Source organism: Eulemur rufifrons, chromosome 6, assembly GCF_041146395.1.
Source record: "Eulemur rufifrons isolate Redbay chromosome 6, OSU_ERuf_1, whole genome shotgun sequence".
NCBI classification, from domain to species: Eukaryota; Metazoa; Chordata; class Mammalia; order Primates; family Lemuridae; genus Eulemur; species Eulemur rufifrons.
This window is the reverse complement of record NC_090988.1, coordinates 55476115-55548203: the sequence shown is the minus strand read 5'-3', so window position 1 is coordinate 55548203 and position 72089 is coordinate 55476115. Positions and strand designations below refer to the sequence as shown.

The window sequence follows — 72089 nt, the reverse complement described above, 5'->3', positions numbered from 1 at the left end:
GGAGATGGGGACCCTGGCTCAGGCATGGGCCACTGGTCTGGGTAGGTCAGCCAATCCACTGGAATATAGGGCCTGGAAAATAGCTCAAAAACTAGCCTTAGGTTTCAGAGTGATATTACTTATATAAAATGTTAAGAATTAATGACCATCAGCTGTGTGACTCCTGATTAGTGTTACAGGAAAGCAAACTAGGGGACAATGGCTGGTTATCATAAACTATGTCTAGGCCTTTACAGAGTTTATGCCACTACCACAGTTCTCACCTTTCTCCTCCTTATTAATATGTAAAGGGTAGTTTCAAAAACCATATGCTTTCTTGGCTCTGTTCCTTAAGGAGCTCCACCCTAAAGCCAGTAATCTAATTTAAAAACAAGCTAAATTGAAAAGACCACCTATCAAACTAAATCAGTCCACAGTTATCTGGCTATTTTAAAACAATTTTTAAAAAAATTACATATATAAAGGAAATCTCCATTTGTAATGGCATCTCCCTCTCTGTACCTAAATTGTTAAGCTTGTAGGATGGAAAAGACAATGATTCAAAGTTTATATAGCAAAACTTTTATGTCTAAGTTCTGTACCTTGAGATGTACATTTTCTACCTAATTCCAGGGCTTTGGAAATTTTAGAGCTGCCATGCTAACAATTGTTTAGGGCAATGGAACAAGTAATCAAGACGGTGACAGTCTAAAGCTCCAGTCCCCAACCCCCAGGCTACAGCCCAGTACTGGTCTGGTGGCCTGTTAGGAACCAGACCACACATCCCTGCCTGAGCTCTTCTTCTCCCCCCCCCATCCAAAATTATCTTCCATGAAACTGGTGCCAAAAAGTAAAAAACTGTTTAAAAAGTGACAAATGAAGAATCCTACCTGTAAGATCTACTTGACTGTCTCTGCATGTCTGTGAGCCATGATGTTACCAAAAACTCAGCACCTGTCTTAGAGGTCCAATCAGAAGAATGAGGACAAGTGGTTTGGGAGACATTTTAATTGCCGACAAAGGGAGGAAAAATGGTAGACCTTCTCATCTCAAAACCCAAATTTCCTACACTTAAGCAGAAATTCAGAGCTTTTAAAGAAAGGGTTCTAGGCTTCAGGCAATTACTGTGGTTAACTATCCTAATTGTCCCATCTCTGCCAAAGACAAAGTCTGAATTCCACCAGCCACCCACCTGGAGCAGGGCCGATGCTGCCTGGGAGTTTTAACAAAAAACTTATTCTGCCTCAGGGATGCAGGCCAGCCAGGCTGCAGTTCTCAGTCTTAACAGGTTATGTCTAGGGATTTATCACTTCTTCCAGGTTATCAAATTTGTTGGCATACATTTGTGCATAGCAGCCTCCTATGATCCTCTGTATGTCTATGGTATTGGTTATGTCTTTTGTTTACAGTTTTATTTGAATTTTTTAATTAGTCCAAAGGTTTGTCAATTTTTTTTTTACATTTCTTAAAAACCAACTCCTAATTTTCTTGACTGTTAATTTTTTATTCTGATTTCTGCTGTAATCTTTATCCCCTGTTAACTTTGGGCTAGTCCTTCTAGTTTCTTGAGGTATTAAATTTAGGTTGATATCTTTTTTTATTAATACAGGTATTTCAGTATAAACTTCCCTTTTAGTACTCCTTCTGATGCATTTTATAAGTTTTGGTAGGTTGTATTTTACTTGAGATACTCGTGTAAAGCTATAAGAAAAACAAAAAATGAATTCTAATAGTTTCACATCTAAGGTTTAAGTCTGTTATCCACCGTGATTTGATTTTTGTGAGAGGTGAAAGCAGTGGGTCCTGTTTCAGTCTTCTACATGTGGCTATCCAATTTTCCCAGCACCATTTATTGAATAAGGATTCTTTTCCCCAGAGTATGGTTTTTTTAATTTCATCTTATGGGGGATACAGAATTTCAGGTTACATACGTTGTCCATGTACCGCCTGTCCAGAGTATGTTTTTGTCTGCTTTGTCAAAGATTAGATAGATGGCTATATGAGGATGGTTTTATATTTGGATTTTCTGTTCTGTTCCACTGGTCTGTGTCCCTGCACTTGTGCCAATACCAAGCGGTTTTAATAACCACGGCCTTGTAGTATAGTTTGAAGTCTGGCAAATTAATACCTCCCATTTTGTTTTTGCTTAAAATTGCTTTTGCTAAACGAGGTCTCCTCTGGTTCCATACAAAGCATAAAATTATTTTTTCTTATATCTGTGGAAAAATGATGTTGGTAATAGGGATTGCATTGAATTTGTAGATCACTTTGGGTAGTACAGACATTTTAATAATCTTCTGATCCACGAGCTTGAAGCTCTGACTCGGGGGGATGGGAGGGGATGGGCAATAAACATAACCTGAACTTTTGTACCCCCATAATAAGCTGAAAAAAAAAAACTTAGGACCAGGTGTGGTAGCTAACGCCTGTAATCCCAGCACTTTGGGAGGCCAAGCGGGAGGATCCCTTGAGGACAGACGTTTGAAACCAGCCTGGGCAACATAGCGAGACTCTGTCTCTACCAAACAATTTTTTAAAAATCGGCCAGACATGGTGGTGTGCGCCGGTGGTCCTCAGGAGGCTGAGGCAGGAGGACTGCCTAAGCCCAGGAGTTGAGGTTGCAGTGAGCTATTACCTAGCCACTGCACTCCAGCCTGGGCAACAGAGTAGAACCTCCCAACTCTGACTGTCCTGAAAATTCAATAAATCTTGATTTATTTTTTTTATTTATTTAGTTTTTTTAGTTTCTCTGACCAATAAAAAAAAAAGAAAGAAAGAAAATGTGGTATGAACGTAACGGAGTACTGCTCAGCCATAAAGAAGAATGAAATAATGTCATTTGCAGCAATTTAGATGGAATTGGAAAATATCCTAAGTGTGAAGCATCTTAGGAAAGGAAAAACAAAACATCGCATGTTCTCACTAGTAAGTGGGAACTAAATGATGGGTACACATGGTCATAAAGTTGGTGCAAAGAACATTGCAAACTGAGAGGAGGGTGAGAGAAGGGTTAAGGGATAAAAACTTACCTATTGGGTAGAATGTAAATGTATACTATTCTGATGATGGACACACTGAAAGCCCTGACTTCAGCATTATACAATTCATCCATGTAACAGGAACACGTGTACCCTCTAATACTTTGAAATAAAAATTATATTAATAATTAAATAAAAAAATGAAGATAATTCTCCAGTAACCCATTTCTCCAAAATGGAGACATATAAAATGTTTGACAAAGAATTCAAAACAACTGTTCTAAAGTTCAGTGAGCTATGGAGCCCCACAGATAGACAACTGAGTGATATCAGAAAATGACATGAACAAAATGAGACCAAAGAGACAGAAATCATAGAGTCCAGTCCCTGTGGCCCAAGATTCCAGTGGACTGAGGGGCTAGGCCTGCCCCCACAGACCTAGGCTGAAGGATGGCCCAGCATTGTATTTGGCCCTCATGGGCCCAGGCTTCAGAATAGCTCCTATGGACAATCCTACTGGACACCAGTGCCAGGCCACAGCAAGTATCTCTTATGACCACAATGGCATGAAACTAGAGATCACTAATAGAAAGAAAATTCACAAATATGTAGAGAAACTAAACACTCCTGAACAACCAGTGGATCAAACAAGAAATCACTTCCCATACAGTAAAATTTTAGAAACAATACTAGACTGAAGGACTTATAGCAAAATAATAGTCTTACTTAGACAGAAGTAAGACTGGGCCCAATAAGGCCATTGAGATTAAAATAAGAGTTTAGGACCTGATAATGATGCAATAAAGATACAGAAAAAAATATTATGTGAATGAGTCCCCTCAAATTAGATTTTCTAACTAATCAAGATATGGAGTATTGAGTCATTAAAAGTGACTGTAAAAGTTATCTCCTTGTGTATGTGTCAGAACTTCCTATAGAAAACAATCTTTTCTATATTTGGACAAGTTGTAGCCAATGTTTATTTTGAAAAATTTCTTTTCCCACATTTTCAACTAGATTTCTAATATGTGAAAGTGGGGAGAATGATTTCAAAAAATAAGCAATGTTCATACTCCATAGAAACCAAAGAAATGTAAACAAGATCCTTTTGCATCTATATACTATGTTTTAAAATAATACAGGGCAATTTTACAAATGAATTTACTTCATGCTAAGTTAAACAGACTGGAAGAATGATTTTGAAAATAGGATTTATGAGCCTGCACAATGGCCAATTTCACTTCTGGGATTCTATACTAAGCTTGAGCAGAAAAAATATTGACAAGTGTCTTTGCCACTTTGGTAATAAAACTGAAACCAGCATTCCCACTACTCTGGGAAGTTTAAGGTACCCACAGAAATGAGCACATAACTGTTTCAATTTGTGATAACAAATGTTTATATTAAAGCAAAAACAAATCTTAAACCAAATGAAACTACAATGTTAATAAGATGTACATTTAAGTGATTGTTGCCTTTGTATAGTATAGCTTTTTATACTAAGCTTTTTTAGTAATAGCAATAGTTGACAAAAAGTGTCCATATTGGTTTTACCAAAATCTGATTTTCCGCCCCCCCCCCACCCTTATCTTATGTACACTCTCTACATCCCTCTTGGAGTCCTTGAGTACCTCAGGCCCAGGGGAGGATCATCAGAGACTTGGGACCAGCCGAGAGCCCAGAAGGCAGGGGGGTGTGGGGTTTGGGGGCTAGGGATAGAAGTCTATGTTCTAGTCCTTGGAGGTGAAATGGGATGGGAAGTGAAGACTGATCTCAGGAGGGTAACTAAATATCCAGGTAGAAATGCACAGACTGCTCTGTGCGACCCTTGGGAAGTAAGTGCCTATTTTTAGAACCTAGATAAAGGAGGCACAGAAGAAAGTGGTGAAGAGATCAGAGGTATGGCCTTGCCTTCATAGCTAAATTTGTCCAAGCATCCAGATAAGAGATGTGACCACAGTAAGGAACAGAGCCCAGAGCTTACCAGTGGGTAAGTACATTCCAGAGAAGGAGCCAAAGTCATTGGAAGCAGTCTCCAAGTTTCAGAAATTACATTTGGTTTTTGGTATATTCAGGGCTTCTCTTCACTAGTCAAAAGTACAGTAATAAGTTGAAGGTAAAATTCTCCTGGATTATGAGTCAAAAACACTAAGGTAGAAGGCTCAGCTGCCTAATACTCTCCTTGGGAACAGGAGAGAAATATCGGACTACTCCAGCCAGATATAGGGCCTCTTGTCCTCTGCACCAGTCAGGCAACCTTCTCTCCTGGCAGGATCCTTACACCATCAGCAGGTCTCTCTGATTGACTGCATCCACGTAAAAGAGGTTAGTCATACTGGAAAAGGATACGGAGTCACAAAGTTCATGTAAAATAGTACTATGTATCCTGTGGTAGGGGACAAAGCATAAGGAGTTAGGTGAAGAGAATACTATTCAGGGGCCAGGCTTCCTAACATCTGGCCCTCTGACAGTTCATTTAATACATGAAGCAACTCTAAGCAGCTATTCCCTCCATTTCACAAATCAGGAATCAAAAAAACAAAGATTATGTTGTCTAAAGTCACAGAAGCAAGACAGACATAGGTTCAAATACTAACTCTAAAGTTTCTGGATCTAAGCCTGCCATGCTTATGTGACCACAACAAAAAAATGTTCCTTTCAGAATCCTTCGACCTACCATCCGAGTGCTTGTCCCAGAATTTGCAGGAATGTCACCAGTGTCCAGGAGAGGATGCCCTCAAGTGGGCTGACACACAATATTGTAGGTTAAGTGACAGAATTTCAGTGCCACCACTTAGTTCAGACCACCACTTGAGATGCCTATTGTCAATTTGGCGGATATTGTTTTTATACATGTGTTTAACATTCTCTTGCCCCAGCCTAAAACTCAGTTACAATTTCATTGGCTGTACTGGTCTAACACAAATCAAAGTTAGAAACCCAGGTTGGAGGTCATTCTCCAGACACTGATTCTTTTGTGATTAGTAGTGGCTACTTTGACTCACCCTGACGTTGAGTCATTAAACTCCTCCTGCTTGAGGCCAGTGCTTTACTGCTAATCTCCTTGTCGCCTCAAAAACTAGAGACCAAGAAGGATGTGGTTGGTAAGAAGGGTTTTGCTGCTTTATATCAGTCCCTCCTTTTTAATCCCTGTTATCGGATGATGGACAAAATATCTGGTAACACTTCCTCAAAAGATATACCTCTTCTTTACTTAAATCATAGGTGATGCCCAGATTCTCGCTAGGGAAATTTAATAGAGTATTTCCTTAGAGTAAAATTTTCAGGAATCTTCTGTTCTTCATCCTGTTTAGCCATAAAATCTGGGCAACCTTAAATGAGAGATCTTTTTCTTCGAGAAATTAGGTTTTATACCAAATAACTTTGAAGAAGTCAATTAGACTTGACAATCCGAACAAACCGATGTTGACCCTTTGGAGAAAAAGGGAATTATACTTCACTAACATATTTTCCTTAGTAAATTGTCCCCTTACATGTCTTTTAATCAGGCGTTGATAATTCATAAACTCATTTTTAAAGCTCCTGATCACTTTGTAAAGTCACTATACAAACATACAAAAGGAAAACTAAAATCATCCATAATCCCATCCACCCAAAATCAACAAATAAGAGCTTGGTGCAAGTCTTCCCAGACTCTTTTCTATTTAAGAGGGTTTTTCTATATCACACATATTCTTTAATAAAATTAAATCAACTTAATCTGTGTCTTGCTATTCCCTCACTTATTTCCTGGTATAATGTTTATATTGATGTTTTTAGAGATGTTGTAATATAGTCTAATTCATTGAATGGATATAAGAATTTAAACAATGCTTTATTTTTGAGAGTATGTTGCTCCAACTTTTGCAATTATTGACTTTTATACTAATGAAAACAGCTGACCCATATGTTATTAATGTTGCCATTGACCAGTGAGAAGCATATGCAGGCATTGGGCTAAACACATTACATGGATTTACATGTAACTATTACACTGAACTTCTCTGTATTTTTCATTTCCTTTAGGAAAAGTTACACAAAGTTAAAAGGGGACGTACAATTTTAGAAATTTCTATAGTGTGACAGGGCAATGTAGCAGTAAAAATCACTTAGCATACCTGTTTCTGCACTTAACAGTGGGAGTAATCATGGATAACTTCTTATAAAACATGTAACATATTTAAGTTGTCATCTAGAATTCTTTATCATAGGTACCACCAGTTGCCCAGGATGGATGTTAGAATCTAGTCATCAGTTTCCAGAAGCAGCGTCTCTCTCAGGAGTAGAACTCTAAGAACTAAGCTCCTGTGCCCTGGACACCTCATGCCCCCAAACATGCTCACCTTTAATAATGCCTGCTCTGTGCCTACCTCTTTCTGGCTCACTGGCATCCCAGGACTGGAGTCCCTACACATCTGGCTCTCCATCCCTTTTGGCTCCATGTACCTGGTGGCTGTGATGGGGAATGTGACCATCCTGGCAGTGGTAAAGATGGAACGCAGCCTTCACCAGCCCATGTACTTTTTCCTATGCATGTTGGCTGTCATTGACTTGGTTCTGTCAACCTCTACCATGCCCAAACTACTGGCCATCTTCTGGTTTGGTGCCCGCAACATTGGTGTGAGTGCCTGCTTGGCCCAGATGTTCTTCATCCACTGTTTTGCCACTGTTGAATCGGGCATCTTCCTTGCTATGGCTTTTGATCGCTATGTGGCCATCTGTGACCCATTACACCATACCTCGGTGCTCACGCATGCTGTGGTGGGTCGTTTAGGGCTGGCTGCCCTCCTCCGGGGAGTTCTCTACATTGGACCTCTGCCCCTAATGATTCACCTGAGGCTGCACCTTTACCAGAACAAAATCATTGCCCACTCCTACTGTGAGCACATGGCCGTGGTCACCCTGGCATGTGGTGACACAAGGCTCAATGACTTATATGGAATGGGAATTGGCTTCCTGGTATTAATCCTGGATTCATTGGCCATTGCTGCCTCCTATGTGATGATTTTCAGGGCTGTAATGGGGCTGGCCACCCCTGAAGCCAGGCTTAAAACCCTAGGGACATGTGGTTCTCACATCTGCGCCATCCTCATCTTCTACGTCCCCATTGCTGTTTCCTCTCTCACCTACCGCTTTGGCCATGATGTGCCTTCTCATACCCATATCCTTCTGGCCAACCTTTACCTCCTCATCCCACCTGTCCTGAACCCTGTTGTCTATGCTGTCCGTACCAAGCAGATCCAAGAGAGACTTCTCTACGTTTTTAAGGCAGGGACTCAACCCAGATGACTATACCTATGAGGCATGTAAATATTTTGTGATAATAGGATAAGGCTGACTAGGGAAGCCTATGAAATTTCTGGGCCCTACCTTAACTGTGAGGATAAAGGATTAAAGACAATCATAGAATCTATTCTGTTTGATCAGATTTTCTGTGCAGCATAGATTCAATATCTGAAAGTGGAAAGAAAAATCGGGGCATGAGTTCTTATAATTTCCTCTTCTTACCTATTTAAGTTCATAAAGTTAAGCACAATAAGTACAAACACCAGCCCATGGGAAGTAAGATCACATCTATCCTTTACTATTTTGGTGTAAAATTTCTAGTTTCTCTTTGAAAGAGTATCATAAAGCACAATTTCTCAAAGAAATTTATAGAATTATATTGTAATACCTTCTTGAAGGCAGCTTACTAATTCTCTTAGTAAAGGTCTGTAAAATTTCTGGCAAGCTTTTCTATCCCTTCTGGCTTGTCCCAGAAAAGACACTTTTTTGAGGATGGAGAAAATACAAGTATAGAATTTTAACCTAATGAGACTTTACCACCCACAGAAGTTAATATTCTCAAACCAAGTCCTTACCCCACTTAAATAGATGCATTTGCAACATTCCACATCTCCTAAGAGGAGGCAGGCAGGAATGTTAGGAGATTCTGTTTCAGAGACCCTGAGATGGCTTATCTGGGGGACAGCAGCCACATATTAAGTGACAGGGAAGAAAGTGAGTGGGTTATGAAGGAGGTTGGGTGACAGGATGGGTCAAAGGTGATGAAAATAGATGGAGGCCCTGTGGTGGATATAAACCTTGAAATGATTCCAGATCTCTTTGGAGAATTCCTGTTGCTACCTCCGATTTTTACAACTTGACCCTTTTTATTTGATCATAAAGGTTCCATAATGAGAGGACTACTTCAGGCCAGAAACCTGCAGAAACTATGTGGCAATGCATGAAAAGTAGAATGAAGCATCATTCCCAATTCTAGCGAGCCAGAATCATGGTTATGCACATCTTAGTTCCCAAATGTTTGATTTTTAAACAAATCTTAACTTCCTCAGTTTACAACCCATAACATCTAAGAAGGCTAAAGTACCTGAACTTATGTTAAAAATAAATCACATTAATATTTTTAAATATCTAAAGAAGCCAGTGATTAAGGTAGGGTTAGAATAAAAATGTCATCCCAAAAATGTAGGAAACTTGGCAAAAATACTTAAAGTTTAGCTTACCCTCGTATAAAGCATCAAATTTCTATTTCCTCAGAATCTATGCCTAACTCCAGAATTGGTTGAGTCATATCTTATTAATCTTGATTGTTTTGGTGTGAGCAGTGGTCATTCTCCTATATCAAGGTCCCTAGTGTCCAGTGCCAAACCTGAATCCAGTTATTGGGAGAAGATGGGAAGGGCTTCTATGAACATAACTTTAGTGCCAAATGCAATCTGATTTCTTTTTTAAATTTGGGGTTGAAAAGATACCACAGAAGCCTCAGAGCAAGAAATCTATTTTACAGAATGATCTCCTGACCACAAGCCCAGCACTGGAGAAGATGGATGTTGTTCAAATCCATCCGTAGCTCAGATGCTGGGGGAAATGATCAGCTTTTGTCACAAGATAGCTCTCTGGCATAATGCTTAAAGTCCACTTTTACCACATAAGGCAGAGAGTGCAGAGGCTTTTTTGTGGTGGAGGGGCTATCTCTGAACAGGATGCCAGGGAGTATGCACTGGAGAATGCAGTATGGAGACGTGACATGTCCAGTCATTGACTATCTTATTCAAAGCCAGTGTTGTTTCCCCTCACACAAACATCTGTTCTTTTCCATCACTAATGCTCAGGGTAGGAGTAAAGGGTACTTTCATCGGCCCCTTTTGAAACCTCTAAGTCTTCATGGAAAAAGTGAAGATTGGGAGATGGTTGAGGGAGGTGACATCATTGTGGTTATTTGTAAAGGGCCAGGTTCTTAGCAGGTGGTTAAGAACTTGGGCTCTGAAATCTCCGTAAAGGGCAGAGATGACCTGAAAAGGTGTCAGGCTTTGGATGTCTTGCTTGTATAATCTAACCTTCAAGTTTCTCCTCTTAAGTGAAAGTAATGACAGTAGCCCTTTGTTTTTTTTTTTGTTGTTGTTGTTGTTTTGTTTTTGTTTTTTTTTTTTTGTTTGTTTGTTTTTATGAGAATACAATGAGATAACATAAAATACTTACGGTGCCTGGCACATCAAAAAAAAAAAAAATGCCTTTCATAACAGTATTTGTGCACAGAAAGGTCCTGGGCGGGGGATAAGGCAAGAAGAGTAACCAGAAACCAGTTCCTGGAAAGACCATAGAGAATGTCGTCAAGACTCACTCGTGAATGCACTGGCCTCGGCTTTAGAAAGCTCCCCCTGCTGTTTGCTTCTCTGCAGTCAGCCAGCTTCTCTCTGTTCCGCCTGGCTGCCCAGCACCCACTTATGTGCATCGGAGGTGCTAGATAGTCTCATGTGATGGTAAAAACTAAATATCTCTAGATATTTCCTTGCGAAACAAGATGCAGTCACAGACCCAGTTATGCAAAAATGTAATTGCCTTTAGATTTTTTTTCTTCTGCATCAGCCAGAATGGGGCTTAGAATAAAAATAAAAATAAAACTGAGTCATAAAGAATAACTACTCCTACACAAATTCAATCAATTTTAATGATCTTAGTCAATTCCAACCTATAATTCAGTCAGATACAGGCTTCAAAACTACCCCCAGGAGTGTTTCTATCACCCTATTCCTGTGTTATATTTAAAACTGCAGTAGGGGATGAAGTGGGTTCTTCCAGGCCCCCTTGTCCTGCACTGATCTGATCTAAGGAAATGGCTTTTCATTCCCCGCAAAGTATTCTTTGTGTTCGAGTAGACCACGTATATGGGACCCACACGGTCCTTATCAGTGGGTGTCTGTTGCCTTTCCAACCGTTAGTCTTCTCCCCTATACCATAGGGGTTTTGGTGTATCCCTACTAGTTAACGTCAGTGTATATTTTGGCAGGCCTTGCTACACTTGTTAATGAATCAGCAAATTCAAAAGTTTAATATATCAGATTTTAAAGAATAAGTCCTTTTCTTTAGAGCTTCCAATTCACTCACTCACACTTCAACCGAAAGTTTAAACAGAAACAACGTATTTCTACTAGCTCAAAGATTTTTTTCACTTAAGTGAAAATGCCTCAGTTCCCCACTGGTACCACTTTACGTCTCTATCCATATTGAATCAGATCAAAATACATTTATTTTGAAAGTATCATGGGGGATGCCTAGTCAATGTTTAACATGAATGTGTTAGTATGAATACATCATATGAACATTAATAGTATAAAGATGAGTATATATAAAAACAAAGTCCTGGTTAACCCTGGGTAGCCTGCTTCTTGTTTGAACACCCAACTACAGAAGTCAATGAGGAGATACACTGACAAACCAGTCCTAAGGTCATCCTTCAGCATAATCGTATAGGCTTATGCCCCCTATTATATGGAAGGTATTAATACATCTTAAGGTAAAGCAGCCCCTGTGTTTGCGGAGTTGAAAAAACCCAGTCAGAAGTCAAACACCGACACTACCTTATAACAGTTCAGGCCAGCGTAATCTGTTATAAGGAGCCAAAAGAAAGAATTAAAGCACACTGTAGATAGCTTCTATCTTCTAACATGTAATGTGTGGCTCAAAATGTGCTAATAGGCCTCAAGAAAATGAAATATTGTGAAATATTAAGTCTGCTTTCACATTTACCTGAGTTTTCCTTTTCCTGGCTTACAAAACACAGTCCATGGAATAGTCTTCTCAAAATACTTCTAGAAGCCAAAACTAAAATCTAGGTTTATAAAGACCCCAAAAGAATCTGGGGCTTTTTCTAAACCCTCATGTCTTAACAAACTCTGCATTATCTCAGAAACTAACATCCTATACCCAGAGGCCATAAGAAAAGAGAATTTGTACCCTAACTGGCAATTTAATATAGTTTATGTACAAGATGAGTCTTAATTATAAATTGCTAACAGATGGCCTTATAGAACTCATCACATACAAAAATTTCAGGGCCCTAAAGTTTGAATGCAATAATATATCTGATACCAGCCCTGTACTTTGAACCTATACTGGGGAACCAAGTACAATGTGGTCAGCTGAGATAAGCTGACCTGATTACAGATCCTGTGAGGGACAATTTGGGACGGTTTCAGAGCAAAACAGGTTCGGGCTCAGGGAAAATCAAGGTACAAACAAGTGAAAGTTTCAAGAGTATACGAATGGCTTTATGAGATTGAAAACTCTTTTCAGCTTTTAAACCTTACTCCTACTATAAATATCACAAAATAGAAATGGATAAGATAGTCAAGTGGATAGCCTATCAAACTTCTGACATCATTTTATGTTTCATTCTCTCAAGATGGAGTGTGACAAAAATTGTCCATAATATTTTACACCTTTGTGTACATCTTTGTAATAAAAAGCACTAGGTGGTTATTGTTTCTTAAATTTGTCTGCACTTTAGAATCATCTGGGCATCTTTGAAAAATTTCAAAGCCCAAGTATCCTCTTAACCAACTGAATCACAATTTATGGGGATGGGACACAGACAACAGTATTTTTTTGAAGTAGGAGACGCTAGTGATACAGAAGCATCCTAAGCAAAACATCACATGAAGTTTTATTCAAGTAATTTTATTTCTAATGTATTTGCTAGAATGGAGAATAAAGCTTGCCTGCCTTGTTATCTGCATTCTGACTCTGTCATTTGACTATTTCCAAGCTATTAACTCTGGTGCTGTCCTAACTAAAACAGATTTCTGGGTCAGTCAGGGACCCATGCAGAGGCATGGTTCAGGCAACTGTTGACAATTACTCAGATTCCAGATGACTCAGAACTAGGGTACATGAATGACTAGAAATGTTGTAATTAAGTTTGAATTGGCACACACGTTTTCTGTATTCTCTTATTTAGGTAATGGTTATAGGGTCCCCCTCTCCTCCCCACTTCTGTTGTTCTGACCAAGACAGTTTCTGGACCACTCTGACCTGGCCAGCTACATGTTTTCCCTTGTAGGCTTGGACCCTGCTGAAGCCTTGAACATTCCTAGTCATTGATTGAAGTTGGTGAGGTGGTTCAAAACAGTAACCAAATATGTTGCTAAATATATAGAAACTAGCCCCAAATCCTGAGCCAAATTCCTTAAACCCTAATATAAACTATATAACCTGACCCCCTTCTTGCAGACATACCTAAATAGAATATCTCCTTGCTCACTGTCCACGACAAGGACCACTGTGGTGCTCTGTATATAAGTTCTCCTAATAAATTCTTTGGATTGGTCACCCTGGATTTTAGTGTTTCTGTCTTTGGAATCTCGACCACCCTATCTCAAGATGATTTGGGGCAGTCCTTTGTGGGAACTCCTCTGCCTCCATTTTTGGGGTGACTCCAGCTAGAAGTTTGGCCAGAGGGAACAATGGTAAAACTTCAAGTCTAAAAATATCATGCATGACAGATATAGCATGATTAAAATGAGGGAGACCATGATGGGGTGGGCTGGGGGTGCAGGACACTCTTGGATGAAATGGTGGTGGTTCTTATTTTCTATCGTCATGAAAAATTGTAAATTTTACACTCTTGCAGAACAAATAGAATCGTGACTTATGCTTCACAATTTATGTAATTGATTTCTTGGATTTTTGACAGTTCTATCATGTTTCCAATAAATGTTTTCCTTCTCTAGGAAAAATAAAAAAAAATCATGCGTGTATTCTTATAGGTGCTATGTTCTATCAAAGCACATAGTGTTGCTAAAAGATATAACTTTCCTTTTACTATTTCTGAATAAAGCCAACAGTTTAGTGTCACTATGTGGTAATGGAATTAATATGCTAGTAAAATTCTATGTAGGACAAAATTACTATGTGAGCACAAATATCACTGGAAGGACAAGATAATTCCTACACCAAACATGGGCACAAATCAGATCTTGCAGCCTGGAAATACTTATTTAATCCATTACACCATTTATTCAGTTCACTATGTAACAATGACAGATAAATAACTTACAGAATGTGTAAGTCAGCTGCTATTGTAGAACAAGTGCCCACATAAATCTCAGTAGCCAGCAACAAAAAAATCTATTTCTCATACATCTGAAGATTGGCAAAGATGACTCTGCTGATCTCAGGTTTGCTTATGCATCTGCAGGCTGTCTGGGCATTGGCTAATCTAAGCTGGGTTTGGCTATGAGGTTCTGCTCCAAACTGCAAGTTGGTCAGGCAGTTCTGCTTCACTTTGTCCTCATCCTCCTTGGACCAGGGAGCTAACCAGGCACGTTCTTCTCAGGGTGTGGCAGAGGGAGAAGATGGCAAGCACTATTGCACAAACAAATTTCAAGCTTCTGTTTTCACCATACCTGCTGATACCTCATTGATGAAAGTGGTGCACATGACAAAGCCCATAGTCAATGTGTGGGCAAGTATACTTTGGGAGAGTGAATATTTTTTAACAGTAATTTAATATACAGAATGTTCCATCTCTACTAAGGAAAACCAAATGAAAGCTTGGAAAATATCAGGGAACACAGTCAAAGGCCCTTGGTTTATACCACTTTCTTCCTTCCTGTCCAATGTCTAGGGAACAGTATCTCAGTGTCTGGAGAGTTGAGACACAAGGGAACTGGCCAGAGACTTACTTAAACCATCACCGCCATGTGTGTCTATGAAGTAAGCATTGGCACAACAGTGTGGGCCTGAAGGTGCTTTTTCAGAGCCTATTAAATTTTCTTGGTTATTTACTTAGAATTGAAGGAATTTCTATTACTGAGAAGACAAAAGGGTTACAAAATAAAAAATAGAAGAACATAATATAAACAGGCCTCCATAAAGAAGTATATATGAGAGCTTCTTTAAAAATAGCTAATAGAGTATTTGATTATGAGAGTTTTCATAGAGACAAAAGAGAGAGATCTAGTATTTTTAGGACATTAGAATAAAAAGAGTGCATGTTCTCTTTATCAGTCTTGAGCTGTCATAAGTTGGAATGCAAGATAGAGCTCACAAGTCTAGCAATGAGCTTTCTCTGGGTTATGCTGTGAAACAACTTCGAAATCTCAGCGGTTTATTGCAGAAACAACAAAATCATCCTTGTTCATATTACATAAACACCATGGGCCAGCTCTGGCTATGCTACAGGCTGTGAGTCAGATTTGCATCTGTTCCTTGTATCTTTCCCATCATGAGTCTAGGCTGAAGGAAAAACCTTGATTTGTAGTATGCTTATTCTTGTGGCAGAGGAAAATAAGAGGTGAGCCAAGCTATAAAACCATATTTTAAAATTTCTGATTCTTGAGACACATTTGGATACTACTCAAATTCCTTTAGCCAAAGCAAGTCACATAGCAAAGTTTAAAATTAGTGGAGTAAGGAAAATACCGCTCCTATGAGAGAGGGACAGAGGAGTAGATATCATGAATAATAATCAGTCTACCACAACTACGTATTTTAACTACAGTCATGTGTCACTTAATGATGGTGATATGTTCTGAGAAATTTGGTAGGTGGTCCCATTGTGTACACATCGAGTATTTACACAACCCTAGATGATACAGCCTGCTACATACCTAGGGCACATAGTGTAGCCTATTGCTCCCAGGCCACAAACCTGTACAGAATGTTACTGTACTGAATGCCATAGGCAATTATAACACAATGGTAATTTGTGTATCTATCTAAACATAGGAAATGTACAATAAAAATACGGTCTCAAAATGTTATGGGACCACCATCATATATGTGGTCTACCATTGACCAAAATGTCGTTATGTGGCACATGATGGTGTATTCTTTTCAGAAGTCTCAGCTTGAAGAGGGAAGCATGTTATTACTTCTTTCCACAGTCCATAGTCCAAAGATGGTATTCGGCTTTTCTATTTATTCATTCATTAAATATTACTAAGTTGTTTTTACTTATTTATTTTAGTATATTACAGGGGTAAAAACGTTTAGGTTACATATATTGCCTTTGCCCCACCTGAGTCAGAGCTTCAAGCATGTGTCCATGCCCCAGATGGTGCACACTGCACCCATTAGGTGTGAATATACCCATCCCCTCCTCCGCCCTCCCACTTGCCCAACACTCGATGAATGTTGCTACTATATGTGCACTTAAGTGTTGGTCAGTTAATACCAATTTGATGGTGAGTATATATAGTGGTTCTTTTTCCATTCTTGTGATACTTAATTTAGTTAGAATGGGCTCCAGCTCTATCCAGGATAATACAAGAGGTGCTAGATCACCATTGTTTTTTGTGGCTGACTAGAACTCCATTTTGGAGGCAAAAGACATATCCTGTATCTGACTTTTCACATGCATAATATAAATTGATATTAAGGGATAGCAGAGGACTCCTTTGCTAAGTGTTCAATAAAGGAATTGTCCATGAGTATGCATCAGAAAAGTCAAAAAGGAATTGACTTAATGGAAGAAATGGGTCCTCTTAAAAGTGGGGCTGTCCAACTATAGAGACAATCACATTGGGAGATAGTTGGCTAAAGAGTGGGAGAGGGTGAAGTGCACTTATCAGAAAAGGTATGGAGGTAACTTCAGTACTAGATAGGGTGTTGGCCTTTGGGCCACAATTTGTGGTTCTATTCTTCACTCATATTCTGGATGAAAAGGTCACCAAACTCTCAGCTGCTTGGGTCAATCTCAACCAATCTTCCTACATTCTTTCACCTAAGTGACAATATTATTTTGGAGGGTTCTTTGTCTTCCTTAAGCATGTGATGAGTCTGTAAGAATAGAATGTCAAACCTCTCCTACCAGACCAGATTACAGGTGCACACCTGATCTGATCTGACTCATGGATCTGTGAGTGATGGGACTCCACTTTCCTTGCCATACTGGAGAACTGACAAAGACACTCTGCAATCTTTCTACTTAGATTTTTCCTCTCCAGCCTAATCCAGCAGAGACTCAGTACTGGACCAAAGGGTGAAAAAAGAGAACTATACATCTACATATCCTTTCTCCGGAATAGACCAAGCACGTGATCACGAATCTGCTTGGTCTTGACACCATAAATGATGGGATTTATCATGGGTGGAAAAAGAAGATAGAAGATAGCAAGGAGTATGTGAACATGAGGGGCAGCACGGCGGGCCACACGGTGCATGACTGAGGAGATGACCACAGGAGTGTAGGTGGACAGGATAGCACCTATGTGAGACACACATGTCCCAAATGCCTTGTAGCGTGCTTCCTGAGAGGCAAGCTGTAGAACTGCCCGAAGGATAAAGATATAAGACAGGATAACAAAGAGCAGGTCCAACACCACAATAAACATGGCCACAGCAATGCCATAGATATTATTGAAGCGGGTGTCCCCACACGCCAGTCTCACCACTGCCATGTGTTCACAGTAGCAGTGGGCAATCACTGAGCCTCGGCAGTAGTGGAAGCGTCTTAGCAGAAAGGGGAGTGGAGTCATTAGTGTCACAGCCCTGGCCACAGCAGCCATGCCAATCTTGGTGATAAGGGGCCCGGTCAGGACTGTGGTATAATGCAGTGGCTTGCAGATGGCCACATAGCGGTCAAAGGCCATGGCCAGCAGCACTGTGGACTCCATGATGGAGAAGGAGTGAAGAAAGAACATCTGGACCAGACAGGCATAGAAGTTGATCTCTCGATCTCTGAACCAAAAAATAGCAAGCATTTTTGGAAGTGTTGTAGAAGAGAGGACCAGGTCAATGGTTGCCAGCATGGCTAAAAAGAGGTACATGGGCTCATGGAGGGCTGCATCAGCCCGGATGATGAAGAGAAGGGTGCAGTTTCCAAGCAGAGCCAGAGTATAGGCAAAGCAGAAGGGGATAGAGATCCAGATGTGCAGGTGTTCCAAACCAGGAATTCCTACCAACAAGAAGGCAGCTGGGTGAGTTGAGGTAATATTGGAGGTTGACATGGCTCCTTGTCAATTTTTACAGAGCCTCTTCACCTTCTATATATACTTTCTACAATATATGTGATTAAAATTCAACCTCCGATATCCCACCTGCAAGGATTAGCTCTTGTTCCCATTGCTAGACCTTAAAATAAGCTAGTAGCCTTCATAGACATGGAGAAGCATAATCCGTGTTTCCTACCCTCAAGGAACTTTGAATTTCATTGAATTGACAAAATATTCCATAGCCATTGAATTAATATCACATGACAACTTTTGTAAAGGAATGGAGAGTAGATAGTGTTTTCTGTGTTCTCGGTGATGTCAGGAATACCTTGAAAAACAGTAAGTGAAAATGTTTAAATCAACTCATTTCTTTAATGCATACTTTGGTACCATTCTACCTTCCAATTAAGCTAAACTCCCAAATGCAAAAGCCAATTTCTGTCCTGAAATCTCATACTGGGTTTGATGTATAAATCAAATAAACTCTTCAATTTCTAATGCCCCAATTAACCACATAATTTGTATATTTCTCTAGAACTACTCTATCTGATATGATTGCCACTAGCCATATATCACTATGTAAATTTAAATTTATATTTAATAAAATGAAATTTAATACTCCTCATAAGATACTTTTCAAGTGTTCAACAACTACATGTGACTAGTGGCTACCAAGCGTATTTCCATCATTGCAGAAAGTTCTAGAGAATGCTGTTCTATGATATATCTTCCAGATCCTTTCAATACCCACAATTGTCTACACACACAGCCTTGCCTCCAGCTCACAGATAAAATCAAAAGCCTTTCTTGGTTCTCCATTGAAACTGATATTAAACCCCCTATTCATGTGGCTCTCCCTCCACCTATCTACCAGCTCCTTCATTTTTGTCATGGGAGAACTCTCTCACCTCCAGCAAGACTGACATCTGGGTTCTGTGACAAATACCCTTCATTATTAACAATTTTTCACCTCTTTATCTTCTCCTGATCATTTTTTTCTTTACTCTTCAGATCCTTAAACACTGTAATCACCCAGTTTTTACCAAGGCCCTCTTCATTATAGGATCTACTTAATGAGGTTCTTATGAGGATTGAGTGAAATAACGTACTTACAATCTTTACCACAACCACAGAACAAAGTACTAAAAAATCTTGATCTCTTTTTCAAAATAAGACAATTAAGTTTTTGGAAATGTAATTATCTCTAAGATATCATAGTTAAAGGTGTAAGACAGCAATATTTGAATTTTAGTTGTCACCATTTCCAATGTCCTAAATAACTAGGTTTTTCGCTTCTGTGTAGATGCCCAATAGACAACACACATCACTATAACCAAATTAAAAACAAACTGATTTCGTTCCATAAGATATAAGCAAATTTTAGAATCTGAAGGTCATGGCTCAAATAATGACTTCCATGTAATCTAGTACAGACCTAGAACAAATCACTTACCTCCTAGCTCCTGTTTCCTTCTCTGTAAATGGGAACTAGCACTGCCCTATTTTTATCTGAGGGGTTATAGGGGGGTTAAGTGAGATTATGTACAAAATCCTTTTATATAACTCTTCAGTGTTTATAGAGCCTTATCTGTCATTTTCTTCCATAGAACTGTTACTTAAGAAAAATTATATCGATTTATCTACCATGATTTTATATCATCTACCTTTAATTACTTCAAACCTGCTTTTGCAGCAAAACATTTAGAAATGTCTATATTTAGTCTCAACTGCTTCAAGTATAATTTGAATTTAAAACAGTCCAATCTGAATTTCATTCCCATTACAACCCAAATATTGCTTTTACTATGACAACCAATGACCTCCCTGGTCATCATGGTGCCATTGTCACTTACCTTCCATCATGCAACTTGGCCTCTCAGCAACTCTTATCTGAATTGACCACTCTTTCCTCCTTAAACATTCTTCTCTTTTATACACAACATTGCCATTTCCTACTTCCCTAGCTTCTCATTTCATTTTCTTCCTCCTGCCCTACCTCTAAGTATTGAATTTCTTCAGTCCTTAAGTTTGATCTCTTCTCAAATTTCATATTCATGACATTCAGTAAATATATAAACTAAATGAGAAATACTTAAGTTTTACTGAATGGATTAAGGAGAAATCCATGAACAAAACAGATTCCTTAGTAGAACAAGTTTGCTAAAAGTTGTAGATGGATAATAAAATGACACCATGAATAAGTGACATAGTATTACACAATGGGTTCACTGTTGGGATTTTAAAAAATAGGGTGATGAGTAGGGAGAGCAGGAGAGGTTGAAATTTTAAAAAGATCACTCTAGGCCTCATTGGAAAAGGAATTTGAACAAGATTGAAGTGAGGAAATATCTACCCTGGTTCTTTAAAATGGTGATCCCCAAGGTTTTTGGCACCAGGGACTGGTTTCATAGAAGATAATTTTTCAATGGACTGGGCCGGGGGGATGGTTTCAGGATGACTCAAGCGATTATATTTATTGTGCAGTCAAATCTCTCTAGTGATAAATCTGTATTTGCAGCCACTCGCCAGCACTAGCATCACCACCTCAGCTCCACCTCAGATCATCAGGCATTAGATTCTCATAAGGGGTGCACAACCTACATCCCTTGCATGCACAGTTCACAGTAGGGTTCCTGCTCCTATGAGAATATAACACTGCCACTGATCTAACAGGAGATAGGGCTCAGGCGGTGAGGCGAGCGATGGGGAGCAGCCGTAACTACAGATGAAACTTCATTCCCACTCACCCGCCTCTCACTTCCTGCTGTGTGACTCAGTTCCTAACAGGCCATGGAACAGTACCAGCCTGGGTGTTGGGGATGGCAGCTTTAAAGAGTAGAACCTAGAATTCCATGCAAGTGGTGTATATATAAGATAATTACACCAGTGAATAAGAATGAGATAAAAAAAAAAAAAAAGGAAAACAAGAAAGCAGAAAAAATGGATCTATAGGTACGTTACTGAGCTGGATAATGCTGTCATCATTGTGTCCGATTCCACATGAAGAATGTGGAACTGGACACATAATTGTCCACTCTAGATGAAGAATTTTTATCCACTGCCTTCCACACCCCAAAGGTCATGGGTTGATCCCAGAAAGTGTTGATTTTTCTCTCACTTCCAGATTCACACGTGCACCAGGATAACAATGAAATCCTCGAGATGCCCACGCAGTATAGCACAGAAATCCTGGGCAGGATGCAGCTGAGGAAGGTGCCATCAACCTATACCTGCATTCCGGGGTAGCCGCTACAGCAGTGGCTACAAAAAGGAAAGCTGACAGGATGTGAGATGGGAATAAAGATATAAAACATGGTAATTACCCTAGGGGAAAACTCTCTAACAAAAGGACAACGGCCATAGAAAATACAATAAGATATAAAAATGCCTGATATTCAAACATCGGCTAGGCAGCCAATGCAGCTAGAATGAACTCAATGAGTAGAATTACAGAGGTCAGAATGGTGGTGCCAGACCACACAGGGCCTTGTAGGCCTTTGCAGAACTTTGCAAAGCTTCCTCAGTTCCCTCAGAATCACACACGTTGTTTTCTGTAGAGAAGGAACATATTTGACTTGTAATCTTTAATAGTGTTCTCTGGCATCTGTGATGAGAATAACAGGCAAGGGTAAAATGGGGGAAAAGTGTCAGGAGACTATATCAGTAATCCAGGAAGGGAGAACATTGGCTCACAACCAAGGTGGTGTAGTATATGCGGTGAGAAGTAACAGCATTTTGTATATGTTTGAAAAACATGGTTGATGGTTTCTTCTGAAAGATTAGATACAGTGTGTGAGAGAGAAGAGAATCAAAGATACCTGGGTTTTCGATATAAGCAACCAGAAGAAATGAGTTGCTCCCAACTGAGATGGGGAAGGTGTGGAGGGGGAAGTAACGGTTTCAGTTTTGAACATGATGAATTTGAGATAACTATTGGAAACTGAGGTGAAGACATTGATATGTGTGCAAAACAGCATTAAATATATGAAACTGGTTAAGAAAAGCCAGATAGTGTTCATAGAAGAGATCCAAGAACTGAATCACAACAATAAGATGGGGGTGGGGAGAGGAGTTGGGCCCATGGAGAAGTCTGCAAAGCAAGTCAGTAGTGGGCAATTAACATCGGAAGATTTTCAAGATGAGAGATGCTATCTTGAAAGCCTATTGAATATAGTGTTCTAATGAGATTATTACTATGCAAAATGCTACTGATGAATCAAACTCAAAAGCAGAATTGGCCTTGTGTTTGGAATTGCAGAAGATCAGCTACCTTGATAAAAGAAATTTTGCTGGAATACAGACAGGCAAAGACAGATTGGCCTGAGTTAGAAGAGATAAAAGAGGAATTGAAGTCTATTAACACACATGATAACTCCTTTGAAGATTTTTGGATGCAAAGCCAAGTAAACAGGGCACGGGCTGAAGTGGAAAGTATGGCCAAGAGTGCATGTGTTTATTCATTTCCTCTTAAGAGAGAAATAAAATGTTTTTAGCTGAAGAAATTTATCCAACAGAAAGGGGAAACTGAAAATATATAGAAGAGAAAAAGAATACTGATCCTGAAAAGTCCTTGAGCACTGCTCCCTTTCTAGATGGCCTTTGGTTTACCAATGATAGTATGAACATATCCTAAAACTCCAATTATCCATTTACATACCTTACCTTCCCTGGAAGCCCCAGACTAGTATATCCACATGCCTACTTGATATCCCCACATATGAGCCTCACAGATGTATCAAACCTGTCCTGCCTGAGGCAGAAATTGTGACTTCTTCCCTCCACGTGCCACTCATCTCTCAGAACATAATATCCCATCAAGCCAGTTGTTCAACCTATGATCAAGTCCATCCCGGATTCTTCCTGCACCATATTCAACCCATCAGCAGGTACCACTGGATCATCCTCCACAGTTAATCTCAAAGCTACCTGGTGCATTTCTGTCACCACAACCCTTATTCAAGCCACAATCAGATCTCATCAACTACTGCTACAAAGGAATCCTAAAAAGGGCACAAAGTCCCACATCTGTTCTCCAATATCTGTCCTTCCACAAATGCCCACCATATTACGAAGTAAAGGGCCTTGAGTTGAGGGACTGCTTTCTTCTCTTCTGTAAACCCAGCCTCTAACATATAAAGTTAGTATAGAACATTTCACCAAATGAAGCTTGCCCACCAGACTCCTGGAAAATATATCACTGACCTCAGAAAACTATTCCCTCATCTGACCTAACCTCAAGGTGCCTTGGATATCTTATAATTTAAAATATATCCAGGATGTTAAATACATCCAGGAGCCTGATGACAATGATATCTGTTATCTGCATCATTAAGACCAGAAACAGTGCCTTGTACATCAGGCACTGAATGAAGTCAGTTTATGCTAAGATCTATTTGGTAGCTTACACCTTAATCTTAAGAGAATATTACAATGATCAGAAAAATTAAGAACCCAACAAGAAAAATGGTTCACTTAATCAAGGTGCTTTAAGACTCTGGTTCTGATAGAACATAAAAGAAATGTATTTCTTACCTTTCCCTGCTATCTTTCTAATTCAAGCCTCATTTTTTCCCTCCTGTCTAATGCACAAGCCTTTTAACTGGGGTGAGCACACTGGTAGGAGTTCAGGAAAGCAATGATAACAGGTGAGAAGGGACAGGATTCCAGCTGGAGTAATCAGCTAAGACTTCCTGGAGATGGCCCAGGGTGTCTGGCATAGAAAGGGGGAAAGCATCCTGGGTGGTGGGACCAGGTGTCCGATTGATGCAGGAGGCAGTAGGTGGGACTATAAAATTTCTGCTCCCCCGATTGAAGGGCAATGAAAGAGACAATATGGAGTTTGGACAGAGAGCAGGGAGCTAATGCCTAAGATCAGGACTGGCTGTGGGAAGTAGCTGAGGGTGCCCCACCTTTCCCGCTCACCACAACTGTGTGTTACCTCCTTCCTGTTCCCCTGAGTCCTGGCTCTGTCCACAATCCTCAGTCTGTAAAGTACAACTGTGGGCCCCTTCCATGAGCTTTATCCTACTGCATTGCTGCCTTCCTCTCCAAGCAGAGGAGTTTGGGAAGGAGGGACCTAGGAAGGTTGTAGCTGGCTTTATACTCACAAACCTCCGCCCTTCTCCCAAAAGGACGTGGAAGCAGAGACTGCTGCACTTGAGGCCAGTCCTTGGGGACCCATGGAAGGCTCTGGCTTTGTCTCTTGGGGTGGATACAAAAAGACTCCCCTGACCCAAGGATTGCACCCTACGGGTTTCCTACAATCCATACCCCTTCCTTGTTTTGTGGCACTAACTCATGCCTCCCAGGGGTCACACCTTACTTTCCAGAAGCCGTGAGCACTTCAGGTGGAGATGACTTGTGCCTTAGTCTTCGCTGTGCCTCTCCTACACTTACCATCATCCTTGCAGGGTCTCCTGAGACAGCCACATTACAACCACATAGATTGCAGCCTACTCCTGTGAGAATGTGACTTGGAAGGGCAGAAGTTCCAGCCAAACCAAGCCAAGGTCATCCATTAGATGTTTTATTTTGCATTTATATTACATATTTGCTTAAACTGTACGTTAAAATCCAGTTTTGGCTTGTTGTGACACTTCTCATCCCTGATCTGTTTTTCTGATCTCTAAAGTAGAGATAATTTTCATAAGTTTTCCTATCTGATAGCATGGATAGGTTCTAAGTATATAATCAAGAGGCCACTATGAATGTGATTACTTATTGATAATTACCAGTCATCTATAAATAATAAAGAACAATCTTTCTACCTACAACTGACTTTAATGTTTGCTATTTTTCAAGGACCTGAGAAGGAGGCTGTTTTCACTAGGGTTCCCCCCATGGATTTGCCTGCCCTAATCCCTATATTATTAAAATGATCTCAGAGAAGATGACCTCAGGTCCAGTATATCTCCATGGGAAGGAAGTGGGTTTGACTGAGGCACAGGGCTCTAACCGTTGGCCCTCAGAGGTATGTACTCAGCCCTCCCCCATGGTAAGGCTGATCTACTGGGATGCTGAGATGAAGTGGAATTCCTACATAGTACCTTTAAAGTTGCAGCCTAAATTAACCATGTACAGCCACACCAAAGGAAAACAATCTATACAAAAAGCACCTCACCAAAACCTCAAGCAGCAAGAGTTGGCATCAGGGGCAAAAGCAAAGAAGACAGAGAAAAATCAGCCTTAGGTGGAGAGGAAGCCCATGGTGAAACAGAGGACATTGAAGTGATATAGGCTTAATGAGTGTGTATAGCTTGGAGTCAAAGCATCCAGACTGGAGCCAGATACAGCAGCAGGAATCAAAGCATCTTACTTTGCCCCCAACTCCATCCTGAGGGGGATACGGCTGATGTCATGGGAGCAGGGGTGAAGGCACACGGTGTGTACAGTGCCCATGGCCCAGACAGCTGTGCTAGAGATAACTGCTGGGGTTTTTGAGCACTTCAGTTTTGTTTGTCTTGACAGCCCCCTACACACCATCTTTCCATTTCTTTTTATACAGTCAATATTTTATATGTATTTACATATTTACCTTTTCTGGTATTATTCCTTCCTTCCTACTTTTCCATTTTTTATCTGGATCATTTTCTTTCTGCCTAAAGAACTACTTTTAGTTTCACTTTTATTGCAGGCCTAATAGTGACACATTCCATCAATATTTATTATTTTTTTTTTACTTTTAGTCATTTTCATTTGTGAAAGGTATGTTCATTAGGAGTAGAATTCTATATAGGCAGTCATTTTCTTTCAACTATTTAAATGTATTCCATTTCATCCTGTCTTTCCTTTTGCTGAAGTAAGCTGTAAGTCTAACCTGTGGTCCCTTAAATGTAATGTGCCCCTGCCCCCAACTTGGGCTCCTGATAAGATTTCTTTCTTTCATTTTTTCACTTTTACTGTTTGTCTAGGTATAGTCCTGTTTATGTTCATACTGCTTGGGGCTAGCTGAGGTTCTTAATCACATGGGGCCTTGTCGACCATTAAGAACTTTGCAAGGTTCCTTGTTCCCCTCAGGGTAAAAACTGAAGTTTTACTCAAGAAAGTAAAATAATCTGACATTTTTTACAGTTGTCTTTGGCTTCTATGAAAACAACTGCACAAAGAAGTTGAGGGTAAAATAAGACGGAAGATTAAAGAGTCTGTTGGATTAGTCCAGAGAAGAGAGGATAGTGTCTCTGAAACAAGATGGTAGCAGAGTATGTAGTGAGAAGTAATCACTTTTTGTATTTATTTTTAAAAAGTGTCAATGGGTTTCTCATAAAAGTAGATACAGGTCATGAGAGTAAAGATTCAAAGATAACGAGACTTCTGGCTTGAGCAACAGTTCTAGGAAGGTGTTGTGGGGTTCGCTGAGTAGAACATGATCCTACACTCAAGTTCCTGCTCCTTCATAGATGACATGCAGCTATGTGTCATAGCTTGCAATACTGGGATGTCCTAGTTATTGGATACTTAGAAATATTGTAACCAAGCCAAGCCTACTGAACCAAGTGTTCCGTATTCTAATTTTGTGTTCTTTGTATGAGGGTAAAATTCTATATGCCTATAGGCTATTCATATTTCTTATTCTTGCTTTGTGTACCAAACTCAAATGAGCTAATGGGGAAATAATTTCATTTTATTATTTGTGACTAATCCTGGTTGTGCTGATGTTTTAGTATACCTTGCCTGTCTATAGGATCCTTGTACTGAAAACAAAATTGTTTGTTCTTCATTAGGGATAGATACAACCTGAGGATGATGTCATTCCTTGTGTAAGTCACCAGAAGAATAAATCGGATCTCCTGTTGGAAATAGCTTCATTTAATGCAAGCTACTCTAAGTGTTGTTAGTATCTAATGTTATTTTTTTAGCTTCCCACCTGCCCCAACTATGTTCAGAGGAAACGATTGAGGTGTTGACTACATTGGAACTAAACCTAGTATATCATTTCTCTTGTATTTTTGTGTCAGAGGGATTTATGGAAGCAGAAGTCAAAAATAAGGGGAATTAGAACTCTGGATTTTTGCTATACGAACTCCACTCTTGGACAATTTCCAACCTTCTACACCCCACCTGACACAGGCTTGGAGATTTTTCTCTCAAAGCGAAGCACTCTATAGATAGACTGATAGATAGCAACAGAGAATAAAGATAGAGAAATAGAAATGGAGATATACAATTTCTAAACATCATTTCTGAGGAAGTAAGAGGGTCACAAGATAAAAGTAGAAAAATGCATTTTGGATGATGCATTTGTATGAAGTGTCTGAGGCCTTGTCTGAGAAGCCCGGTTGTGTTGTCAGGATCAGTAGTAGGGAGTTATCTAGCATGTAAATTTGCATGAGTCGAGGCAAAAGAGTAAGAGAGGCCGGGCGCGGTGGCTCACGCCTGTAATCCTAGCACTCTGGGAGGCCGAGGCGGGTGGATTGCTCAAGGTCAGGAGTTCGAGACCAGCCTGAGCAAGACCCCGTCTCTACTAAAAATAGAAAGACATTATATGGACACCTAAAAATCTATATAGAAAAAATTAGCCGGGCATAGTGGCGCATGCCTGTAGTCCCAGCTACTCGGGAGGCTGAGGCAGTAGGATCGCTTAAGCCCAGGAGTTTGAGGTTGCTGTGAGCTAAGCTGACGCCACGGCACTCACTCTAGCCTGGGCAACAAAGTGAGACTCTGTCTCAACAAAAAAAAAAAAAAAAAAAAGAGTAAGAGAAACACAAATCAATAATCTTACCTATTTGCTTTGTTCTTGCTCATATTTCTTCCACTATGGTTGGTATTGGGACAGGGAGTTCAGAGAACAGACTCTATTGTCATTATCATTCTCTTTTCTGTCTTAGGACTCTGTTTAGACATAAGTCTGGCATCCCTACCTTAACAATATATGTATTCCCAGCCACTATCACAGACTTGGCTGAATTAGTAAATAAATGAGTAATTCACATACTTGTTGTAAACATAAGATACATCTATGCACAAAAAAGAGTTGCATGATGTATAAAGAAAAGTCAGAAGACATGTCCTGTTCAAATTGTGTAATGGGAGAAATTTACTTTGAGGATGGACTGGTAAAAAGTCAATATTATATAGACTGGCGTAGTTGAGAAAAATCACTTTCTAATAAGCAGAGCTGTCTCACATGGAACCGGCAGCCCTGGAATGTTGCAAACTACCCAACACTGAGAGTGCTTAGTCAGAAGCTGGACACCACCTTTCAGAATAAGGAAATATTCCTACATTAAACATACTATTCATCCTCACACAGGTCCTGAGTGGATAGTTCACCAAAATCCCAATGACTCAGGATAGAAACTCAGACGTTCAGTCTTTTCTTCAGCAAATGAACTTGGAGCATTTTCGTATCTTTAGGTGAAGTCACCAGGAGCCCAGTGGATCAAGACTGTGTCAAGTTACTAATAGAAGTGAGGAACCTGTGAAGGGTTGGCAAAGTCAGCACTGAGTCTAGAGGCTACCAGAGGACACAGACGCATGAGTCCTAAATACACTGGGTGGCTCTGAGTTTCAGAATATCATTTATATTTTTTTTCATTATGCAAGGAAAAAACTAAACATGGGGATTCTGGGAGCCCTTCACTTCCTCATACTCTGCCCAAACTCCAGCATACAACCCACTCTACTCTTTCTCCACCTGTCCCTCACTGTCTCTTACACATCCTTTTTCAGGAACAGTCTTAAGACTCGCTCACGAATCTGCTTGGTCTTGACACCATAGATGATGGGATTGACCATGGGTGGGAAGAGCATATAGAAATTGGCAAGGAGAATGTGGACGTGTGGAGCAGCCCGGCGGGCCACACGGTGCATGACTGAGGAGATGACCACAGGTGTGTAGAAGGCTAAGATGGCACCTATGTGAGACACACATGTCCCAAATGCCTTGTAGCGTGCTTCCTGAGAGGCAAGCTGTAGAACTGCCCGAAGGATACAGATGTAAGACAGGATAACAAAGAGCAGATCCAACACCACAATAAACATGGCCACAGCAATGCCATAGATATTATTGAAACGGGTGTCCCCACATGCCAGTCTCACCACTGCCATGTGTTCACAGTAGCAGTGGGCAATCACTGGGCCTCGGCAGTAGTGGAAGCGTCTCAGCAGAAAGGGGAGTGGAGTCATTAGTGTCACAGCCCTGGCCACAGCAGCCATGCCAATCTTGCTGATAAGGGGCCCGGTCAGAACCGTGGTGTAATGCAGTGGCTTACAGATGGCCACATAGCGGTCAAAGGCCATGGCCAGCAGCACTGCAGACTCCATGATGGAGAAGGAGTGAAGAAAGAACATCTGGACCAGACAGGCATAGAAGTTGATCTCCTGATCTTTGAACCAGAATAAAGCAAGCATTTTGGGCAGTGTTGAAGAGGAAAGGACCAGGTCAATGGTTGCCAGCATGGCCAGAAAGAGGTACATGGGCTCATGGAGGGCCGCGTCAGCCTGAATGATGAAGAGAAGGGTGCAGTTTCCGAGCAGGGCCAGTGTATAGGCTGAGCAGAAGGGGATTGAGATCCAGAGGTGCAGGTGCTCCAGGCCTGGGATCCCCATCAACAAGAAGAACGCTGGATGGGTGGAGGTGATATTATCGGCTGACATGGCCACTAGGAATTCTCTTCCTCCTTATCTGCTTCCACAGGGCCCTTCCAAAGAGTATCCAGTATCACAGTTACACTGCTGAAGTTCAAACTCTGACCATTCATGTGGGAAGTTTAGCCCTTCTTCCCATTTTTAGACCTTAAAAGAAATTAGAGAATAATCATAATGTGCATGATGAAACATTATATGTGGTCCTTGACTTCAAGGTGCTGATAAAATCACTGGGTTGGCAGGACATTTAATACCAACAGAGCAGCCTTATTGAAGAATCAAATAGAAGATCTGTGATCTGCATATGGTCAAAGGCAGCTTTGTAATAGATGTAGATTCCTGCTTAATTCAAATCTTACCCCAAAACATTCACTATCTTTCACTGCTTCCTATCATCCCCCGACTCAACCTACACTAGTTATGAAAAGAGTTTCTGTCCTGAAATGTGAAACTTGGCTATAGGAAAAATAAATACAGCTAGCACATTCTAATAATTTACTACCTACAAGTTCTACAGATATTGTTCTAGCAGGGGTTCCTTTGACACTCAAATCTCTCCAACTAAAGCCCTAACTCCAGCTAACTTGAGAACAATGAAAGCCCTTTTGTTGTTCCCCTTCACCTAACTTCAGTTTAACTTCTATCTCTACATGCTTCTCCTTTCACTCACTCTCCTCCCTGGCCTTCATGACATTCAGAAGAAGAGATGCCCCACCCCTTTTTTACAAGACTGACCTCTGTCCTTCATGCTATTTTTCCGTTGGGATCCTTTTCTTTTTCTTCCTATCATTGTCATTTCCGTTGAAAGTACTTAAACATTTGTTTCCCAAAATTTTGACTTGTGCCTGTTCCCCCTGTTTTCTCATTCTCTGCCTAAAATGTTTCTTTTGAGGATTTTGATATTATCTCTTAAAACACTTAGCACAAATCTGAAACTGCACAGAAAATGCCCAGGAAATGTGGATGCTTTTTTGAATTAAGAAAACGAAAGGTTTAAGTGTCTTAGTGACAATCACAGTGGTTGGAAAATATCAAAATTTAAACTTCAGTTTTGAGAACTCTAGTTTCCTGCCTTCAGGTCCAATGTCTTAAATCACTACACTCTTCTGCTTCCCTTGTTGCTCCATAAGCAGTTTAAATCCAGCATATTCAAATTACAGAAATATAACTCGAGCTCATTATCAAAGTACAGGGAAAAGTTTTAGAATCTAAAGATTTGGGTTTAAGTAATGATTGCGCCATCAGTCTACCCGCAGAAACTAATATTAATCACTTATATTTTTAAGGTTTTAACTTCCTCACCTATAGATGATAATAACCCTCCCATGATCATCTTTCTGAGTTCTGTGAGGAAAGATAAAGCAATACATGAGAATAGTCCTCATAAGATATAAAGCATCATAAAAAATACCATTTGTCGTTATGGTTTTCTCTCCCACATGAATCTGCCTTCTTTTTCTAAAATGTTTATCTTAACTAACATCAGCACAATCCTGCATTTCTCAGCCTTATCTCTCTCTCCATCTAATACCCCTCAAATCTGTTTCCCTTCAATGCATAACTTGCTTAAAACTTTGAGTCATTCTCTACCTCATCTGTTCATTTTCAATCCCTTCCAATCAAGCTTCCATCTCAACTATTCCCCTTATACTGCTCTTGTCATTGTTGCTTTATTCCACTCTCTTTTCTCTCCTCTTTTATTCTCATAATTCTCTAGGTGCTCTCTTTGATTACTCTTAGCATTTTAAGCATCTATGTTCAGAGAATTCTCAAATGTATAGCTTCTACTCTGACTTCCAGACTAGCACATCCTACTGCTCATTGGACACCTCCACTTAGACATCTCGGAGGCATCTCAAAATACAGCCAAAACAAATCTTATCTCCCCATAAACTATTTCCTCTCCATGCCTTGCCCAGCTTGGTACCTATTACTACCACCCATCCCATAGCTAGGTCTGAAACCCAGGGGTAATCCTCGATTAAGTCTCTTTCTTTTGTCTACATATCTAATTTAAAAAGGCAAGTGTGGTCAACATACAAAATGTTTCAATCCCTACTCTTCTCCTTTCACCCTGCGAGCACTCTTATTTAAATCACTGTCTATTGTCTAGACTACACAAGCCTCCTAACTAATCTCTGTGGTATGAATCTTGGACCCTCTGTAATAATCCATTTTCTGAATTGCAACCAAAGAGACCACTTAGAAAGGCAAATTCTATACTAGCAGGCCATGGCTAAACCTTCATGGGTGACCATTGTACTTAGGATAGAATTCGCACTCTAACTCCAGCTTACAAGGCCCTTTGTAGGAGAGAGGAGGAGAGACTACCCACTTTTCAGCCTCAACTTCTTCCACCTCTCCCTCTATTATGCTTCCGACAGATGCTGGAGCTTACAGAGCTCTCTCCTAGTCAGTGACGGTAACCTCGATCCTGTGCCTGAACTCTCTCTCCTGCTCTCTTCTCCCCTCTATGCCCTGTGTCTCCCCTAGTTTGTGTTTGTCTCTTTCCCTCTTTCTGGTGTCACTATAAAGACCTGCTCACCCCATCCACTACAGTGTGGCAGACCACATATTTTACTTCCCTGATGAAAAGCACTTAAGGGATCCATTGCCACAAGAAAAATAAAAACCACTAAACACACTTGCAAACTGCTTCCTGCCTAAACTTTTGGCCTCACTCCTTCCATTCGCCTAAATAATCATCTTAGGTTCAACCACATTGCATTATCTGACATTTCCTGAAAGAGTCATGCTTGCAGCTCACTTACCTGGAATGCTTTCCTCTGCCCCCATCATACCTGGCCAAGATCCTGCCACCTTCCTGGGGAAGTCTTCTCGGACTCCTCCAGGCAGATTTTCTCAGTCATTTCAAGATAGACTTGATAATACACTGAACCAACTAACACAATGAGAGTACGATCTGCAGTGCCTTTGCATGTGGCTGTCCATTCACTGGGATATGAGTGCTTTGAATACACGGCTGTGACTTACTCGTTTCTATATTTACAGACTCTATTGAACAAGGTTGGTACTCAGTATTTTTTTAAATGAATGCATGAAAGACTTCTTTCCTGGAAAAATTTTCCCTTCCCCTGCCATTGCATAGTACATCATCATATGATCCAAACTGAGACTTACCTCTACAGATTGAAATTCTTTTTTTTTTTTAATTTCAGCTCATTATGGGGGTACAAAAGTTCAAGTTATATATATTGCCTATGCCCCCCCATCCCCCCTGAGTCTGAGCTTCAAGCGTGTCCATTCCCTAGACAGTGCACATCACACTCATCACGTAGTTATGCACCCATCCCCTCCCCCCACCCCCACCCCCATCCCGCCCAGTCAGAACTTCAAGCATGTCCATTCCCCAGACAGTGTGCATCACACTCATCAAGTAGGTATACACCAATCCTTTCCCCCCAGCCCCACCTCTGTCCAATACCCAATTGGTGTTATTCCCAAATGTGCACTTAGGTGATAATCAGGGAAATCAGTTTGCTGGTGAGTACATGTGGTGCTTATTTTTCCATTCTTGGGATACTTCACTTAATAGAATGGGTTCCAACTCTCTCCAGGAGAACCAAAGAGATGCCATATCACCATTATTTCTTATAGCTGAGTAATATTCCATGGTATACATATACCACATTTTGCTAATCCATTCATGAATTGATGGGCATTTGGGTTGTTTCCACATCTTTGCAATTGTGAATTGTGTTGCTATAAACATTCAGGTACAGGTGTCTTTTTTTATAGAATGACTTTTGTTCTTCTGGGCAGATGCCCAATAATGGGATTACTGGATCAAATGGTAGGTCTACTTGAATCTGTTTAAGGTATCTCCATATTGTTTTCCACAGGGGTTGTACCTAGTTTACAGTCCCACCAGCAGTGTATGAGTGTTCCTGTCTCTCAGCATCCACGCCAACATGTATTGTTTTGGGACTTTTTGATAAAGGCCATTCTCACTGGAGTTAAGTGATATCTCATTGTGGTTTTGATTTGCATTTCCCTGATGATTAGAGGTGTTGAACATTTTTTCATATGTTAGCCATTTTTATATCTTCTTTTGAAAAATTTCTATTCATGTCCTTTGCCCACTTTTTGATAGGGTTGTTCAATTTTTTTCTTACTGATTTTCCTGAGTTCTAAATGGATTCTTGTTATCAGTTCTTTATCTGATGTGTAGTATGAGAAAATTTTTTCCCATTCTGTAGGTTGTCTGTTTACTCTCATGACTGTTTCTTTGGCTGTGCAGAAGCTTTTTAATTTGATCAGATCCCATTTATTTATTTTTGTTGTTGCTGTGATTGCCTTAGGGGTAGTCTTCATAAATTCTTTGCCTAGGCCAATGTCTGTAAGAGTCTTTCCTACATTTTCTTCTAGAATTCTAATAGTTTCCCACCTAAGGTTTAAGTCTGTTATCCACCGTGATTTGATTTTTGTGAGAGGTGAAAGCTGTGGGTCCTGTTATGGAATCCCCCATCACTTTTTTGCTACCTAGAACAGAATAGAAACCCTATTCCTATTAGAAACCTCACCTCAAAGTCTAATGTATATCAATGTATTTTCCCACTATGACTTAGCTTTGGATAGACAACATGGAAGCCCTAGGACAACAGAGCTGTTTTTTTAATATTTACTGCCATTATATCCATGACTCCTATATAGGCACCTGGTAGCTAATTCTTTTTTATTTATTTATTTATTTATTTATTTATTTTTGAGACAGAGTCTTGCTTTCTTGCCCGGGTTAGAGAGTGCCGTGGCGTCAGCCTAGCTCACAGCAACCTCAAACTCCTGGGCTTAAGCGATCCTACTGCCTCAGCCTCCCGAGTAGCTGGGACTACAGGCATGTGCCACCATGCCTGGCTAATTTTTTCTATACATATTTTTTAGTTGGCCAGATAATTTCTTTGTGGTATTTTTTGTTTTGTTTTGTTTTCTTGTTTTTTTGGTTTTTTTTTTCTTTGTAGAGATGGGGTCTCGCTCTTGCTCAGGCTGATCTCAAACTCCTGACCTCGAGTGATCCACCTGCTTCGGCCTCCCAGAGTGCTAGGATTACAGGCGTGAGCCACCTCGTCCAGCCAACTAATTCTTGACTGAATAAAAGAATGGCCACTTGTACATGTTGTTGCCCTACCCTAAGTGAATGTCCCAGTCCCTCCTCCCTGAGTAGCCGCCTCTCCCTCCCTCCCTCGTGTGCTCTGCTGGCCACCTGGTGCTCCATTTTATCTGCCCTCAGTCTCACATCTTGCCTATTCTGTCTAAAATGCCTAATAATCCACTAACCTTCCCTCTTTCCAGCTTCATCTGAAACAAACTTCTAGTTCCATTCACAATCTGACTCTGCTTATCTGGTCTTCTGCCCAACACCCTTACCTGCTTGACATGAGTGCATTGTCCGGTTTTGACATGTCATTGTCTTATGTTTGTTTCCTACCAAGATGTCAGAAAATGACAAAAGGAAGCCCATGTTGTTCTTTGTCTTCCCCAAAAGTTCATGGGGCTCCATACCTAGAGAGTATGTAGTCAGTGCTATTTATCTATGTGACAGGCTATACCTCTATCCTGAGAAAAACTTACAATGATGTTTGGGAAACTGAGTCCCCAAATGGTCTTGGAGGAAGTAAGCCCCAGATCTGAGACTATTCCACATCTTCTGACTCCTACCCTAGGATTCCAGGAATCTGTCTATAGGACCATGCTGCAAAAATATAGCTAGTTGTTGCCAAAACCTTTAATAAGCAAATCTACCTGTCCTTTCCAGTCCTTATTTCAGCATTCTCCTTTTTTTCCTGGACTATTACAGCAGCTACGGCCGAGGTGTGGCCGTAAGTGGGGAGGGAAGGCAGTGAATAGCATTGGCAAGAGGAGGGATGTGATTCATATGCTCTGGGGTTATTTAACTAAGGTTTTCTAATGTATTATATAACAGAAAAGGAAGCACAGGCCTGAGAGGGAGGAAAGGGTTTTGTTGTTTTGTTTTGTTTTTCTAATGGTGGCAGGAGAGGATCTGAAGCTTGTAGAAGATAAAGTATCCAAGGAGGAGAGAAAGGTCTCCTGTTACATGGAGGTGTTACAAGCATGAGGATGATAGAGAACGGGGAGGCGAGGTGGCACCTGAGATGAGTGTAGGTTGCCTGGGCATGAGAGCTCCACAAGAGCTGGACTCTGCTCTGTGCACCCCATGGCCCATCCCCTGACCCAGCCTAATCCTCTCAAACACTAAACGCTCTTCTCCCATCCGGTCTCTGCTCAGCCTTTGAGCAGTCCCTCCAGTGATTACTATTTTCAGTCTGATTTCTGCCATTACCCTCGTTACTCTTGTTTTCTCTGCTTGTCCAGCTCATATGCCCTGCCCTGAACCGTGCCCCCAGAAGCCAGCTGGTCTCAGCACAAAACCCCTCCCTGGTCTGCTCACCGCTCATCCATCTGTGCCAGCCGCCTTGCTGTGCCCTCTGCCTCCTGGTCTTCCCCTTCCACCGCTGGCCCACTGTGCTCTAACCCCTCCATGTGAGGCTCAAGTCATTTTCTGTGGGATTCAGGAAAAATCAGTGCAGTTTCCCTCCTAGTGAGAGGCTGGGAAGGAGGGAGTTGGCAAGGGAGAGTCTGGCTACATCCTCATAATCAGCTACTCTTTTACTCAAAGGAAAAGGAAACAGAAGTCTCTGTCCCTAAGGAATATCCCAAATGGCCCCACACAGGGCCTGGCCTCTTCTCTGGGAGTAACTTTAGAGGCATTCTCTGCCCCAGCCTGCAGTCCTCTGGGCTTCCTCATCTGGCTTCCTACAGACCCTACTCCCTCACCATTCTGTGGCATTCAATCATGCCTCCCTCAGGGCATAGTCTTACTCCCATAATAACTGTGCCCTTCTCCACCTTCACCTTCCAGCCCTGCAGTGCCTACTTAGAAATAGAGTCCCCTCAGAATAGCAAATGGCTGCCTACTGCAAGAGCTCTCTGTGCCTTAGAAAGGGTGGGGTTCGGTCATAACTTGGTCAAGGTTATCTATTAGTTTTTTCTTTTTGTCAATTTGGTTTGGTTCAGAGTTTGTATGCTCCATTTTGTGGACACAGATATGGGTTAAGGTAATGGTGAGAGATCTGAGTTTGAATCTCAGATTGTGACCTTGACAAGGAACTTAACATCTCTGTTTTTTGGGTTGTCTCTTACAATCTTCATCCTGCCCACCTCACAGTATGGGGGCGATCCAATGAGATAATTGAGAAATGATTACCAATGCTATTAATTATTGCTCAATTATTAATCACTAATATTAACAAAGAATTAATGTCTTCCTATCCTGTTCTTAGAGTTTGCTATTTTGCCATGTACCTGAGAGAATTTGGTTTCACAGGAGCTTCTATGTCCTTCAATCTGAAATGTCTCCATGAGACATCCCACCAGCTTCTACTGAGACTATATCCTGCTCACATCTCCTCCATTACCTCAGAGATATACGGATCCCCCATCAGATGTCCTAACTCTTGTCCCTCAGAGATAAGGACTCACCTCTTTCACTCGGAGTCTCCAGAACACATTGGGTTGAGGCAGGGCTTCTTTGCAGGCCTTACATTGTTAAAGTCTGAGTTAGGCTTAGGAAATATACTATATAGAGGGGTTGATCCTAACTTGAGATTCACAAACTGATATCGGAAGCACTCAATGTGAAAGGTACCCAGGCTGGGTTAGGGAAAGATCATGGTAATTCTATACTTATTTTGATGAACTACCCTATCACTTTCCATGGCAGCTACACCATTTTTACATTCCCACCAGTAATATACAGAGTTCCAATTTTACCACATTCTCATTAACATTTAATGTTTTTCTGGGCCTTGATAATAGCCATGTTAGTGGATGTGAAATAGTATCTTAATGTGCTTCAATTTGCATTCCTTAATGATTAGTAATATTGAACATCTTTTCTTTTTGGTCATTTCTATATCTTCTTTGGAGAAATGTCTATTCAAGTCCTTTGCCCTTTTTTGAATTGGATTGTTCAGGGGGTGTCATTGCTCAGTTATAGGAGTTCTTTATATATTCTGGACAGTAATACTTTATTTGATGTCTGACTTACAGATACTTTCTCTCATTCTATAGGTTGCCTTTCCACTCTCTTGACAAGAATCCTTCCATAAACAAGTTTTTAATTTTTATGAAGTTCAATTTATCTATTTTTCTCTTATACTTCTATGTCATATCTAAGACTGATCACTGCCAAAAGCTTTCCCGCTATGTTTTCTATGAGTTTTGTAATTTTAGATCTTATTTTCAGATCTTTGATCTTTTAGATTTACTTATTGTATATGGCAGGGTCCAACTTCATTCTTTTGCCTGTGAATATCCAGTTTTCTCAGCACCATTTGTTGGAAACACAATAATAATTAATTCTTAAACCCCTTCCAATTCAATGCCATGGTAGCATCTGGCACTTGAGCACTCCCCACCCCCTGGTTTCCTGAAAAACACTTTCTGCAGGTTTTCTCCCTATCTCATTAGTTTCTTCCTATGCTGACTAGTTCTTCTTCCCCACTCACCCTGCCCCCAGGTCTCTCTGCTATCTATAGTCATTTTTAGGTGAGTTCAACATTTTTCATGGCTTTAACTGTCCTTTGATGATTTCCAAATGTATACCCTCAACTCAGATATCTCCTCTGAACTTCAAATTGGTAAACATAACTTTCTTACCTAACATCTATTCTTGAGTGTCTAATATGCATTTCTAAGATTACACGTCTAAAATAGAACTCTGATCCCTCTCTTTCTCCCCCCTATAAGCCTACTTTTCTTGCAGTGTTTCCCATTGCACTAAAGCCCTTCTATTGACTCAGTTCTTCAGGCTAGAGCCTTCCTCAAAGCCCATCATATTTTCATTAAACCCACATTCAGTCAGTCTATCACAAATCCTATCCACTGTATCTTGGTGTATCCCAAGTGTAATCACTTCTTATTGCCTCTATTGCCCTCACTCTGGTCTAAGCTGCCAGAATTTCGTGTTTTGGCTATAACAATAAATTTTGAACTAGCTCCCCTTTTTCACCTTTTCCTCCTACATAGAACCCAGAGTAGGCCTTTTAAAGTTTAAATCACTGTGCAACCATAACCCTGTTCAAAATCTTTTAATAGCTTTCCATCACAGTTCAAACAAAATCCAGTCTTCACCATGGCTCACAATACCCTTTATTAGCTGGACCTTGGCTACCTCTGCAAATTCATCTCCTATCATCTCCTCTCGGTCACTCCACTCCAGCAACTGGCTTGATGATGTCTTTCAAATTCACAAAGCCCATTCCAGATGTCAAGGCCTGTGTGTCTTCTGTTCCTGTCGCCTAGAGCACTGACCTTTGTACAGCTGCAAACCTTGTTCACTCGCTTCATCAAGATCCCTACTCAATCTGTGGATTGTTTATTTGTTCTATGGTTCCTTGGCTGTGCAGAAGCTTTTTAATTTAATCAGGGCCCATTTGTTTTTGTTGTTGCTGTGATTGCCTTTGAGGTCGTCTTCATAAATTCTTTGCCTAGGCTGATATCTATAACAGTTTATCCAACTTCTTCTAGAATTCTTATAGTTTCATGACTTAGATTTAAGTCTGTTATCCATTGTGAATTAATTTTCGTGAGCAATGAGAGGTGTGGATCCCGTTTCAGTCTTCTACATGTGGCTATCCAATTTTCCCAGCGCCATTTATTGAATAGGGGTTCTTTTCCCCAGTATGTTTTTCGTCTGCTTTGTCAAAGATCAGATGGCAATGAGAAGATGGTTTTATTTCTGGATTCTCTGTTCTGATCCCTAGGTCTATGTCTCTGTTTTTGTGCTAGTACCATGCTGTTTTGGTTACTACAGCCTTGTAGTATAGCTTGAAGTCTGGCAAAGTGATGCCTCCCAATTATTCTTATGCTATACATCTGATAAAGGGCTAATAACCAAAATCTACAAAGAACTCAAGCAAATCAACAAGAAAATATCAAACAACCCCACTAAAAAGTGGGCAAAAGACATGAACAGAAGCTTTATCAAAAGAAGACTAATCGCCAATAAGCATAAAAAATGCTCAACATCTCTAGTCATCAGAGATGCAAATCAAAACCACAATGAGATATCACGTAACTTCAGTGAAAATGGCTTTTATCAAAGTCACAAAACAACAGATGTTGGCATGGATGTGGAGAGAAAGGAGCAACTTGTACATTGTCTGTGGGACTGCAAATTAGTGCAACCTCTATGGAAAATAGTATGGAGACACCTCAAAGAACTAAGAGTAGACCTACCATTTGATCCAGCAATTCCCCTACTAGATATTTATCCTAAGGAAAAAGATATTCTATAATAAAGATACCTGCACTCAAATATTTATAGCAGCACAATTCACAATTGGAAAGATGTGAAAACAACCCAATTGCCCATCAATACATGAGTGGATTAATAAAATGTAGCATATGTATACTATGGAGAACTACTCGCCATAAAAAATGAACTAATACCCTTTGTAACAACCTGGATGGAACTGGAGACCATTCTTCTAAGCAAAGTATCACAAGAATGGAAAAACAAACACCACATGTACTCACTATTGAACTAGAACTAATTGATCACACTCACATGCACATGTAGTAGTAAAACTCAGTGAAAACCCAGCAAGTGGGAGGGGGGAGGAAGGGATGGTAAATTCACACCTAATGGGTATAATGCATGCTATCTTGGTAATCAGTAGACTTATAACTTTGACTCAAATGGCACAAAAGCAATTCATGTAACCAAAATGTTTGTACCTCTGTAATACTTTGAAATTTAAAAAAAATAAAATAAAACCCTACTCAAATGTCACCTTCTCAAAAAGGCCTATCATAACCACTTGTCTAAAATTGTGCTCCCTGTAATTTTCTATATTCTGTTTTTATAGCACTTCTTACAATTTTTTAATTTGTATATATTTACAACATTTTGAAATATGCAAACACTGGAATGGCTAAAAGAGCTAATTAACATATGCATTACCTCACATGCTTTTTATTTTGTGTATGTGGTGAGAATGTTTAAAATCTATTAACAAGTTTAATTTTATTTTTTCTTCTATTTTTTATATATATATACTTTTTATTTTTTATTTTTTTTATTTGAGCATATTATGGGGGTACAAAAGTTTAGGTTACGTATATTGCCCTATTGACTATACTCATCATCATCTGATACAATAGATCTCTTCATCTTATTCCTTCTAACTGAAATTTTGTATCCTTTGACCAACATCTCCCCAACTCACTCCTTCAGCCCTTGGTAACCTCCATTATCCTCTCTACTTCTAAATTCACCTTTTTTAGATTTAACATGGAAGTGAGATCATATGGTATTTTCCTATGCCTGACTTATTTAACTTAATGTCTTCCTGGTTCATTCATGTTGTGGCAAATGACAGGATTTCCTTTTTTAATACTGATTAGTATTCCATTGTACACATATACTACATTTTCTTTATCCATACATCCCTTGATGGACACTTAGATTGATTTCATATCTTGACTATTGTGAGTAATGCTGCAATGAACACTGGAGTACAGATATCTCTTTGAAATACTGATTTCATTTCCTTTGGAAATATCCCCACTACTGGGATTTCTGGATCCTATGGTAGCTTTATTTTTAATTTTTTGATAAACTTTTATACTGTTTTCCATACTTGCCATATTAATTTACAACCCCTCTAACCATGTGTAGGTATCCTTTTGATATAATAATCTATTTTCCTTTGGGTAGATAACAAGTAGTGGGATTGCTGGATCAAATGGTAGATCTATCTTTAGTTCTTTCAGAAATCTCCATGCTATTTTTCATACAGATTGTACTAATTTACATTCCCACCAACACTGTATAAGCATTCCCTTTTATTTTTTTATTTGCATCCTCACTAACATCTGTTATTTTTTGTCTTTTTAGTAACAGTCATTCTGACTGGTATAAGATATTTCATTGTGCTTTTAATTTGCATTTCTCTGATTAGTAATGTTAAGCATTTTTTCATATGCTGCTTGACTATTTTTACGTCATCTTTTGCTTTTGAAAAATGTCTATTCATGTCCTTTGAATACTCTTTAGTGGTGGTGGTGGTGTTCGTTTCAGTTCCTTGTAAATTTTAGGTATCAGTCCTCTATTAAATGCATGGTTTACAAATATTTTCTCACATTTTGCAGGTTGTTCACTCTGATCATTTATTTTACTGGGTAGAAGCTTTTTAGTTTAAGTCCCATTTGTCTATTTTTGTTGTTGTTGTTGCTTGAGCTTTTGAAGCCTTAGTCGTGAATTCTTTACCTAGACCAAAGTCCAGAAGAGTTTGCCCTAGGTATTCTTTTGTATTTTTATAGTTTCATGTCTTACATCTAAGTCCTTAATCCATCCTGAGTAGATTTTTGTCTATGGTGAGAGATGGGGGTCCAGTTTTATTCCTCTGCATATGGCAATCCAATTGTCCCAGCACCATTTATTGAAAAGGTTGTCCTTTTCTCAGTGTGTGCTATTGTAAACTTTGTCAAAGATCAGTTGGATGTACATATGTGGGTTTATTTCCCAGTTCTCTATTTTATTTCATTAATGTATGTGTCTATTTTTATACTAGTATCATGCTGTTTGAGTACTATAGCCTTGTAGTATAAGTCAAAGTCAGGCAATGTAATGCATCTAGCATTCTTTTTGCTTAGAATTGCTTTGGCTATTTGGGCTCTTTTTTGCTTCCATATAAATTTTAGGATTGTTTGTTTTAATTGTGAAAAAAATAATGCTGGTATTTTAATAGGGATTGGATTGAACCTGTAGATTGCTTTGGGCAATATGGTTATTTTAATGACATTAATTCTTCTGATCTGTGAGCATGAAATGCTTTTCCATTTGTGCCATTTACAATTTCTTTCATCAGTGTTTTGCAGTTTTCCTTGAGCTTTTTCATCTTCTTCATTAAATGTATTCAAGTGTCTTCTTTGTAACTATCATAAATGGGATTGCCTTCTTGGTTTGGTTTTCAACCAGATTGTTATTGGTGTATAAAATGCCTAGCGATTTTTGTTTTTTGTATCCTGAAACTTTACTGAATTCATTTATCAGATCTAATATGTTTTTGGTGGAGTCTTTAGTGTTTTCTAAATATAAGATAATATCATCAGCAAATAAGGATAATTTGACTTCTTTTCCAGTTTGGATGTCTTTTATTTCTTTCTCTTGCCTGATTGCTCTGACTAGGATGTCCAATACTATGTTAAATAGAATGAGCAGAGACCACTATGAACAATGATATGCTCACAAACTAGAAAACCTAGAAGAAATGGATAAATTCCTGGAAACATACATATCCCAAGATTGAACCAGGAAGAAATAAAAAACCCGAACAGACAAATAACAAGTAGTGACATTGAGCAGTAATTTAAAACTTTCCCAAAAAAAAAAGCCCAAGCAAGATGGATTCACAGCTGAATTCTACCAAATTACAAAGAACTAATACCAATCCTCCTGAAACTGTTCAAAAAAAATCAAAGAAGGAATTCTCCCTAACTCAGTCTATGAGACCAGTATCACCCTGATACCAAAACTAGGCAAGGACACAACAAAAAAAAACTAGACTGATATCCCTGACAAACATACATGGAAAACTCCTAAATAATACTAGCAAATTGAATCTAACAGCACATCAAAAAGATAATACACCATGATCAAGTGGGTTTTATCCCAGGGATGCAAGTATGATTCAACATATGCAAATCAATAAATGAGATATATTACATAAACAGTTAAGAACAAAAATCTGAGCATCTCAACACAGAAAATATATTTTATAAAACTCATCATCCCTTTATAATAAAACCCCTCAACTAGACACGGAAGAAACATACCTCAAAATAATAAAGGGCACATGACAAACCCACAGCCAACACTCTACTGAATGGAAAAACGTTGAAAATATTTCTTCTAAGAACTGATAAATATTTTCCTTTATATCATCTAACTTAATCTTCACTGATTCCCCACTTTATAGGCAAAGAACTAACATTCATAAGTTAAGTAGCCCATCCAAAAGAAATACTGAGAAGCAAGTATTTAGGCTAGAAGAAGGGGGGCCAACAGAAAAAATAGTAAAATATTGTAGAATGTTTGTATGCCAAAAAGCCTTTAAAATTATCTGTGCTCAAGGACCTTCTCACCTGTCCACACATAAATCTCAGAATAGATCTTTGTGGTACTATCCTCCCCTCTCCCATCAAGGCCCATATTTTCTAGCTTCAATTTGCTGCCTCTCTCTAGCATCCCAGGGGTCTTTTTAGTGTCTTTATCCCCATGGAATCACTACTCTCAGCTAGAGCCCTAGTAACAGGATAAATATCCCAGCCCTTTTACTCCCCATACTCTAAGCCCTGCAGGACCTGAGACACCAATACTACTCCCTGCCCCAGACCTGGTAAGTCTGTCTGTATATTCAACCCTATAATAGGCACACTAAGAACAGACCGAAGACCTGACTGCTGCTAAGATAATTCTCACTGAGAAAATTAAATTACTTCATATTAAAGAAACTTATAGATGAATCACACTTTTTGACCACTGCTTTGTGCCATGTAGTATAATTGGCTCTTCAGATATACGTCTCCAACGGTAACCGCCATAGTAGCCTACGAAGTAGGACTCAACCTCTGCAGGTCACAGATAGGGAAGCAGGTTGAAAGAGTTTACATGACTGAGATCACACAGCTGGTGAGTTGTAAAGCTGGGATTTGAATCCGGCTGCCCTCAGTCTTCCATTGATGAGTGCTGAATCTTTGACAGGTAGCTTCCAGATACTCATGAGTACCTCCAAGATAAAGAACTTTCTCCTTTCCTCATGAGACAGCCTTGTTCCTTGCACTGGGGCTCCTATTCTTACATATTTTATGTAGGACCTTTCTTATACCAAATACCAAAATAATCCAGAACAAAGTGGAGGGGCAAGAGGCATGAAATGGAGTTGCTGTTCTGGAGAGTTATCTGGAGGAGGGAGGCTGAGAGTCTCTCTTTGCCTAATCTCAGGAGGCAGGTGAATCAGAAGTAACACTAGAGTATAGGGACAAGAGGGTTCACAGATGAGAGTAGAAACCTGTAAGAATCTCTAGCCAGTCACCTTCACCTTGGAGAAGCCATGCCCCCACCCCAAGCCTAGACATCAATGAATCAGATGGAAGTGGGAAGTGCTCCTTTGAACATGGTGATGGAAACCTATCTCCTGCCTTACATCATTTCCCAGTGCCATATAATCTTATCCTGTGTTTTTTTTTTTGTTTTTTTGTTTTGTTTTTTGTGAGATCTAACTCAAATATTAGTGGAAATCCAGAAGTGAGGTCCCAAAGGCCCTCACCTCAACCTTGATCACTCTCTTGGAATCCACACACATTATGCTCAGCACATACTCTTCCAACTTCATTTCCCCATCTGTGCAAATGGGGCAGAGACAGAGGAGCTATAGTCATTGTGCTGTGTAGCCCCCAGAGCAAGGATGGAGTAAACCAGCAGTTCAGGGAGTGAGAAAACATGATTCGATTATTAAAAGGCTGAGGTGGAAGAAAAGGGAAGGAAAGAAAGTAGAGCCGTCCCATTCACAACTGGATTTTCTCCACACCAGAGAAAGGGCACTGAAGCATGGACACTCCAAAAACAATGTCTTACATAAACGTATGTACCTGTGTCTTAGTACAGCCTTGCTCATGCATTTTGCACAGCAACATACACAGACACAATCACATGCTCAGCCAAATACAGTGTGCTCATTCATCAAGTGGAACAGTTTTACATACACCATTTCAAAAGGTCCCCCCCATACTGACTTCTCTGTCCCTGACCCTTCAGCCACCACAAACACTTGAAATGCCCTCTGAGGATGAGATGGTGGAAATTCAGGGAGGGAGATATCACAGAAGGGAAAACAGGAAATACGTGGGGGAAAGGATGAGAAGATAGAAAGGGACAAGATTTTCTCAATATCAGAGTGACAGCTACAGTTGACACTGGGATAGAAAAAAGGCAGTTCCTTCCTACAGATCATGTTAGGAGACCTTACCCTTTTCCTTTCTGACTTTCTCCCCAAAACAGTCTCCTGTGATCTCTGGGTGTGGGTAGCTGATGCTAGGGATTCTAAGTACTGCAGCTTAAGGTTAGGGGTACAAATAGGCCATCTCTAGAGGGTCCAGTTGGTTCCACTGTCTGTTACAATTAGCAAACAGAGCACAGTCATATCCTATTATACTAGAAGCTCTTTTGAGAAAGGACTTTTCTCTTCCTCTATTCTTTTCTTCTATGTCTATTTCTGGTTCTTGATCTCATTGTTTTTTCATCTCTCTCCCTCTACTGTCCCCTTTCCTGCATTTTTGGTTTAATCTCTCTTCTCTCTCAAATTCTCAATTACTGGCTGGCTAGTATAGATGGAAAAAAATGATAAGATATATGTAGGTGAGGGAAGATAGGAGAAGTAGAGTGTGAGCAATGGATGAAAGATATGGGGAGATGTGTAGAAGCTAGAAACTCAGTATGTCATTTTGATGAAATGTGGGAGTCCATAGTTGCTTTTAGAGAGTAATTCTATGTTCCCAATGATTAAAACTTACTTCTCATTCCCTTTATTTCATGTACCTTTGAGTTTTGAGGTAATATACTTTGTACACAATCATTTCTCAATTACCTTATCCTATGTTGTGGCCAAATCAGCCTGACACCCACCACTGACCAGTTGCGCCTGATTACACCTGTTTCTACCAGCATCCAGATAGGACCCCTGAGGCAAGCACAGGATCCTTCTACTAAACATGAGCCAGGCAATCTTATGGTTGTAGTAACTTACCAGAGACTCAGCCCCTCGTCTATGTTTTTCTGTTCCTGGTCAGAACCTAAGTTCTGAGCCTCATCCATGGGTTTATTATGGGATCAATGGCTTGAAAAATCCATCCAGGATTTCCCTGTCTTTTTTTCAGTCCTTATCTTCCCATCTTGAAAAGTAACCACATTTGAGTCTTCCATTGGATCTGCCTATTTATCATTAACATTACCTTTATATTGTCGTACAGGCAGGTGAATTGGAAGAAAATACTGGCGTATAGGCAAAGAGTGGAAAGCTGTAAGAGCCTCTAGCCACATACTTTCACCATGGAGACAGTTCTACAGTGCCCACGACCCAAGAATCATTGGATCAGGCAGAATTAGAAAGGACTCCTTTAAACCTTGGTGATGGTAACCTACCTCCTGCCTTGCATTACTTCCCAGGGCCCTATAATCTTCTCATCCTGGATGTTTTTCATGAAGTCTAACTCGAGTATTTTCTGCTGCCATTCAGCCACAGCATAAATATGAATCCCAGCTGCTTCATTTCTTAGGGCTTCCTAGGGTTCAGAGCAAGGCAGTGAGGTCTTCTCTACTCACCCTACTTTGGCTTGGCCATGAAATTCACAAACCACAGTCAACAGAACCCAACCTCCTTCCTGCTCGTGGGAATTCCTGGCCTGGAGGCATCCCACTTTTGGATTGCTTTTCCCTTCTGTTCCATGTATGCCCTGGCAGTACTTGGCAACATGGTGGTGCTCCTGGTAGTACGTTCAGAGCCTGCCCTGCATCAGCCCATGTACCTCTTCCTGTGCATGTTGTCCACCATTGACCTGGTGCTCTGCACCTCCACTGTGCCCAAGCTCCTTGCACTTTTTTGGACAAATGCTACTGAGATTGCCTTTGGGGCCTGTGCTGCTCAGATGTTCTTTATCCATGGCTTCTCGGCTGTAGAATCCGGTGTCCTGCTAGCAATGGCGTTTGACCGCTACTTAGCCATCTGCCAGCCACTGCACTATGGGTCGTTGCTGCCCCCAGAGTCTGTGGGGAAGCTGGGGGCTGCAGCTGTGCTTCGTGGCTTGGGACTCATGACCCCACTCACCTGCTTACTGGCAAGACTGAGCTACTGCAGCCGAGTGGTGGCCCACTCCTACTGTGAGCACATGGCTGTGGTGAAGCTGGCTTGCGGGGGTACCCAGCCAAACAATATCTATGGCATCACTGCTGCCACACTGGTGGTGGGCACAGACTCCATCTGTATTGCTGTCTCCTATGCACTCATCCTCCGAGCTGTGTTAGGCCTCTCCTCCAAGGAGGCAAGGGCTAAGACCTTTGGCACTTGTGGCTCCCACCTGGGTGTCATCCTTCTCTTCTACACACCAGGACTCTTTTCATTCTACACACAGCGCTTTGGCCAGCATGTGCCCCGGCACATTCACATCCTCCTGGCTGACCTCTACCTGGTCGTGCCACCCATGCTCAACCCCATCATCTACGGCATGAAGACCAAGCAGATCCGGGATGGGGTCTTCCGACTGCTAAAGTGGGGCCCTGCTCAGTCATAAAGTTTTCAATCCCACCTTGGAACTGTCTTCTCCTCTTAGTCATTGGTCAATGTTTAAAAAGACCAGTGGCTCCCAGCATGATGGCAAGACAAGCCCATACTCAGTGGTATCCTGACTTTGATAAGGAGGCATAGCGTAAGTCAGATGATGGAAGAATGATGAGGTATTTCCTTTCTATGATGCAGACGCAGTTACAAAGCTCAGGGAGCCCCTAATGGGAATGGGAAATATGACTACCAAACTGATAATAGCATCCCAGGGAATCCAGTTCTGTTGCCTGACATCGTTTCTACCTTCCAGAGACCTTAATAAAATCAGATAAGGCTGCTGGTCTGACAAGGAGAAATAACCATCATCCACTGGCAAGTGTTCCTACTCTGATAGAGCTCAGAGGTATGTATGTATCCCTAAGTATCACTGGGGAGAAATGCATACACATATAGAGAATCAGAGAGGCAGAGGCAGAGACAAAGCTCTCAGTAATTGGCCATAGGGACAACAATGAAAGAATAATCATGAGCAAAGGTCCAGGGCAGGGGAGGGACCAGGGCCCTTCTTTGGGGAAAAGACAGGGAATTCTGCCCGATTCGACTTCCTGAGCAAGTTTATAAAAATGAAAGTGATGGCAGCCACTAGAAGGCCCCATAGGTTCCAAAGTTCTCAGGTTCTGACATCCCTGCCCAGAATTTGCAGGCAGAGATGTCTCGATTGGTATTTCATTCCTGGATAAAGCATTTTAATAAGCTTGGAAAGAGCTTAGACAGTAGAACAACTCTAGCAGGCTCAGGATGACCTAGGCTCCAGAATTCACCAGTAGCAGCAATGGATTAGTTTAACACTCTGCAGTTGCACCAAGAGGATAGGCATTGTCTTACTATAGTCTCGTAACCATCTGAAGAGGAGCATATAATTCATTACCCACAATTTACAGAGCCAGAGGGAGAAGATTAGGAAGGCAGTAACTTGTCCAAGAAGGCAAATAAATGCCCAGCCAGAATTCAAACTCAAATCTTTCTACTTCCAAATTCTGTGCTTTTTACTCTTTACCAGGTGAGTTTCTAGAAATCTAGGCCCTGGGATTAAGAATCTAATACAGTCTAATCCAGGGGTGACAGGATAATTTTTTTTCCAATCATCACTGACATTGCTGAGAACATGCAATACACCAATCACTATTCTAGGTGTCGGAATGATAATTCAGAAAGATAAATCATTGGCGACAGCTCTAATATGGGACCTCAGCAAAATTCTCCCATGTACTCTCAATGACTTCCATGTTTACTCAACCTGAAGCCATCTAAGTAATTCTTCCTTCACTCCAGGTCTCAGCACACCAGAGATCAGTGGTCTAATAGTCTTAATTTGCACACACACACACACACACACACCCCAGGTTGCCAATCGGAAGCCACAGACTGGCCAATAAATTCTACTCTCCAGGATCCTTAACTCAAGCCGTTTAGGAAGTCAAGAAAACTGGCTAAATTCTATTTAGGACTATATTAGCTATGGCTGAACTTATTTTTCCCATGCCTTTTTTTAATGAGGTATAATTTACATAAAATGCACATATTAAGTGTACAGTTTAATCTCTGACAAATATATACAACAGTATGACCACCCCTCAATCAAGATACAAAGTATTTTCATAATCTCAGAAGGTTCCCTTGTACTTCTTCCAAGTAATGCCCTCACTCTCCCATGGAGACAACTACTGTTTGATTTCTGATCACCTCTAATTAAATTAACTATTCTCAAAGTTCACATAAATCAAATTGTACAACATGTATTCTTTATGTCCAATTTCTTTGATTTTACATAATGTTTTTGAGATTCATGCTGTTGTGGTGTTAATTTCTTTTCATTGCTAAGGAAGTTTCCATTGTATGAATATACCAAAGTTTAACTATCTTTACTTTTAGACACTTGGGTTGTTTCCCATTTTTGGCTATTATGAATAAAGCTGCTATGAATATTTTTTAACCTAGAAGTGGAATTACTAGGTCAGAGGGTAAATATTTGCTAAACTTTAATAGAACCTTTTTCCAAATACTTGTACTATTTCATAAACTCACCAGTGATATATAGCAGTTCCCAGCTGTTCCACATCCTGGCCAATCCTTGATTTTGTCATTCTTTTTTTCATTTTAGACATTCTCATGAGTACAAGCTAATAATTCATTGTGGTTTTAATTTGCACTTTCTGATAACTAACGATGTTAAGCAACTTCTCATGTGTTTACTATTCTTGCATATTCCTTCTGTGAAATGTTTAGTAAAGTCTTTTGACCATTTTTAATGAGCTTTTTGGTTTTTTTATTGATATGTACTAGCTGTTCATATATTCTGGATACAAGGCATTTGCCAGATATATTACACATAGTGAAAATTTGTCCAATTTTATGGCTTGCCTTTTGATTTCCTTACTGATATTATTTGGTAAAAAGAAATTTTTAGCTATGATGTCCAAATAACCGATTTTATTCATGGTCAGTTCTTCCTTTTATGGATTTAGCTTTTAATTGAGGTCTGTGATCCAACACAAAAACTGGGTATGATGTGAAGTATAGTTTAAGATTTTTTACATATAGATATCCAGTTGTTTCAGCTTTATTTGTTAAAAAGATTTTCTTTTCCATATAGAATTGCCTTGGCAACTTTGTCAAATCGGTCAACTCTTTATGTGGGTATATATTTCTGGATTTTTCTTTTTCATTAATTTTTTCGTCTATGCCTATGTCCATCCCACACTGTCTTAATACTAATGGCATTATAGTAAGTTTCAAAATGAAGTAGTTAAGTCCCCCAACATTGTACTTCTAGCTATAGCTGTGGTTCTAGCTATTCTAGGTGGTGTTCCCATATATATTTTAGAATCAATGTGTTCATGTCCATAAAATATTGCTAGAGTTTTGATTGTATGATATTTCTTTATTGTACTGGCTAGGACCTCCAACACAGTGTTGAATTAGTAAGGCATCCTTGCTTTGCTTCTGATCTTTGTTTTTCTTTTTTTAAACACCTTTATTGAGATTATAATTCAAATACTATACAATTCACTCATATAAGGTGTACAGTTCAATGGTTTTTAGTATAGCTATAGATGCATGCTACTATCACCATGGTCAATTTTAGAACATTTTCATCACCTCTAAAATAAACTCCATATCCTTTAGTTACTGCCTTCATATTCTCCCATCCCCCACTATCGCTAAATAAACACTAATCTACTTTCTTTCTCTGTAGATTTTCCTATTCCAGACTTTCATATGAAAGTCTGGTATTTTGTCACTGACTTCTTTCACTTAATGTTAACATATTCTAGGTTCATCCGTGTCATACCATACATCAGTATGTCATTCCTTTATATTCCTTTATATTAATAATATTCCATTATATGTGTATACCACATTTTGTTTATCCATTCATCAGCTGATGGATATTTGGGTTGTTTCCACCTCTTATTATGAATAATGTGACTATTCCATTTGTGTAAAAGTTTTTGTGTTGACACATTTTCATTTCTCTTGAGTATGTACCTGGGTGTGGAATTACTGATCATATAACCTTTTGTTGAACCACTTGAACTGCCAAAGCTTTTGTAGAGCAGCTGTACCATTTTTCACTCCTACCAGCAGTGTATGAGGGTTCCAATATGTCCTTCTATGCCTGCTATGGTCTCTTATTTTTAACAGCTTTATTGAGGGATAATTGATATGCAAAAAACTGCACACATTAATTTTAATGTATACAGTTTAAGTTTGAACATATGCATACATCTGTGGCCTTGTTTTTGATTTTAGGAGAAAAGTATTCAGTCTTTCATTCACAAAGTATAATATTAATTGTAGATTTCTCATAGATGCCTTTTACCAAGTTGAGAAAGTACACTTCTATTGAAAGTTGTTGAAAATTTTCATCCAGAATGGTGTTGAACTTGGTCAAATTATTTTTCTTCACATGCTTAAGTAATCACCTGGTTTTTCTCCTTTATGTTGTTGATACAGTGTATGATACTTACTGATTTTTATCAGTATGAATCAGAAATGTTAAGCTACCTTGTATTCCTGGAATAAGCCCCACTTGATCACGATGCATTATTCATATATTGCTATATTCGGTTTGCTAATATTTTGATACAGATAATTATGTCTATGTCAATGATAGGTATTGCTCTCATAATTTTCTTTCTTATAATTTCCTTTTCAGGCTTCTATACCAGGGTTTTGTTTGCCTCATAAAATGTATTAGAAAGTAATCTCTTATACTTTATTTTTTGAAAATATTCAGTGTAACATTTATTTTATTCCTTAAGTATTTGATAGAATTCTACAGGAAAGAAATCTGGATATGATGGGTTTTATTTTTATTTCACATTCAATTTTTAATGAATATAGAGTTCTTCATATCTCCTATTTTATAATTTTTCCATTTCCTCTGAATATAACTGTCAAAATAAAATACCACTACAGGCATAAAATTTTTCATAATATCCCCTTTATTATCCTTTCCATTCTGTAAGACTTTTACCTCTTTTATTTCTGCTATTGGTTATTTGCGTGTGCTGTGTCCTATCCTGTTGTGCTGGTACAGGAGGAACGTGTATTCATGTAATTAATTTTTAGAACCAAATTGTAGCTTTTTCAATTTTTTCCTACTACTTGTTTTTTTCCTGATTTCTGCTTTTATCTTTTTAAAATTTTCTTTCATCTTTAATTTGCTCTTCTATTTCTAGCTTCTTAAAGTGGAAACTTAGATCATTGGTCTAGAAGCCATGAAGAGTAACAAAGTGGATCTCAAACAGGAAATTTATTGCAATACTTTGGGTTAGGTCATTGCATGATTTCTAGGCAAAAATTGTTCTCTTCTGGCATGGGAAAGATGGTACTTCTGCAAACCTGAAAAGTTCAAGAAAAAAATAGAAGGTCCAGTAGTTTTAGGTCCTTGCACCCAAGTGTCTCATTTCTAGCTCTGAGAGTCTGATACTTTCTCTATTGTGGAATTTACTTTGACATAGATAACCTATTAAGACTTCACATTCAGTCATCTTTGTATTTGTTGCCCTTAGAATCATATTTTAGAATTTTAGAACCCTGGAGACCAAAGAAATTATAGAATTCCCTGTATGAAATGATAAGTTCCATCTGAAGCATCAAGAATTAGAAAATGAGAGCTGGGCATGGTGGTGTGCACCTTAGTCCCAGCAACTTGGGAGGCTGAGGCAGGAGAATCCTTGAACCTACGAGTTTAAGGTTGCAGTGAGCTCTGACCAGGACACTACACTCCAGCCTGGGTGACAAAGCAAGACCCTGTCTCTAAAAAAGAATGTATGTAGAAGAAATTTAAAAAGTCAGAAATTAGAAAATCATCATGGGCAACACTGTATTTTAAAAAATCAGAAAATCAGTTATCTACAGCAACATGAAAGCTAGAGAAAAATGCATATAACTAATGGCTAAAATGGACATAATAAATTTGGGGGAAAATTTATTTTTAGTCTGAAATTCAACATCAGCAAAACTCAGTCAAATGCAGGAGTAAAATACATTTCAAACATTCAAGCTCTTAATACTCTGTATGTGTTCTCTATCAGGAAGCTATGGAAAGAGAAGTTCCACCAAATCAATCAAGTACACCAAGGAATAGGGAACATTGGGTCCAGATAACAGGAAATCCAAGAATAGAGGAAAAGGAAACCCCCAGGATTCCCTTAGACCCCAGAACCAGAGCTGTGCCTAGCGAGTAACTAAGACAGATTGGAACAGGTCAAAAAGCTCTGAGATTTGGAGGTTTAGGAACTTGTCTAGCCTGGATGAGATGCATTTTTAAAAGACAAGATCTTGGAATCTAAAACTACATGTGGACTTTCCCTCATCTGGGCTCTAATGCAGACTCAGGATATGGATCTATTGTCAGTGTATTAATTTCAAATACTTGATCATAATAAAATCTAAACTGTCAGTGCTCTTTTCATAATACGAACATTATTTATTTATCCAACAGTCCTTTAAGTCTTTATACGTGGATAGAATCTAGAATAAAGTTAAAAACCAAGATGTTATTCAACAAAAATCCTAGTCTATGAAGAAGATAGTATATTGTAACAAATCCTTTATAAATGCCTACACAAAGAAAGAGAAATATGGAGGAAGAAGGATAAACGTTGCCTTGCACGGAAAGTCCTGCATAAACCTTGAAAAATAAATAGAAGCCTATTGCTGAGAAAAGCCTTTTAGGGAAGAATGTGTATAGCAATGTAAGAGATCAAGCCCACCTACCTCTAGGACATAATCATTTGAGTTTCTTCCTCCATAAAGAGGCAATAGCAGTACCAGCCTCCTATGGTATGAGATGATTAAATGTTATTTCTATAAAGTACTCAGAAAATATAGACTGGTATTCTAATTAAGTCTAATCATATTGTGAACTTGTTAATGTCTGGATTTGGGATGTTGAGGAATTAGATGACTCTCAAACCTGTAATTAAAGCTAGAAGAGGTCCCTTAAGGTTCCTAGAGTTGATGAATGATGACTGAGCTGTCAGTCTAATGTCAATTATCTAAAGAATGATTAAGTTAGGTACCTGGTCTAGGTGTGAGGAGGTTATGTTGGCAGAGAACCAGGCAAGGTGACTGCATTAGATGTTTGGGGTCCAGAGTATGTCTCATATTAGTAACAGTTATACTACACATCATTGCATTTTATTGCATTTCTTGGTGTTCTAGATATTTTGTCACATTTAATCATCACAGCTTTATGGGGCAAGGGCTGTTATCTCCATTTTAGAGATGGGGGAATTGAGATTAGAGAAAAATGAAGGAATTGCTCGAGGTTAGAGAAGTAGTTGGAAGCAGAGCTAAAATTTAAAAACTAAGCTACATTTCAGATGCCTGAAAACTACAGGTATCTGCTTAGCATAGCTTTTAAAAGAAAAGCAAAACAAAAACTTACAGCATTTCTTAACACCAGATTAAGAGCAAGACAACTCCCCAAAAAAGTCACCACAGAGTGGTAAAATCCAGGAATACAATCAACATTTTCCACTCTATGTCCTTTTTCCCTTTCATGCTCCTTCCTATGTCAAACATGCAGTTGACCTGTTTCTCTATCTCCCTCAAAGTGTTCGTAGGAGGAGGTCAAAGGATTTCAGAAGGGCATTTCTCAAAGGCCATTTTTCCTTATATTCTAATCCAAAAGAAGCATTACAACATAAATAATTTTGCATTCATCATGACTTCACATCACTCTGAATTTACAGCAATTGCTCACTAGATCAGCCACTGTAGGCTTCCTTTTTCCTTCTTTGCATAGGTCAAAACAGCTCTTTTCCTTACAGAGGGCTATCAGGAAATCATTTGCTCCATGGTCAATCCATGAACAATGTAGATTAATCTCCTTGGGAAGGCTTGGCTTTGAAGAACTTGGGACATGCGTCCTGGTTTCTGTAAGCCTTCTCTTATGTGGGATCATCCCCACCCAATTCCTTGATTGCTAGTAGCCAGGCCCATCATAAGCATATGTATAAATTTTTTACTTGATCTGAAAATGTACGGGTGAGTCAGTCACTCCTTCTCCAGTCACCAAGGGCCCTATTCAGCTTGAAAGTATCACAGCCTCAGTACATTGTTCAATTAACCTGAGACATGCCTTGGTAACTGGAATTATATACATAGATATCATTTAGACAAGGTTTAAATCATCCCTTTGGAATATAAAGTCCTTGAGAGGTTTAGTTATGAATTAATAAACCCAGGGGTTCTACGGAGCAGTGTAACCTTGAACAAAATTTTTGTATTTGCAACAAACCAGTGCTTGGCTTTCCTCTCCCAAAGTCAATATACAAATTACATGATATTAATAAATGTTTCCATCTATTGAACTCATTTAAATTATACAATCAATTGCATTTACCATTTGCCAGGAATTCGCTATTCATTATTCATTCACTCATTTAACACATACAGGGCTTACAATATTCTGGGCCATGTTTAGCACTACTGTTAGACAAGTCAGGAAAAAAAATGCCTTCATGGTGCTTGCAATGTATAGGGAAGATAGGCATTAATCAAATCACACAAACACATAAAATGAGTTCTCTGCTTCTGGATTTAGTGCTCTATGTATACTATGTAGTTAAATCCTCTCAACATCTCTGTGAGATAGGTACCCCCACTTTATAATGATGAGGAAATGGAGATTTGGAGAGGCGAAATAACTAGCTTAAAGTTATGTAGCTAGTACAAGCCAGAGCTGAGAGTTTTTTACTTTGTTTTTCTGCATGGGTGAATGGCATTCTGATTGGCATAAAGATTAAGAGCAGGAGCTTTAAATTCATGATGGCTACACACTGAAGATCTGATGTTGTAGAGGCATAGAGCCCCAGATCTCTTCTAGCTCTTGACAGCAGTGCAGCCATGATATGGCCAGGTACAAAGATGGCCATGCTATGGTGATAAGGATTAAGGGTGGAAGAAGTCTCTAAGCCCACAGCAGCTGGTGATAAGATAAACATGCCAAAGACAAGGATCCCTGCATCTTGGCTTAAATCAGATGTCTAATAGCCAAGCTTTATTCTATGAACCCTCTGAATAGAAATTTTGCAGCCTCAGGGCTCTGTATACAATGTTTTTTGTTTTATCTGCCAAGGATGCTTGTGGTCCTGAATATCATCATGTCAGCCTAGGGTTTCTGATAGATCAGGACCCTCAGCGAGATGGACACTCTATATCCATGATCAGAACCTTCTTGTTATTGGGGTGGTATATGAAGCACACAGAAGGGCCTAAATAACATGGTTGCTTGTTGGGCCCAAGGTGTGTGGCCCTGAGAGGAAACCTTGCTGTGGACCACAAGCTATCTTTTCAAATGACCTCCTTTTTCAACGTGTCATGTCAAACTGATTTACTGAAACTTTTGGTTGGCTACCACTAGACATAATAATTCAAAATGGTAACTCAAAACTCATGATTTGTTATCCTTGCTTCTTGAGCTCTATGGGCAGGATCTGTGATCTTCAGACACACAGTGTGGGCAATGGCTTCCTAGTCACTGATAGGCACAGGGTTCCAAGTTCCTTGGAATCCATGCTACAGTGGGAATGTAAATACAATCTAGCAGGGGAAACAGCCTTCCCAACCAGAACTGCTTATACAGGATTCACAGATCCCCACCCTGCCTTCCTGCCTCCAAGTTCCTCATTCTCTCTTGTCCTGATTCATGAAAATTGCACACAAATGATCGCAATTGTTAAATTCCCAATTGCCTGGATGACCACAGATACAGACAAAGCACTTTCTACTAGCGCTATCATGGCTGCTTCTATTAAATTTGAGTGGTTGTCTTCCACCAGGAATATCCCTATTTCAATTCTTCACAGATATACAGGTGTTTTAGGACTGAGCAGGCCAAGGACAATGATAGTGATGGAGGGAGACAGCCTTCAGTTGCTGGGTGAACTTCCTCCTAGGAGTTTGGAAGTAGCTTTGGAAAAAGCTCCACGATAAATTTAGCCTCTCTCTGAGTTGCACCTTTAGAAACAGCCTTCTTACCATGTGTTATAGGGAAAATCAGACCTGTCCCCAAGGTCTGTGACATTTGTTTTCCCCTCATTCCATTTCACTTTATCAACTGTTGTCCCTACAGCCTTCAGACATTCTGATCTCTCGGTCCTCTCCTTTCCTGAGGATTAGCTGTCAGAGCTCTTTTGCCCCTTCATCTTCCCTACTCATTTATTCAAGAATATGAGCACCTACTATAAGATAGACAGTGTTCCTAGAGCTAGGGATACATCAGTGAACAAAACAGCCCTGAATCCCTGGCCTCATGGAGCTGACATCCTAGCAGATCAGCTGCTATGGAAGTGAGTAGCTTTTCCACCTTTACCATCGGTACCTGAGAAACCAGCACTCCTAGGCTTGGCAATGCCAGATTTCTCTCAACTTCAAAGCAGAGACACACATGAAGAGACCAAAAGGAAACTACCGCTCCCTGCACTGCAAATAACTGCAAATAAATTCACCTTGCAGTGTCGTCATGTGTTTCCCCACCACCCACCTCTCTTTTCTACTTCTTGGTATATGAGATGGTTAATATTAAATCTGGCTGAAGACAGCCATTATTAAGGTGAATATAGTTTACTACAGCTCTTAAGTTTATAAACCAAATGGAAAAGAAAAATCCAGTGGGCAAAAAGGAGAGAGGTACCTATACAAATAGACTTGCACACACATCCTCTCAGTGTGGTTGAGTCCCCTGGGTAAGGAGATGTCATAGTATAAATGAGTCTGAGACAGTACAACTCTAACAAAATAGAACAATGAGAGGATTAGCAAGGTGATAGTTCAATAGGTTTTACAATGTTCTTCATCTCTAAAAACTATAACAACATGAGATGAATTGTTCAGAAACCTCAAAATTTAACTCTCCACCACTCCTCCTCCCCCACCGCAAGGCCCAGGGTGACCCACTCCTACTGGGGTCATGTGCCACTGGATCCTTCTGCTGTTCTAGGAAACATCAACCCTTTTTGTCTGGAAGCGCTTTAGTAAGCCCTGACGGATCTGCTTAGACTTGATACAGTACACAATGGGGTTCATGAAGGGCGGGACCAGGAAGTGCAGGTTGGCCATGAGCACTGCCAGAGCAGGGTAGCTGTGCTTCTCTACTCGGTGCAACACAGACAGCCCCAGCTTGGGCAAATAAAAGATGAGAACAATGCAGAGGTGTGAGACACATGTATTGAGTGCCTTGAGCTGTTCCCCAGGTGATGCAATGCCCAGCACAGTCCGCAGGATCAGGGTGTACGACAGCATGATGAGGGAGGAGTCGAGGCACAGTGAGAGGAGGATGGAGACCAGGCCAACCAAGCTGTTGATCCGGGTGTCTGAGCAGGCCAACCCCACAAGGTCACAGTGCAGGCAGTAGCAGTGAGAGAGTACACTGATCTGGGGAAAGAGCAGGTGCCACAGGAGGATGGGTGCTGGGAGGTTGAGCAGGACAGCCCTCACCAGAATGGCGGTTCCCACTTTGGCCATGGCTGAAGGGGTAAGGATTGTGGCATAGTGCAGAGGGTCCCGGATGGCAATAAAGCGGTCAAAGGCCATGGCCAGCAGTACGCCAGATTCCACGTAGGTGAAGGCATGGATGAAGAACATCTGTGCTGTGCAGAGATCAAAGGGCAGCTCACGAGCTCCTAGCCAGAAGAGCTGCACCATGGTGGGGAAGGTGGAGGCACAGAGACCTAGATCAGAGGCTGCCAGAATGGACAGGAAGATGTACATGGGCTCATGTAAGGCTGGATCTGTGCGGATCAGGAAGAGGATGATACTGTTACCCAGGATGGAAACCACACAGATGAGGTTGATGGGGATGGAAACCCAATGATGAGAGGCTTCCAGGCCTGGGAAGCCAGTGAGCAGGAAAGTGGAGTGACCAGAGGTGCTGGTGTTGCAGGAGGACATAGTGATTCCAGGAGGCAGTTGTCCACCCTAGGAGTAAGAGGCATTTGTTCACTTGATCATTACTTGTAAAGTCCCTACTAAGCGTGGGCTGGGAAGAAAGAGCCACCCCATCACACTTTCTTAGGCCATGAAATAAACCCCATTCCCCTTAGGAGTTCCATTCCCCTCCATTTCCTGGCTGGTTTGATCTTCTCTTTGAATAAAGTGGCATTGAATAAATTTTCCAAGTTGATCTCTGCTTATTGTTTACAGCTATTTCTTTAGCCACTCAGCAGCTATCTCCTCTTTGGCCTAAACAACCTCTTTTTTTTTTTTTTTTTTTTTTCCCCACATAAGTTAAACTTAAAAGGCTCTTCCTCCAAAGTATCTTCTCAGACTAAATACTGAAGAAAGGAGAATAATTTTCTGTAGAAATTTAAAATAATATTAGAAATAAGAGATTTAAGCTCCATTTCTATTTACTCCTAGAGGTGGGTTTTCCAGTCTGACAGATCTGTTAACAAATACACCATAAAGGACTCATTCAAACAAATGGTCTGTTTTCAAAACTGTCCTCTAAGGACACTGGTTGCTTATTCCTCTGGTGCTATTATGGAACATTTTCTGTACTCCTTTTCTACAATTGTCTTTGGGGCCCAAAATAGGTTCTTTAAATGTGTTTAATGGTGACAAAGTTCTCTGTCATGAAGATGAATTGGCTTAAAGGAAGTATTCCAGAGTTCAAGGCTAAGTCTGGTAAACAAGACCTAGTTTACCAGACGCATTCACTTTTTTACTCTCCTTCCCCAACCCTACCTCCACTTCACTGGTTACTTAAAGCTTGCCTATTTTCTTATGATCCTACCTTCAAAACAGTCCTGTGGTTGTGGACTCAATTAGAGAAACTTGCCTCTGAAATATCTCTTCTTCAGCCACCTTACTACAAAAGCCACCTTACTATATAAAAGGGCCAAGCACTTTGAAGTTCTCCCCAGCTGGGGGCAGCAGGCAGAGACTGACAGGTCTTGAAGGGCATCACCTGAAGAGGCAGGCAGAGCTTCCAGAACCTCCCATGATGAGTGCGATGTGCACTGTCTGGGGAATGGACATGCTTGAGGCTCAGACTCGGGGGGATGGGAGGGGAGGGGCATGGGCAATATATATAGCCTGAACTTTTGTACCCCCATAATAAGCTGAAATAAAAAAAAAAAAGAAAGAAAGAAATGCTCTACCAAGAAGCCCAGAGTGTAGCGTGTAAGCTCATCTGTTTTTATAACCTCACATAGCAATTTTAAGCTACACCTTCTCCCCCAAACTTCTCTCCTCAGAATAGGACTCATCTCCATTTGTCCACCAAGCACCTCACACTGGTTTGCATCGTAGATTGAATGTCCTGAAGAACCACAAACTCTAATTCCTCCACTCTCCCTCTCTCTCCTCAAAGCTCACTATCCAGTACCAGTTGGTTAGTGCCTCCCTTCCTTTCCTGTTATCCATGAAATACCTAAGGGGGAAAAAAAACAACTTTGTATGCCCTTTCACTTTGTAACATAGTTTCCAAATCTGCTATCTTTAAACTCTCCCCTCCTTTCAGAACCCAATGAAACTAATCTAGCTGAATCATCATTTCCCTGAATAATATAACAGCTTAACTGTCCCACTTTTCTTCTGTCTTTCTGTATTCTGATTCATCTTCCAAATTTCCATTAGAATTATAATCTAAATATTTATGAAAATACAAGTATGAACACTTAGTATATGTGTACAGAAAAAATTGTGATCGAATCTCTATTAGGAAGATGTCTTCTATCACAACTGTGTTTCAAGATTTCCATCATTCCTTCTTTTGCCTCTGTTCTTCTACGTATCTCTTTAGTGAACTGAGATAAAACTGAGGAAAGGTTCATAAAAGGAGTCATTTCACTTGTCTGAATCCTCTCCGCAGTCTCTGCAGGTTGAGCTCAGTATTGCTCTGCACATGCCTTCATCAGCAAGTCACACCACAGCCTATTCATGATACATCTGAGCAACTGTACAACTGCAGGGGGCACCAGACACATTCTAGTCTGTGTGAATGGCCCTCCTGGAGTTGTGGCTCTCTGCCTGTGCTGCCATGGAGGATGGCCCTGACCATGAGCCAGAAACTACATCGCTGACCCCTCACACTGGTGGGAAAACGGATATCAGACACTGACAGCGGTGGGAGAGAGCGCTGAGTGTGGAGGTACACTGACAGAGGTCAAGGAAGGCTACTCGGTTCAAGGAGGTAACACTTGTGTCCTGAACCAGAAAATGTTTGTCTTCCTTATCACTGTAAACCTAGTAGCTAGCATAGTGCCCAGCGTAGGTTTGTAACTACCTTCTATCCACAGCAGGCCAAAGTGAAAATTACATGTCCACAACCCCAGCTGAAGAGGAGTCAGAGAGCCGCCTTCTCAGGCACATGCCAACTTGGATGCCTTGTCTCTCTGTGGTTCCTAAAGAGCCATACCTCACTGTGGTAGAGTTAAAGCCACCCTGGACTGTCCCATTTTTTTTCCTTTTTCACATGTTTCTTGCTTTCTGATATTTCTTCAAGGTCCTAAGTTTATTAAACAATAGTAAGAATCAGAAAATAACATGTCCGTCTTTTATACATGCACTTTACATACATTACTTAATTCTCTAGCCCTGTGGAATATTTTTCATTTTCTGTTGAGAAAATTGTGGCTCAGGGAAGCTAAGTAACTTTCCCAAGGTCATGCAGCTAGACGGTAGAGCCAGGACTTAAATCCAAGTTGGCCTAAAGAGAAAGCCTATTTGCTTAATTCCTTCATATAAAGAAGGAACAATTCTGACCCTTGACACTTCAGCTGTTATTAGATCCTTTGCCCATAGGATAATTTAAAGGCAAGGTTTTTTTTTCCCTCTTTCTAACCCCATTTCCCTTTAAAGCAGAGGTTTGAGATGGGAATAAGGTCATCCACTAAGAGAAGCAGCCTTCAGAACAATCCACCCAGGCTTCCCTCCCTCCCATCACTCCCAGTTTTTCCAAACTTCCCGCACAGGTTGTGGCCCAGCCTCCAGATGCAGGGCCAAAGTTATCTTCCACATCCCAACTGTACCCAAGATCCAAGAATGCAGCAGTGTCTGATACAAGGGAGGCTGCCTCCTCCTCCTCCTGCTCCAATGCTGTGTGAGTGACAAAGGAGTTCACCAAAAAGCTGTGTCCTTGTCATATGGAAAAAAAAAAAAAAAAAAAAGGACAATGATTCTGACCTCACAGAGTGGTTATGAACATGGGAAAGACTACAAACTATTTAGCACATCGCAGGCATTTATTAAAATGTAATGATAACCAGATACCACCCTAGGACTTCACAGCTAGTGTCTCTTGAAGTCTCCCTTCTTTCAAAGGCTGTACGTGGCATTATTCCTTTTCTACAGAAGAGGAAATAGAGTCTGAGAGGTGAGCAAACCTGCCAATGATCACATTAAGAGTAAGCAGAAGAGGGACCAGCTTCAAGTGCATGTTACTTGACTTCAAAGATCGTGCATCTGTCTGTTCCTCAGAATTTTCATCCCTAAAATTTTTTTTAAATATTTTTCTCTTGAGATAAGTATTGTGTTATGCTTCTTCTTTCTGTTAGTTATGGTCATTATTAGCATATTAATGCTGAAAATATCTATCTGCAAAGATTAAATAGGATGACATATTCACGGAATCTCCTCATATACCACCCCTGCCTCCTTCCTGACCACGTACATGCATCAACCCTTGAGGGTCCCCATGGAGAAGTCCTAAGACCAGAGGGGCTGTGTGCTTATTGACTGTCCCTGGGTTACATACTGTGTGAGTTTAATTACAGGCTCATAGCTTAAGAAGAAAATTTTTCCTCCCAAAGCAGTAATATCCTGAAAGAGCAATGGAGAAACTTGATAAAACTATATGTGGAAAAAAATAAAGATGGCAGTAGAAAGATGGAGACAGATGATTAGATGATGGCTAGATAGGTAGATGGACTGAGAGGGAATCAATGCAGAGAAGACCCTCTAGAGAAGGTGGAATAAAATTAAACTACAGTCTCTGCCCTTCTACCATCTTATTCATCCAGGTTCTGGAAGACAATGAATAGTGCAAAGACTGTTTCTTTCTCTAATCAAGGAAGTCTATCCTCAAAAGCCAATCTATGAGTCACGGAAAGGAGATGGTTCCGCTTAGAGAAGGCTGAAGACTGTCCTCCACCAGGGTTTCTGTGGCAACAAGGCATCAGTCGCTAGCACTCCAGGGAATGTGAGGTGTTAAGCCTCTGGCTTCACCAGCTGAGTCCTGGGGCTGCAGAAGCCCCAGGCCTGGAGCCAAGAGAGAAGTTTCAGAAAAATAAGCCCTAGTACTACATCCCTAGCCTAGTAAAGGCTGTCAGGAGCCACGAACCTAAGTCTTCCCCAAGCCCATGATGCTGTTGTGCTTTAGCCAAAATTAGGTCTAATACTGCTCTGCTCTGCTCTGAAATAAGCTTTGCATAAACCTGTCTAGGCCAAGCAACTGTAACTGGGAAGTCACAAATTGTCTGCAGGTCCCCTAGCTCCCTTGAAACAACTCAGACCCCCTCCATCACTATTGCTCTCTAGCTGTTTGGAGCTTTCATTATATTATAGGGTTGAATGGAGGATGTGTGGGGAGAGGTCCTTGTCTCCATAACTCCTTCCTCCCCGTACCATTTACAAACTGAGAGACACTCAGAGGCTACCGCTAAGCATTAACAAAGAACTTAGATCCTGAAAGTGATTGATGAAATTGCAGTGGTATCTGATTAAAGGAATAAAATTAGAGTTTCTCAAAATGTTTTAGTTTGTTTATAGATTTGGGATTCATATAGAAAAAAATCATTAACTAACTCTGATCCTAGAAGTCTTTTATTCTATCGTTTATGTAATCTCTTTAAATATTTTTAAATAGGAGATTCTCTTCAAATCTGACCATATAAGTGTTGCCTCATTTTGAAAGTTGGTTATCAAAATCCTTGATTAAATTTAAGTGGTGAAGCCAGGATCTGGAATGGGTCAAGAATATCTCTAGTATTAAAGATATTAAATTTTAAATGATAGGTAGATGGATAAACAACCTAGCGCAGAGACCTTTTGCATAAGTCATTGGCATCTGTGAATATTTTGTAACATGGCCTTCTGTGATCTTCCCTCCAGTATTAACACAGATAAATCTGCAAAGCTATCTACTAGCTGCCGAGCTATCTGTGAATATGATCTCTTTAACTTCCTTAAATGTCTTTAACAGCATAAATACTGTGTGTTCCATTATAAGCATGTATCTCATATTGGCATTTCAGAGGTTGGGACAGTTTGGCATATTACATATATCCTAGGTAGAGAGCACAGGGTTAGAAGTGTACGCTCAAGATCCAGACTGTCTGGGTTTAAATCTTGGCTTTACTACTTCATAAAACCATGGACAAATTTCTTAACCCCTCTGTCCTAAATGTTCTCACTTGTGAAAGGGAAATAACAAGAGAACATCTGTCATTGAGTGGTGGTGAGGTTAAATAAAGAAATCATAAACCCATCAGAAGTAGTAACCACACTCAGCTATTACCTAGGTGCCAGCCTTCTCAACCTGAGCCAGCCTAGAACAAGATGGAGTGACTCCCCTCTGCCCCTGCTCAAACTAGTCAGAATATGTCATCTAAAGGAAGGTTTAATTAAGCACCTAAACCCCAGGTTGATCCACAGTTGATACTCTAGGCCTGTCTTTGTCCCACGAGCAGAAGTCCCACAATAGGATGCAGGACACCTATCACATTCAGCCTGTGTTAGGAGTAGCCACTGCAGATGAGCCTGCAGGACCATCACTAAATTTGTTTTTTCCAGATTTGACCATAGGTTGAGGACTGAAGAGGAAGAGTGTTTCCTTTGATCATGAAGTGACCATATTCCTAGGCCAGAGCATTAAGGAATAATCAAACTCAAAAAGGGTAATGATGGGATAAGAATTCATCACAGATGCCCACTCAAGCTCATTATGTTACAAGAGGGAGGATCAACAAAGGCCTTAAGGTCGTTCTCACTTGGAACGGAAAGACCTGGAGGGAAGTTGCCTCCCCTAAACAGACACTGTCCAGTGCTGCCTAGTACTGCCAGGCCTCGGCACCCAGGCCACGGCCCAGACCCCAGCTTTGACACCCTAGTCCCTGCACTCACCACAACTCCAGAGCTTGTCTCCTCTCATCTGTCCCTCTTTTTGGAAAATCATTTCTTGCCGTGTCCATAACGGCCAGTACTTTATAATCCTCTTGGTGGAGGTAGGGAAATAACAGGTCTGCTGGGATCCAGGTACAAACCTAAGAGATTTCCATAGTTGAACTTTCTGAACCCCCTGAGTTCTGGGCCAGGCAGCTCTGGGACTTGGAAGGAAGCATCAGGCAGTGCATCCTGATGATTTTTCTTACGGGGCACCAGAGGGATTCTAAGATGTCCCGTACTGAGCACCTGCTCTTTCTCAAGAGCCAGGCTATGAATTTCCTGGTGGCAGATGGAAACAGATGGGGAGAAAAGAGGAGAGCTAGAGACTGGGACACACTCTGTCCTTCTGGGACAATAGAAGCCATGAAGAATTTCCACTTCTGGAAAGAATGAGCACAGGCTCTTTCCAAATCCTGCCAAAGGGGTATCAGGCAGTCTAACCAAAAAGATACGCATGAGTGCTTTAGGCATGGGATCATGCTAAAGAGGAGAAAAGAGGTTCTCTAACTTTATTCCTGTACCTAGGGAATGAAGGTGACTGAAAATAAAGCTATACTGATGAAGCAATCCCTCTCTCTTCCAGCAATACCCTTGGAGATCATCGAGCATGATGTAGTAGAAAAGCTATGATCTATTTCTGGATCTGTCACTTACTGTGTGATAATGAGCAAATTACTTTACCTCCTTGAGGTGCTTAGGCTTTATTTGTAAACTGGAGATAATGATTATTTCATGGGATCATCATTAGAATATATTAATATGAAGGCACTCAGAAGGGCTGGCAAACTCCACATGTACTGCCTTTCCTTTCCAATAAAAAATTGAGAACTTGTTTCGTAACCTATCTGGACTCCTCTACATCTAGCATGTTACAATAACCTTCCCCTACGACTCATGGTCAGGGTTTGTTTGTTTTTAATAAACTCTTTATTTTGCATTTACAGAAAAGTTACAGAGTTTCTATATATCCCTCACCTTTTTTTTTTTTTTTTTTTTTTTTTGGCAAGGTCTTGCTCTGTCACCCAGGCTAGAGTGCAGTGGCCTGGTCAGAGCTCACTGCAGCCTCAAACTCCTGGGCTCAAGTTACCCTCCCTCCTCCACCTCTCAAGTAGCTAGGACTACAATGCATGCCACCAACGCCTGCAGGAAATGACAGAGTCTCCAGTGATATGAAGCAGAGTCATTTTCTGAGTGCAAATTCAGATACAGTTGTCTCCTTCTATTTTTTTTCACTCTGTTTTCATTCTGCTTTCTGGGCCTGTTTATGTGCCTGGAATCAAATCTGAGTACAGTAGCACAATATAGACATTAGATATCAACTGATAGCCTTTTGCTGAGCAAAAATTCTCTTAAAAACAGAACTAGAAATTTCAAAGAATGAAGTGTTTTTAGGTTTCTTAAATCTATAATAAATATCAAAGTTCAACTGATTTTTTACCTTAAGTTATAAGCTACAAAAATAAAAATAAAAAGACAGATGTCTGAGTTGGAATGAATTGAGAACTCTAGCCTCACCAACCTTCCTCTTTTCTCCTCTACAGTTTATGGCCACACACCTACTAGCTGCCCTGCAGCTTCTGCTTGGACAGGACAGTCTGTTTTCTCTGGGATGTCACTAAAATGAGGGTTTTCCCTGGACCTTTCACTTTTGAGCACCTGTGCTTACTATGTTGTCTCAAGCCAGTGTTTCACTCCTTTCAGCCTGAGTGTCCCCATCTGTGATTTGAAGATAATAACCCCTAAGTCACCAAATTGTTGTGGTTTAAATAAAATAAAACCTGACATAGCATTATTCACACAACCAAAAGGTGGAAGAAACACAGGTGTCCATCAACAGATGAATGGATAAACAAAATGTGGTATACATACAATGGAATATTTATTATTCAGTCTTGAAAAGAAAGGAAATTCTGACACATGCTACATGGATGGACCTTAAGGACATTATGCTAAGTGAAATAAGCCAGTCATAAAAGGACAAATACTTTATGATTCCACTTATATCAAGTACCTGGAAAAGTCAAATTCATATATTTTTCTTATATAGATCTTTCATCTCTTTAATTAGATTGATTCCTAGGTATATTATGCTTTTTATAGCTATTATAAATGGGATTGCTTTCTTGACTTTTTTTCAGATTGTTCACTGGCATATATAAATGCTACTGATTTTTGTATGTTGATTTTGTATCCAACAACTTTACTGAATTCATTTATCAGCTCTAACAATTGTTTGGATAGGTCTTTAGGTTTTTCTAGGTATAAGATCATGCCATCTACAAACATGGCTAATTGGACTTCTTCCTTTCCAATTTGGATGTCCTTTATTTATCTTTCTTGCCTAATTATTCTGGCCAGGACTTACAGTATGATGTTGAATAAAAGTGGTGAGAATGAGCATCCTTGTTTTATTCCAGTCCTTAAAGAAAAGGCCTTCAATTTTTCTCCATTCAGTACGATGTTGGCTGGTGGGTTTGTCATATGTGACCTTTATGTTGCTTCTATACCCATTTTGATGAGGGTTTTTTTTTTTATCAGAAAGAGACGCTGAATTTTATCAAATGTTTTTCCAGCATTTGTTGACATAACTATGGTTTTGTTCTTGATTCTGTTAATGATTCATAATATTTAGATGCTTTTTAAAAATACAGGAAATTGGTTGGATATCCTAATGAGGAAGGTTAGAAGGAGAAGGAAAGAGGGCCAAGAATACAGCTCTGTGCCTTTCCAACACTAATGGTGGAGGGAAAGGGACCAGCAAAGAAGACTCAGAGTGGCCAACAGAAAGGGAGGAAAAACAAAAACTCAAAAAAGTTTTTTTTGGTATTATAAGAAGAGAAAGAACAATGCTAAAAAAACCATAAAATAAAACTCTGATGAAGACATTGAGGAGGACACAAAAAAATGGAAAGATATTCCATGCTCATGGATTGGAAGAATTTTGTTAAAATGACAATACTACCCAAAGCAATTTATAGATTCAATGCAATCTGTATTAAAATAACAATGACATTCTTCAAAGAAATAGAAAAAAAATTCTAATATTTATGTGGAACCACGAAAGATTGAATAGCCAAAGTAATCCTGAGCAAAAAGAACAAAACTAGAAGCATCACACTACCTGACTTCAAAATTTACTACAAAGCTATAGTAACCAAAAGTGCATGGTACTGTCATAAAAACAGACACATGGACGAATGGAACATAATAAAAAACCCAGATATAAATCCACACATTTATAGCCAATTTATCTTTGACAAAGGTGCCAAGAGCATATAATGGGGAAAGGACAGTTTCTTTGGTGCTGGGAAAACTGGATAACTATATGCAGAATGAAACTAAACCCCTATCTCTCACCATACACAAAAATCAAATCAAAATGGATTAAAGGCTTAAACTATGAAACTACTAGGAAAAAAATATTGGGGAAATGCTTCAAGACATTGGTCTGGGCAAAGATTTTTTGTGTAAGACCTCAAAAGCACAGGCAACCAAAGCTAAAATAGACAAATACGGTTACATCAAACTAAAAATCTTCTGCACAAGAAAGGAAACCATCAAAAAAATGAAGAGATAACCCACAGAATGGAAGAAAATATTTGCAAGCTATCCATCTTACAAGGGATTAAATATTTGCAAGCTATCCATCTGACAAGGGATTAATAACCAGAATATATAAGGAGTTCAAACAACTCAATAACAATAAAACTCAAATCTGACTTAAAAATGGGCAAAACAATAGACATTTCTCAAAAGAATACATACAAATGTCTAAGAGGTATATGAAAAAAATGTTCAACATGACTAATCATCAGAGAAATGCAAATCAAAACCACAATAAGGTATCATCTTACCTCAGTTAAAATGGTTTATATAAAAAAGACAGGCAATACCAGATGCTGGTGAGGATGTGGAAAAAAGGGTAATCCTCATACACTGTTGGTGGGACTGTAAATTAGTATAGCCACTAGACAAAGCAGTATGGGAGTTCCTCAAAAAACTAAAAATAGACCTACCATATGATCCAGCAATTCCACTATTGGGCATATATTCAAAAGATAGGAAATCAATATATTGAAGGGATATCTGCACTCCCATGTTTATTGCACCACTATTCATAATGGTCAAAATATAGAATCAACCTCAGTACTCGTCAATGAATGGATAGAGAAAATGTGGAATATATACACATTGGAATATTATTCAGCCACAAAAAGAAGGAAATCCTGTCATTTGCAGCAACATGGACAGAACTAGAGGCAATTATGTTAAGTGAAATAAGCCTAGCACAGAGAGATAAATATTATATCATCTCACTTATATGTGGGAGCTAAAAAAAAGTGGATCTCATAAAGATAGAGAGTAGAATGGTGGCTATCAGAGGCTGGGGAAGGGCTGGGGAGAGGAGAGAAAGAAGGGGAAAAAATATATATGTGTGGTTATTATCACTCAACTGTACATGTAAAATGGTAAAGATGGTAAATTTTGTATGTATACTTTACCTCAATAAAAAAGTACAAAAAAATATATTCACAACTAATATCAAGTAAATGTCTTAGGTGGGTAGTAGAGAATACACTTAAAATACTTGAAAAAACAATCATCTAAAAGTATCTGTGATTGTCATATTTTTTCATGATAAACATCCTCATAGAGAGTATATTATAGAAAATACAATTTACATTCTCCTCTCTTATTATATTCTACCACTCCCAATCCTTATCTTGCTTTTGTATAAAGTTCTTTCACTCAGCGAGTAAAAATGTATCATTTGAAAATAAAGTTTGGTTTTATTTATATGTAAAAAAAAGAAAAAGAAAAAGAATGGTTGTTGCCAGGGAGCTGGGGGAGCGTCAGGGGAGAGTGGGGAATTATTGTTTAATAAGCATAGAGTTTCAGTTTGGGATGATGAAGTTCTGGAGATGGATGGCGATGGTCACACAACAGTATGAGTGTACTTTTTGCCACGTAACTGTACACTTAAAAATGGTTAAGATGGTAAATTTTATGTTCTGTGTATTTTACCATAATTTTTTTTTTTTTTTTTTTTTTTGAGACAGAATCTTGCTCTTTTGCCGGGGCTAGAGTGCCGTGGCATCAGCCTAGCTCACAGCAACCTCAAACTCCTGGGCTCAAGCAATCCTTCCGCCTCAGCCTCCAGAGTAGCTGGGACTACAAGCATGTGCTACCATGCCCGGCTAATTTTTTTCTCTAAATATGTTTTTAGCTGTCCATATAATTTCTTTCTATTTTTAGTAGAGACGGGGTATCACTCTTGCTCAGGCTGGTCTACGAACTCCTGACCTCAAGCGATCCTCCAGCCTCGGCCTCCCAGAGTGCTAGGATTACAGGCGTGAGCCACCGCGCCTGGCCTATTTTACCATAATTTAAAAATAAAAATAATATAACCTGAGAATATCCCCAGCTCAGTGACAAGAACACAGTTGCTTCTCAATGAATGTCAGTTCCCTTCTTACCACTCACTGATATGACACCTGCCTTGGGGGTCATGCAGTATAAATCTCTCACACCCAAATATTAAAACAGTATCAGTCACGTGACAGAGAATGCCCTTCTGGAAGTAGGAAGCAGATGGTGGCACTTTAGGGAGAGCACTAGACACTCTTCTCTGCATCCAAACCTCCTTAAAAGCAACTTCCAGACGTGGACATAGGATCTAGGTGTGGGGCGATGGCCATTGTCAAAGAAAAAACTCCTCCTGTAGATACGACATCCTACAAGATCAGATCATGGAGGGCGTGAGCCTAGGATGGGGGACGGTGCCGCTGGCTGCGCTGCTCCCGCGGGGTCCCAGCCTCCCTAAGCCTCCGACAGCTCCCGCGCGCAGCTCCGCCTCCTGCCCTCGCTCGCTCCCTCCCACCCCGCTGCCCTCTCCTGTCCTTCTCCCCACGCCCGCTCCAGCTCTCCCCGCCCCTGGCTCCTCCCACTCTGCGCCGCTCCGCCCCTTTCCTCTAAGTCTTGCCTGTGAGAGGAAAGTGAAAGTGAAATAATAAGAAGCCGACCTTCTTGAGTCTGCTGATCAGGTGAGTGAACCCCGCTAGACCGAGGGACCCCTGCCCTCCCTAGGAGACCCCTCTCCTCCACCCACTCCAGCTGTGAAGAGCCTCTTCCGACGGGTCCCCACTCCTAGAACCTGCCCCATTTGCCTCTTCTCCGCTGCCGGGGCTCGCTCAGCCCAAGCCCAGCAGTTGTTTCCGTGATGGCGCGTCTTCCCGGGAGGGGACTGGGTGTGACTGTGACTT

The 72089-nt window shown here is 40.1% G+C and overlaps 6 protein-coding genes across 6 annotated transcripts in view; 3 read left to right on the top strand and 3 right to left on the bottom strand.

The window, feature by feature from the left end:
• Positions 1 to 7292: 7292 nt before the first annotated feature.
• Positions 7293 to 8246, top strand: LOC138384054 (olfactory receptor 52M1-like). The gene has a single exon (XM_069469322.1). The coding sequence runs from the start codon at positions 7293 to 7295 to the stop codon at positions 8244 to 8246; it is 954 nt and encodes a 317-aa protein (XP_069325423.1).
• Positions 8247 to 17245: 8999 nt separating this feature from the next.
• Positions 17246 to 18190, bottom strand: LOC138384053 (olfactory receptor 52K1). Its single transcript, XM_069469321.1, has one exon. The coding sequence runs from the start codon at positions 18188 to 18190 to the stop codon at positions 17246 to 17248; it is 945 nt and encodes a 314-aa protein (XP_069325422.1).
• A 10554-nt stretch (positions 18191 to 28744) lies between these two features.
• On the bottom strand, positions 28745 to 29815 carry LOC138384052 (olfactory receptor 52K1-like). Its single transcript, XM_069469320.1, has one exon. It carries the CDS (start codon positions 29768 to 29770, stop codon positions 28826 to 28828), a length of 945 nt encoding a protein of 314 aa, XP_069325421.1. The 5' UTR covers positions 29771 to 29815; the 3' UTR covers positions 28745 to 28825.
• A 17388-nt stretch (positions 29816 to 47203) lies between these two features.
• Positions 47204 to 48151, top strand: LOC138384051 (olfactory receptor 52P1-like). Its single transcript, XM_069469318.1, has one exon. The coding sequence runs from the start codon at positions 47204 to 47206 to the stop codon at positions 48149 to 48151; it is 948 nt and encodes a 315-aa protein (XP_069325419.1).
• Positions 48152 to 58656: 10505 nt separating this feature from the next.
• LOC138384829 (olfactory receptor 51A4-like) lies at positions 58657 to 59610 on the bottom strand. Its single transcript, XM_069470492.1, has one exon. It carries the CDS (start codon positions 59608 to 59610, stop codon positions 58657 to 58659), a length of 954 nt encoding a protein of 317 aa, XP_069326593.1.
• Positions 59611 to 71818: 12208 nt separating this feature from the next.
• Positions 71819 to 72089, top strand: part of LOC138384050 (E3 ubiquitin-protein ligase TRIM21-like) — a 10333-nt gene continuing 10062 nt past the window's right edge. The window contains exon 1 of the mRNA XM_069469317.1: positions 71819 to 71870. The gene's annotated coding sequence lies outside the window, so the exon portion shown is untranslated. The remainder of the gene's footprint in view (positions 71871 to 72089) is intronic.

Coding starts and splice junctions, on each gene's coding strand:
- LOC138384052 (XM_069469320.1), bottom strand. CDS start 29,770: ATGTCAGCCGATAATATCACCTCCACCCATCCAGCGTTCTTCTTGTTG.
- LOC138384051 (XM_069469318.1), top strand. CDS start 47,204: ATGAAATTCACAAACCACAGTCAACAGAACCCAACCTCCTTCCTGCTC.
- LOC138384053 (XM_069469321.1), bottom strand. CDS start 18,190: ATGTCAACCTCCAATATTACCTCAACTCACCCAGCTGCCTTCTTGTTG.
- LOC138384829 (XM_069470492.1), bottom strand. CDS start 59,610: ATGTCCTCCTGCAACACCAGCACCTCTGGTCACTCCACTTTCCTGCTC.
- LOC138384054 (XM_069469322.1), top strand. CDS start 7,293: ATGCTCACCTTTAATAATGCCTGCTCTGTGCCTACCTCTTTCTGGCTC.